The sequence below is a fragment of the Rhipicephalus microplus genome, chromosome 7 (genome assembly GCF_043290135.1).
Source record: "Rhipicephalus microplus isolate Deutch F79 chromosome 7, USDA_Rmic, whole genome shotgun sequence".
NCBI classification, from domain to species: domain Eukaryota; kingdom Metazoa; phylum Arthropoda; class Arachnida; order Ixodida; family Ixodidae; genus Rhipicephalus; species Rhipicephalus microplus.
In genome coordinates this window covers 114,350,347-114,422,435 of record NC_134706.1, presented here as the reverse complement: position 1 = coordinate 114,422,435, position 72,089 = coordinate 114,350,347, and the positions used below count along the sequence as shown (strand labels likewise).

Genomic DNA, 72,089 nt, shown 5'->3' with positions numbered 1-72,089 from the left:
GGAACGGCAACAACGCTGGACTTTGAGTGAGTGATTCTCGGAAGAGTATCATCCAGACTTTTGTTCCAAGAACTTTGGACTGAATAGGTTTTCTATATCTTTAGTCTTTAGTGTTTCGGTTGTTCAATGCATGCGACTGCATTGTAGCGCGTATTGTTGTCTGTGTCCGTTGTTTGGAGTGTGGCTGATTTTACTGTGTAGTACATTGCTTGATTGGTAACATATTGTATGCAACTAATGTGGAGTGTGCATTTTTGTGTATTGTTTTCGCTCTGCTAATATTGAGAATATAATTTTGTTTGTTTATCAACTCTCGGCTCTGACTTGTTCTTCGGGCCACAGTCGGCGTCCGCTGGCGCGCCAAAAAGGACCACTTCTAAATTGTCCACGCTTTCGTGGTGCGGTTCGGGGGGCCGATACTTCGGCCCTTGGAATTAGCCCAGCGATCGCCTCCCTAATTAACGGGACCTGTGTGTGACACCGACATGCTGGCAATGTACGTCGATGACGAACAGAAGACGTCGGACGCCATTCTTCCGTACGTGACCTTCGCATACAACACGGCGGTGCAGGAGACGACGCAGATATTCCCATACAAAGTGGTCTACGGAAGGAGCCCAGCAACGACGATCGATGCCATGTTACCCAACGTCACGGACGGATAAAGCCTCGATGTGAGTGAGTACTTTCAACGCGCCGAACAAGCCCGACAACTCGCGCGCCTCCGTATCAAGAATGGACAGACGAACGACAGCCGCCGTTACAATCTTCGACGACGCTTCGTGGAATACCAGCCCGGAGAACGTGTTTGGGTGTGGACGCTGATTCGCCGATATGAACTCAGTGAAAAGCTTCTGCAACGGCACTTCGGACCGTACACGGTGGTTCGATGCCTCGGCCGACTTAATTACGAGGTTGTCCCCAACGGCACCACGAACTCTCAACGACGCCGATCGCGACCTGAAGTCATCCGTGTCGCGCGCCTCAAGCCATTTCATGCGCGTTGACAAACTGAAACCGTGTTTTTTGTAATATTATTGTATCATAATTTATTCATTGTACTTTCTTGCATGATTGTTGTACCTTCATCTTTAGTAAAAGCATCGGGACGATGCCATCTTCAGAGGGGGGCAATGCCACGTTCCATTTCCCAAGTTTTGTCATAGTCCCAAAACACTACACAATTCTCAGCGCAAATCGCTCCTACAGTTTTCGAGAAGCTTCTGGACTGTAGTAGATCATTTAGATAAGGTCACGCCTACTCTGTAAAGATTATTCTGACTGTAAAGATTATTCTGAAACCTACGCCACCGCCAGCGATAACGCTAGAACATTCGACGGTAAGAGTATAAGTGCTGACGCGCTTCGCCGCTTGTCAGTTGAGCGACAGCCGACGCTCCCTTCGCCACTATCAGTGCAAGCCTGCTACTGTGATCCGACTGTTCGTTTACCGGGCACAGGTTCGCCCAAATAAACAGTTTAAATTTCAGCGTACTCTCTGCTTCTTCGTCGATGTCACGACCCAGTGACAATATGACATGTAGTGAGGTTTAGAAAGAAGGTCTTGTTTTTGTTGTGGATTGTAGAAAATTATATAAAAAAGAACAAGCTGAGACACTGTTCTATGCGAACAAAGAAGTGGAAGTTCTTAATTGTTTTCATAGATGATACACTAGATGTACGTGCATAGTCCGAGAGGATGAAATGTGCACTCCAATTTTCTACGGATTCTAAGGTTTCAACTAGAGCGTTAATTCCGGGATCCCATACAGCGCTTGCATACTCGAGCTAAGGACGAACAAGGGTTGTGTATGGAATCAGTTAAGAGCTGATAAACCCTCGAAAAGCATCTTGGTAGGTAGCCAAAAGTGCGATTGGCATTGTTGGTTACGTACGCGTTAGTTATGTACGTGTTACGTACGTGTCAGTACTAGCGCAAGTATTTCTATGAATAACACAGTCATCAGCAAATTATTTATTGTTGATATGATGATATTAGGTAAATCAATAATATATACAAGAAAAAGAAGCGGGCCCAACTGACCCTTGTGGCACACCAGAAGTGACAGGAGACTCTTGCGAGTTGTTATTGTTGGCAGTGACAAACTGAGTTCAGTATGAAAGAAAGTATTCAATCCATCTTAATATATTGTGGTTAATGTTTAATATACTTAGCTTAAAACAGAGTAACTGGTGAGGAGCAAGATAAAATACTTTAGAGAAGTCCAAGAATATACACTCAACGATTAGTCCACTGTCCAATGCCACGAAAAGTTCTTGTGTAAACGAAACCAGTTGTGTTTTACATGAAAAAAGTTTACAGATGCCTTGTTGATTAGAAGAGAAGATTGAATTGGTATCTAGAAAGGCTACGAGATGATAATAAAATATTTGTTCTAAAAGCTTACTAAGTACACTGGGGAGGGATATTGGTCGGTAATTCAAAGAGAATTTCGCGTCACCAGATTTAAATTATTGTACCACCTTGTCCACCTTCCAGTCACGTGGTAAAGAACACGATTCTAAGGACTGGAAGAACAAATGGGACAAAAACGTTGAAAAAAAAAGATCCATTTTTTTCAAAAACTTTGGAGCGATTTCGTCCACTCTGCTAGACAAAGACAATTTGAGGCCACGAATTAGCTTTTGTACACCATCAAAATCAGTAACAAAAGGTTGCATAACGGGGAAGTTTTGTTCAGTAATACAGAGAAAACACACAGCTGATGACAAAGAAAATTCAGAAAATACATGATTGAGGACAAGACAACACTCAGAACTCGGAATTGTTAGGCCATTACTCTCCCCTAAAGATATTTCATTCTGTTTATGACCACCTACAATATTCCAAAACTTTTTCGCCTTCGTTACAAGTAACGAGGAAAGTGTGTTTTTATAAAAAGTTCCTTGACTTTTTCGACTTCCTCATTATACTGCGTAATAAATTTTAAATAGGCGCACCATCGAATTTATTCATCACTCTGTTTGGCTTTTTTAAACGCACACTTCTTATTTAACAGGTAATTAAATAACGAAGAAGCAAATCAAGGTGACCAATGTTTACCTGGAATAACACGCAGTGGGATGTACCTGTCAACCAAACTCGTAACTTTATTTCTAAGAATATTGCAGTTGAATTCAACAGACCGTTCTTCAAATTTTAGCATGTAGTCGTCAAGAAACAAACTAAGTTCGTGGTTAATTGCAGCAAAATCTGCCCTGTTGTATTTTTAATAAGCTTCGATTGACAAACAGGGTGTTTAACTTAACTGTGAATGGTAAAGTAAACAAATTAGTGATCGCTTGAACCAGGTGAAAAGCATAGTTCATGAACCATATTTGGAAGGTGGTTAAGATGAGGTCGAGTATATTTGCGCTAGTCAAAGTTGTTTGGGTTGGTTCGGTGATAGCTTTTGAAAGATGAAAGTCATGGCACAAATTTACGGATTCTGAGGATTCACGAGGTAAGTTGCTTCGAAGAGCACCTGTGGAAGACCACTTAATGCTTAAGGAATTGAAATCACCCAACAAAAGTAAAGGCCCGTATGGGGATCGGGCAATACCATAAGACAGTGCGTCATGCAAATCAGTGCAAAACGAGTAAAAAAAACAGGCGGTCAGTAGCAGCAGCAAAAAAATAATGTCACTGTGGTTGATGCGTACGCACACACAAATGGGCTCTAAGGAACACGTGGTAGGTACAGCGTGGTAGATACAGCGCAAGTGATTTGAATCAGCAATTAAAACTCCTCCCCCTTGTCTATTTTCGCGATCACAACGAGACATGTTGAAGGCTACGTTACATTCAAGTATTTCGTCGCTATAGTAACACTTAGGGAAAGCCACGTTTCAGTGAGCGCTCCTTTATCAGCATTACACGTGTCGATAAGGGAGGACAGGTCAGTACGCTTGTTCATTACACTGCGTACATTCATTACAGTTCCCTTGTTCATTACACTGCGTACAACCTCAGGATCATGTTGCTTACAGGCCGATAGCTACGCTGAAGAGGCTTGTTCATCGGATAAAGTAGTAACTTCCTTCACGAGAGCCACTTCGCTGCCGTCTACTGCTGTTCCGCATACGCTATCAAATGATGAAAAATGAGCATAACACTTTTTAATAATAAATAATTTATTGTAGCGAACAGGACATTTCTGGCCACTGGACTTTTCATATTCATGTTTTTCTTACATGAAGTGTGCGTAGCAACGAAATATTCCTCGAATATTTGAATACCGGAATTCCTGAGCTTTGACTGCGCGAACAAAACAGACTGCTTTAACTTAAAACTTGAGAACTTCGCAATAACTGGGCGTCGTATGTCAGGAAAAAAATTTTCTAGTCTTACTTTCCATGCATTTTAATAATAATAATATTCAATCACTGAGTTATTTAACGTGTCTAGGAACATATCTAAAATCTTACGTGCTTCCGCAAACAAAAACAGAACGATAATATTACCAATACGTTACAGGCTGTCTTGAGAAATGGAAATCAATGAAGACATTGAAAACGCTCAAAGAAAAAGAAATCGAGGCACAATGAGAAGCATAAACAAAAAAGACAATATTCATGGAGCGGGACTAAAAATAATGTCGAATATGCGCAACTGTGCGGACTGATCTCTGAAGGAAGGAAAAGGGGAGAATCTGTACATTTGCCAAAGTTAGTTATGAAGAACGTAGCTCACTGAGTAAAAAGAAAACGCCAGGCCTGCGTGTTAGGTGGAGCACAGTCACAGCGAAAAATAAACGAGCAGCATTTCACAGTTGTTGTTGTTGTTGTTCTCCTATTGTCTTTTCTAAACACTCATCGGCTAATTGCTGCAAGCACGCTTGCTTGATGCCCACAACGGCAATAATAATAAAAACTTTATGGTAGTAGCCCGGCATTTGCTATCCTATTTCGGTCATTCTCATAGGAAGCGTGGTATCCGCTAAACAATTGCAAGAAATTTTGTGCCAATTATTCATGCAATGGTTGACGATGATGAGGAAATAGGTCTAAGTTGGCTGTGCGCCAAAGTTATTAGCTTAAAAAAGCTTGACTCAAGGCGTCATCGCTGTGCATTTTTGGCAACAAGATTGAAACAATTGAACATTTCTTTTTATTTATGTCATCGTTACTCTTACTAGAGAAAAAGATTTTTCGTAGCCCCATTACAAAAGCTAGGAATTCAAGTAAATCTACCATTACCTTTATCACTTGGCGGTACTTCAGTTGAGCACAACAACAGGAATATATGCTCCACTGTGTTTCTATACATCTACGCAACTAAAAGATTAGTGTGCTAGTGAACCATAACCTTTTCAGATCTTTAGTTTATAATTTGTAGCGATGTCTGCCAAAAACAAGAGACGATTTGACCGCTTGCTCAGCAAACATTTTTTGTTTATTGGCAGTATTATCTCTAAAGTAATATTTCAGATTGGCTTTATTTCATTTTAGTTTCATTTAAGTATCCTGCTGCCCGGTTCTTGACCCATTCCCCTCTGTGGGTGAGCGCCATCCATCTGAGGTCATCAGCATCAGCATCAGCTGAACAACAACAAGCTTTTGTAATGGGTTTGGGCATTGAACAACCAACTTGTTTCACTATTCGCGTTGTGCGATGACTGCTTGTTCTTTTGCTGTTTTAACGCGATATGGTATGAGCGCTCGTGCCGCTGAAAACCCACAGCCGGCGTCGGCCCCGTTGGTTGTGAGCGAAAAACTCCCGCAGGGCCGTTTGCGCAAGCAGGCGTGTGGTCCGTAGCGACACCACGAACCCGAGCTAACAGGGGGCTTTAGATTCCCAACCACGCCCAGCCGTGCATACCTTTGCCGAGTCCGGGGAAAAGCGGATCTTGGGGGTGGAACTGACGCTGGGTGATAGACCTTTAAGGCCCTCCGGCAGAGGCAACACACCACTTTGGCTCCGGTTTCACATAGACGGTACCCCTGGCCAGACCCACCCAGGGCAAATCGGCAGTTCATTTTTGCTACCTCTCTCCCCCTAATGTTCGTCTATATTTCTCAGATTTTATCGGTCCTGTCGTCTTCTTTTTTCCATCTACTTCCAAATTTCCTGGTGGTGAGGGTTAACCTGTTGTAGCCATCCAACCTAGGAAAATTGTAACAAGTTATACCGGCAATGTATTACTGGCGTCTCCAAGTGTTTGCTTTCAACCTTGTAGCGTCCCGATGTTGGGCTCGATGGTGGGTGGTCACCATCGCCACCGAACTTCATAGTAGTTTAATGGCAAAACCTTTCCCTTCCCTTCCTGATTGCTTCCTGAAAAGGTGGCGCTCCGAAGACAGTTTCCTGCTTAACACACCAAGCCGACATTTCAAGAGTACCATATTATCCACAGCCAAACGAAACGAAGACAGTCCCAGCGATTTCCCCTTCCTTCGTGTCGAAAACTCTCACGGAAGTAATAGGCCCAGGTTATAAAGTGACAAATGTGAGAAGTGGCGATCTTCTTCGGGAGGTTTGTGACAAAACTCACTATGAGAAGCTGTCTAAACTTGTAGCGTTTGGAAAAACCACTCTTTTGGTGTGCCCACACAGGTCTATGAACACTGTCCATGGCGTAATGTTTGATGATGATCTTACTGAGCTCTCTGAAAATGAGCTGCTCGAATGTTGGCAGGACCAGAACGTGGTCAAAGTCCAGCGAATAAGAATAAGACGCAATAACAATATTACTCTATAAAACACGTAATAATTACCTTCAGAACAAGTGATCTACCAGAATCAATCGAAACCGGCAATTGTAAGCTCAATGTGAGACCACACATTCTCAACCCTCGTTGATGCTTCAAGTGTCAGCGTTTCAGTCTGAATCGCCGAGGTGTAGAGAGCGTGCCACTTGCGCAGTGTGCATCCATTCAACACATATAAGATGACTACACCTGAAAAACAACTCACTGTTCGAACGGAGAAGGCGATCACACTGCCTTCTCATGATCGTGCCCCACACAGAAAAAAGAGAAACAAATAGAAGAACTGAAGGTCAAATTGAATCTGTCATTCCAAGAAGCACGGCAATGCTTCGAACTTCACAACCCATCTTATCCGTCCTTCGCATATGTGACACGCGGGGGCGCCACGCCACATGTTTCTGCACCCACGAATGTCACACAGTGTGTGGCCACGTTCGTGCCACCAGCGCCCCAGGCTGGAACAGCCTGTACTGCTCCACCACCTGACAAACAAGGCCAGCAGACCCCCGTGTCTGCTGAACCTCGGACCACTGCAAGCACAGTTCGGTCCAAAAATTCTGTTTCATGCCTGCCTAGCAGGCACCATTCCCAACCGCACAAGGGGTGATGGATACAAGTACTATTCATCCGGCGTCTCAGACGCTGAAGGATAGGCACAACTCTTTCATCACGCCAAAAAAGAAAAAAAACCAAATTACAGGGCCCCCAAAAGGCCCTGTAACCTAAGGCACCGCTTTTGTACACACAGCACCACACAACACTAAAATGGCACAGACTAGAGAGCGCACCGTAAGAGGACTGCTCAGAAACCTAGACGATATCCACTAACTCTTACACGAGCATACACCAAATGCTGTGTGTGCAAGAAAGACACTTAAAACGAAAACACACTAACTTTCTACGCAATTACGTTATCTTTCGAAAGGACCAGGATGATGTCATTGTGCCATCTGGTGGTGTTGCCATTATAGTCAAACAAGATATTGCATGCACACACCTACCACTACCAACATCTTTTGAGACGTTGCTGTTCGAGCAGCTCTTTTAAATAAGCTCATTACTGTGCTCTCTCTACATAACTCCACAACACCGTCTTGAAAAGCATAAATTTCAGTCCCTCTTAGACGAACTGCCAGATCCCTACGTTGTCCTAGGGGACTTTAATGCACACGGGAGCCTCTGAGGTGACTCACGCTGCGGTGCGCAAGGTCGCCTGATTGAAGAGTTTATTTCTTCTGGTGCGTGCCTCCTTAGTCGGGAAGAGCCAGTATATTAGAACAACGCAAACAATACGTTCTCAACAATTGACCTCAGCATAACGTTCCCGTCACTCCTGCCTCTACTTTAATGGGAAGTCATATATAATCCGTACGGTATAGTTGCCTCTTTCCTATCGTGATCAGCACATCAATAACAAATACATGTCCTGCGCAGGTTCCCAAAGGGCTCACCAACAAATCCGATTGGGAAAAGTTTCAAAAATGACTCTCTTGGACTCACATGGCAGCGTTCAGCATAGAGGATGCTGCGTGCTACTTTACAGCTTTCTTGGTTGATGCAGCAACAAAATGTATTCCCCAAACATGTGGACCGTCAGGCAAACTATGAGTTTCATGGTTGAATAATGAGTGTCGTGATGTGCGAAAAAACAAATTAAGGCACGGAAGTTGCTTAGAGACCCACCTACAGCCGAGAATCTTGTAATCTTTATAAACATCAAGTCGCAAAGAAGGAGGACGTGTTGACAGGCGAGAACAGAAAGTTGGCACAAATTATTAACCGGAAACAATTCTTATACAGATCAGGTGAGAGTCTAGAACATGGTTGTTAAGGTGGCAGGACGAAAAGCACATTCACTTCTAGTGAACACACAAGGAAAACGTTTGGAAGACCAGGCAAACTTTCTCAGAGCGCACTTTGAACAGGTCTCCAGCTTATCACACTATAGTGAAGCATTGCGACGATACGAAACCACAATACAAAAACAGAGATTTGAGCGCAAACCCACAAAAAATGAGGCATACAATGAACCTTTCAGTTTGGCTAAACTAAAAGCCTTATTTACCTACTGCAATAAATATACCCCAGGCCCGGACAATGTGGCATATGAAATGATAAAACACCTGCCCCCTGAAACCCAGAAAGCTCTCCTCTTCCTGTATACTGCGATGTGGTCTTCCGGCGAGCTACCCTCAGCCTGGAGGGAAGCTATTGTTATCCCAATTCTAAAACAAGGCAAAGAACCGGCCTCAGTTTGCAGCTAGAGGCCAATAGCGTTAACAAGCTGTCTTTGCAAGGTCTTTGATAAAATAATTTAACAGGCGCCTGATGCACTTCCTTGAAAAAAATGGCCTACTGACCCATACCAGTGTGGGTTTCGAGAGGCTCGGTCCATCACTGACCACCTTGTCCGTATCGAGGCACAAATTCGCGACGCTTTTGTTCATAAGAATTTTTTTCTTTCTGTGTTTTTCGACATGGAAAAGGCATATGACACTACATGGCGCTTTGGCCTATTGCGAGACCATCCACATTTATGTGGGCAGGTAAGATTGCTGACGATCATCAAAAGCTACTTGTCCAACCGTACATTCCGTGTCCGAGTTGGCACTGTTTTGTCTGAAATATTTGTTCAAGAAACAAGAGTGCCACAAGGAGGTGTATTGAACTGCACACTTTTCTTAGTTAAAATGAATTTCTTGCACCTGTCTGTCCCACGTAATATCTTTACTGCATATATATCAATGATGTACAGATTGGTTTCAAATCGTTCGACATCTCAGTGTGCCAACGCCAAGTTCAACTAGGGTTGAACAAGGTATGTCAATGGGCAGATGAGAATGGTTTTATACTCAACGTGCTAAAGAGCACTTGTGTCTTGTTCTGCCGAAAGAGGGGCCTTCATGCTGACCTCAACATTTACTTGCATGGTGATTCTCTGTCAATGAAGACCGAGTACAAGTTTCTTGGACTAATATTACACACAAAACTAACCTTCGTCCCACAAATCAAGTATTTAAAAGACAGGTTCTTAAGAACAATGAATATTTTGAAAGTGTTGTCACGCACCACGTGGGGCAGTGACAAGAAATGTCTGATGAGTTCATATAAAAGCCTCGTATACAGATGCCTAGATTACAGTGCTCTAATCTATCAGTCGGCAACACCATCAGCTTTGAAGATTCTCGACCCTGTCCACCATCTAGGCATTCGTCTCTCTACGGGTGCTTTTCGAACTAGCCCTAGGCAAAGCCTGTACGTGGATTTGAATGAATGGTCGCTCCACCTACAAAGAAGTTACCTGTCTTTTTAGTACTTTCTGAAGGTGAAGGCAGACAAGAAACACCCCTCTCATTTCACAATTATTCATTTGTCTTTCTAAGGCTTATTCAAGAATCGTCTTTCGTTGAGGAAGCCGTACTCACACTGTGTAAGGGGCCTGATTGAAGAACAGGTGTGCCTCTTTTGGAACACAGTTTGATGGCTCCTGCAGCATATCTGCCACCATGGCAGTGGCAGCTTATAGACTGTGATGTCTCTTTTGTTGAAGTCACAAAGCACGCACCACTTGCGCACATACATACATACATACATACATACATACATACATACATACATACATACATACATACATACATACATACATACATACATACATACATACATACATACATACATACATACATCCTAGAACTACAACATAAATACACATGCCCTGAGTTCTTTACCGATCCCTCAAAGTCCAACACTTCTGTGTAATACGCAGCGGTAGGCCAATTTTTTTTCGAGGCCGGCGTTTTTCATCGTGATGCAAGCATTTTCACAGGAGACGCTTACGCAATAATGGCGTTCATAAAACACATCTAACAAACAAAATACACAAATTCCCTAAGTTTGCTTAAAGCCCTGAAAACTACCAAAAAACAAAAACACACGAAACCTATGCTGGTGTCATTTTACTGACTTTTGTGCACACTGTACACATCAAAACAGCATGTTATAGTCTCCTGGGTGTCAGAGCAGAGTGAGATACAAGGCAACGTATTTATTTATTTATTTATTTATTTATTTATTTATTTATTCTCCAAATACTGTTAGCCTCTCGGCTGTTACAGGGGTTGGACGTACTAAGAATGACAAACATCAATACATTCCAATCATAAAACAATTTACACAGCAACACTAGAACTTGGAAATGTTACATGACATACATTGGAAACACCGGTATTGATGTTGAAGGAAGAACAGTGCAGTCGTAGTAAGCATACAAATAAATTGCAATAAATTATCATAGTAGACCATGCTCACATAAAATTATCTTTGAGCCCTTCCTCAAATTTTTCCAGTGAATCACAATAAATCAGTGGTAATGGCAAAGCATGCCATTGACGAATCGTTTTTGGAAAAAATGAATTCGCATATACATTGGCACGCTGTTGTGGCACTTCGTATGTGTAATCGTTTACACTTCTTAGGTTTCTTCCGCGGCGTGGCGTTAAGTATTTTGTTGTGTTTAAGTTTAATTTATTTTTTACAATAAAAACAAGAAATTCATTCTTGCCAATTGCCGTCGCTCGGCTAGAGTGGGCGGTTGAAAAGAGCGTAGCATTTCTCTTACTGACTCAGTCGAGGAGTACTTTGAAAGAATAAACCTGGCGGTTGCCTTTGTACTCTTTCTAGCATATTATTGAGGCTGATTTCCGAGGGATCCCACACAATGCTGGCATATTCGTATGTTGGCCGAATATATGTAAGATATGCTGCTAGCTGAACAGGAGTCATAGCAAGTCTTACTTTTCTTTGCAAGTACCATACTTTTCTCTCCGCTACCGCACAAATGTCTTCCAAATGGGTTCTACAGTTTAGATTACTGGATATTGTAACACTAAATAATTTATTTTATGGACGGCAGACAGGCGCGTAGAACATAGAGGGCAATCGGAATAGAAGACACGCTTACTTTTGTTTGTGACACGCAAAGCAACTGTTTTAGTTTCATTTATTTCCATTTTACATTCAGTGCACCAATTACTGACAGCATCAAGAATATCACTAAACGTTTTTTGGTCAGCTGACTGTATTTCTTTATAAATTAGGCAGTCGTCTGCAAAAAGTCGCACTGTAGTACTTTTTAGCCCCACTGTGTCATAGGTAATATTTTTTTCCTATTTTGCGCAATGTGGTTACGGACCCCGCTGGTGGCTGCGAAGTACAACTTCGGTGCTGCGCGAGACCAAATTGGTGATTGCATAACAGGTGCCACTGAAAAATGACTGTGGACCATGCAGAACATAACGAATTAAAAAAGCTTACGTTAAAGAGACTTGGTATCATGTGAAGATTGAAATGTTCAAAGCAACTGGTAGGTACAAGCAAAGATCAATACTCTCTGGATAACTTAGGCGGAATTTGAATATAATACAACTAAGAAAGGCACAATATCTTACCCTGAACCAGCAGGAATTGAGAAGAGCAGAATATCTCACCCTAACCTAACTTGTAAAGACATAAGAGCACAGTGCCATTTCGTCGGCAGTAAAGAGATGGCAAGGATAATATTCTAGCAGTGTTGAAACGAGACCTATATACTTTTCTTGCAAAACGATGGGTGTATATGCTTATAAGTTTTCCCGTACGCACTCGGTGCTGTTACTGCTGGACTTAGCAAGTCTATTCCGGATCAGATATGCATATATACTTAAGTTGAGCAAGGCATATGACGCTGCACAATTTGTGGAAGGCTGTCATCATCATCATCATCATCAGCCTGACTACGTCCACTGCAGGACAAAGGCCTCTCCCTTGTTCCTGGAAGGATGTAGGAGAACTGAATTCCCGAGAGATATCCTGCTAACACAGAACGAAGGCCTCGCATGGAAGTACTCTCATGGCAAGCAGAAAACATTTAGCATGCTGTCAAAAATAACACAATGATCACTTATATCATAAACCTAACATAACGGCAGAATATTGACCGAGTATGAAAATTATACGTTGCACGTTTTGTGAAATAAAGTAATAATAATAATAATAATAATAATAATAATAATAATAATAATAATAATAATAATAATAATAATAATAATAATAATAATAATACTTATAATAATAATAATAATAATAATAATAATAATAATAATAATACAAACGTATGAGATAACACTGGATTAAGTATATTATTGTCACATGGCCGACAACATTTGGCAACATTGAAGCAAATGCTTGTGTCTGGTTGTCCATCAACCACTATACCGATTGCGTAAGTGCGCAATTTCATGCGCATATGTACCGGAATCCACATTTTATAAGCAAATGCACTATAGTTTTAGTGCTGTAAGGATATGCTCGCAAGCGGTTTTAGTTCAAGGAGTTATCAATTGGTCACCCAACAATTGATGGTTTTTTAGAAGAAACCAACGTAGAGGCTCAAACATGCTTGTACGCATGTGAAATTTGAACTGTAAGAGATTTTTTCAGTTCAAAATAAGCCGCAGAAGAGATCGGCTGTAAACTCCACCCGCCACCGGCGACCGCCATTTTGCCATGGCGTGCGTGACGTCACAAGCCGATGTGGCAGTGTCGTACTCTGCAGCCGTATAACGTACTTCTATTCCGTATTTCATATTCCGTTTTCCGTGTTACGTCGCCGCGTTTGAGGCGCCGCCCACGCCAGAAACTCCTACGGTTTTCGAATGGGGCCAATGAAAAGCGCTCGTTGCCACCTATAGTGTGTAAACAAGACAAGTGTGTCAGTTGGTCTACTTTATGTAAATATTTCGAGAAATCCGTACTACTTTCTGGGTATTTTGAGAAGAAAAATTTGAGGACTTCAGCGACATTTTGGCTGAAAAATGCAAAGAGCCGTATATTGAATTTATTTTTTTACACGAGGGGAAGAATGCCTAGTTTTTTGGTTGTTTGAAGAGGAAATTTTGAGGATTTTAGCGACTTTCTGGGTGAAAGCCGTGAAGGGGTCGTATGTTCTATTTATTTTATTCGCGAGCATGTAACAATAAAAACTATCCCACGTAAATGAAAAGAAATTATTTAGAGGTTTCTAGCACCTACATCAAAGAAATATATGGCTGAAAGTAAATGATAAACAGGTGTTTTTAGAGTCGAAGCCACATGTTTGTCGTTTCTGCATCCAGTCCAAGTCACATAATGGCTGTTGTGTGTAAAGTCAAAAAAAAGCAGCTGATCGTCTGTGCGAGCCGCATTTTGCGTTCCATGGTGTTCCATGCGTTCCATGACTGCGAGAACGATGTAATCGCCACGACCGTGGATTATTTTTGTGGCTGAATAATATCGCAAGCGGAGAAGAGCAAGCATACGTCATGAAAATTGTACCGTAAGATGAGTAAACAAAGCCAAGCATACAGCAATCGTGGTGTATTTCGTTCGCTTTTGTTTTTACAGGCAACAAACAACAAACTTTTAAGAAGAGAAACCTGCACTTTTGTCGTCTATTGACAGGTAAGCAACACTTTTTCATTTAAAGAACAATCATGCGTGGGCTAGCGTGGACACAGCGCCCGAACCATAACACGCGCATTCATGTATTTAGCTACTGCATCCTATGTAAAATATTGCCTAATCTAACTTTCGCAAAAGAACGTTGTTTTGTAAAACATTTATGTTTATCTGCAGGCGATGGTGTTTCATTTGCGATGATTCAACGCTTACATGTGATGAGCGTATTTGTTTAGCCGGCTATTATTTTTTTATGATATATGCTGCGCAATGGTTTTGTACCGCGCTGAGGCAAGAACTGAGAAGAAAAAAAGGGGAAAACATTTACCAAGCCACTCGGTAGGGTTCCCCAGCATCGGCGGGCCTGTTTTTTGTGCTTATCCAGCAGAAGGGCTATGTCTTCGTCGGCAAATCACGAGTGCTGTTGACAGTGCAGCCCTGCGTACAGTTGTCATCATGTTCGACGCACTGCGTTTTTGAAGTGGAGGTTACATAGCTAATTTCTCTATCCTGGGTACATTCTGGTTATCCAGGATGTTGATCTAAGAGACAAGTATGATGTGCCTGAATAGCCTACCTCATAAATCACTTTATTATTTATTTGGCTTGCAGTAATGGCATGAAAAGATACTTTTTCAGCAGACAGCAAACTAGTTCACGGTAAAAAGCGATAACAAAGAATGATCACTGTTATTATACAGAATAGAATATTTTTGAAGCCCCAGCTTTTTACATTAATATTCAATGTGTAAGTAAATGGACAAAATTTTGGCAGGAAAAAATGATGATCAATGAACCAATAAATCAGACGCAGTGGTCATTGCAATGCATGTCGCACATATTAGTCTGTTTTACAGACACTGTTACTATTGTCTTGTGTCTCTAAATTAGCTAGGCACAAAACTTTTGCATTGTCACTGGATAACCATTAAGAATTTGTGGCTTCTCTTAACGAACGCTGAGGGAAATGACCTAATAAGTTAAGTAATGCCCACCATGGACAGGTAGAGCACACGCTTCTTAGGACAAACAAAAAACATCAATTAAAGGTGGGCAGAAATTGGTGCAACAACCTAAATATATAGGTTATGTACTCTCTACAAATTTGCTGTGTTTACTGCTGCTACTGATAAATTTATTAACGACACGCTTATCTAAATGAGGCTCAACTGCAAGGTCATACTGAACAATGCTACATTTAGGTGCTTGTGCCAAGCTTCGAAAAAAGCTGAGTGAAGCCAATCTGTTTAACTTCTTGTGGTTGGGCTGTGTTATGAATGGGCAAAGAAAAGTTGGCTGTTTCTCTCTTAATAATTAACTTTCCTTTCTAAATCAATCACAAATGCCACGTTTTGCTTCCACTCCGACTCTAACAGGTGGAGCATCACTTCTGTTTCCAGTATACTTTTGCATTACAGAGTCTGCAATATATCCCGTGATTTGTTTACATAATCTGGAGCTTGTCGATGAAGTGAGGAGCTTGCGTTCAGCTAACTTGGCTGTCGTTGTGCCTCGAACTCCTCAGCCTTTGCTGTCATCACCACAGTAACAACAATGGGCATCACCATTTTTTTCCTTTTAACTTTTCTTTCTTTAGTGTTGTTTTACTTGCAAGTAAGCTTCTCCATGCGACAAGTGTTGTGCATAACAGTGTTCAATTATCCACCTTTTCACAGTCATGTAGAGGTATCATCACACATTACTTTTTCGTGTGCTCGTCAGCCTTCTGAAATGATGCACACAACAGATATCACGTGACTTCATTTCATCAGGCAAGCCTGGCTTCATGTATATATTTAGCGTTCTAGTATTATTTACCCATTTTACGCAGTGTGTCATTGAGCATCATGTTTCTTGTTAAGTGTGCAATGTAATAAATCTCTGCTTTGAAAACATGACACCATGGTTGCACAACGTGCATTTATTGACAGAAAGTGTATGCCATCTTAGCTTTGGCTTGAGCATGAATAAAATAACTTTTACAAAGTTCTGACTTGAAAAAAAGACCGCGTACTTAACCTTTGACACTACTTCAGCACTTACAAACTAGCAAAATGTACTTAAAAAGCTAGACTGTCTGTTTCAGTATGAGTTGCCCCGTTCCAAAGGAACAGTGTGGTTAATGTGCCGCAGAAGGTCACTGAGTGTAGTTGGTCTGCGTTGCTTAAACAGGAAGCGAGACGACAGTGCGCAGGCATGAAGCAGACGACGATAACAATCGTCGGAGGCTGCGGGATGGCAGCAGGGACAAAAATTATACGGGTGCACTGTGGTTACAATGCTTGTCTGTGTACCTGGATTACACGGGCATGATCGAAGTTGTTGAGGTCGTTCTTCAATGGAGGTAGAATTCTAGAGGTCTATATAGCATTTATATGCACGTTTAAAACCCTTAGGTCTTCGACTTTTCCAAAGACTTGAAGTAAAGTGTGCCTCGTAATCATATCGTGGTTTCAGCTTATAGAAGACACGCAATAGTTTTATTTACAAAAATCTTTACCAAAAAGATTCCTTCTCAGTGAGTGGGCAAGACTATATTGCTGCTTCGTAATTTCTTGCTAAGTTTCTGGAAACACCATGGCAGCTGATCACAAAAAATGTCGTGCTACTATACTTATGGACGTGTGTCCCATTACTGCTTAAAGCAGTGGTTGCGAGAACACCTGAGGGGTGAATGCAGAAACATCGTTTACTTCATATAAGGTGGACGTTAAAGAATCACGGAAGGTCAAGCTCTAGCAATTCCGCACAAGTAGCTTAATAGGGTGGTTGTTACTGCAGGCGGTGCAGTCCCCTGGGCATTCTTCTTAGGTACTGCAGGTGTTGCTGCCCTGTCGTGCCAAAAAATCTGATAACACAGTTACGGACAGCTTGCCCACGCAAGTACACTCAGTGTGCTGATATTTGCTGTCTAAATCGAGGTTGGAGGTCATCATCGAGAGAGCTACCGTGCTCGCTGTACTCGTCCCCACTGTCATCGCTGAGACTGTCAAAGCCTTAGTCGCCTTCAAAACAAAGGTTGTGCAATGCTGCACATGCAGCAACAATGCATGAAGAACGTTCCGGTGTGTAGTGGGCGTTCCGGTGAGTAGTGGGCGGTGAGGTGGGGAACGCAGTGAAAACTTCTCTTCGGTAGCCCAATACAATGCTCCATTATGGAATACAATGAAGCATGTGCAGAGTTGTACTTGACTTCTGCACTATCCATGTTAAGACGACCTTTAACCAGGACCACAATCCAATGCTCGAGAAGGTAGCCATCGTCACCTGATGAAATATGAATTGTGTTGTATATACTGCTAAAATGACCGCGATATCTTGAGACTTGCTGACCTTAGAAAACAAACAACTGAATCTGTGGTACCCGACAAGCCTGACACGGACCCCGTATTATGAAAAACATGGCTTCTAAAATGAGGTTTTTATGACGTAGCGCATCACTTGACAATACCTAAGCAGTTAAGAAACAGCTGAGAAATTGTGCACCGGTAGCACAAAACCTATTACCACTTGTTAGTGCGCTGAGGCATTATCAATACCACGAGGAAATTCTTTGATGTACAATTAGGTGGCACCACACGTAAAAAGAAGAGAATATATTCACTTCTAACTGAGAATGTACTCGTCATTCAGATTTGCCAGTCAGAAGGCGACAGACGGGCGCCTTCTGCTCACTCCGCGATGTGACGAAGCTGCCTCAACGCATCCGATCACGCCGGGTAGGGGTCCAAAACGAAGGACTTCTTCTTTCACGACTGCCTTTTCCTCCGCCGTTCTCGGAAAGTGAATCGGATTGTTGCGGGTCCCGGCATTGACGATTGCTCGAGCCACGCGTCGCACTCAGATGACTACCACAGACTGCATCACCGCTACCGTCTCCTACCTCTCACTGACGATTGGAAGGATCCGGAGGTGAAGAAACGCGGAACGCACACCTTTGCCGCTCCACCGAGAGCGCAGCCCGCAAGTCTATCGGCGACTTTTACCGCAATCACAACACTGTTGCTTCACTCAGGCGGAAGTGACGCCCAAACTGTTTGTCTGGCAAGTCAAACGCGACCTCTATACCCTCCGGCACTTGTAGACCACGTTCATGTAGGCAAACGTTACAGCGAAGGTCGCTGGCTCAGCTGGCATTACCATTTTTCCTCCTTTGTTTGCTACGGGCCCACTTGCTGTCTGTTCCGCTGGAGCGTGGAACCGATTTCGTTTGTTTTTCCATATTAAGCAAATACTTGTCATTTTGACGTCACCACAATTTGGGCTTCCGAATCGTCACTTACTTGACAGGTCGAATAACCAATGAGAAAGCATTTATTTTTTGGATAATGAGGGCGCGGTTGCAATTTTGACGTCGCCACAATTTGGGCTTTTGGCTCGTCATTTGACTGACAGGTTCAACGACCAATCAGGGAGCGCCAATGGGCGATGGGGGCCAAAACGGAATAAGGAACAAGGAATAGCAGTTCATTATACGGCACTGCTACCAAACACTCGCCTCCGCACGTTGTCTTTGTTGCGAGTGTTGCCTGCCGCGTGGTCCACACGTGTCAGTGGGTTGCAAGTGCTGTGGTGTGTTAGCGCTACCATCACCATATGCGGCTACGACGTCGTGTACTTTGTGCATTTTGACTTCAACTGCATACCGCCAGCTTAAGCGACGAAAAAAGCGTCGAAGACGGAAGGATTGAAGTTTCTAACTTCCTCGCTGATGTGGCAGACGTTACTGACGGCTTTTCGTAATGATAAGTTTCCCTCACCCATTTCATTTTGCCACTATGTTGCACTTGTGTGTAACTAGAAAACAATCAATGAAATCAAATAAGCACCTTTATTTAAAGTGTGTCAGGCTGAAAAGTGAGCTTGGGATACTGTAGTTCGTCGACGCTGTTTTCGTGAGCAAGTTTTACTAAGTGCCGTCGAATTCGCAAAGCGTGCAGGTTTTTGTTGACTAGAATACATGCATCCACGACTTTCAGTGCTGAACATAATAATTGAGTTGTCATAGCAATTCTGCGCGTTGGGACTGTTGTTTTTTTATGGTTGTTGCATGCGGCATACAAAAACATAGGTCGAAATGAAGAGCATGTATGTGCGGTGGCAGGATGACTCACGATATACATTTTGGCTGAAACTTTGCTAGAACTTAGATGATTGCATTCGGTTGGGGGATGAAAAATAGCAAGTGAGATGCTCAACCATGGCATTGCTTGCGAAGAGTTTCAATAAATATTTATTCTATTGACAAACGGCGTACGTATTGCACATTCACTGGACAGCTTATGACCTCCGAAATCGCTTGCTGCAAGTACCAGCGCTAAATGGGTGACGCAGTGGCATTGCTTCAACCGCTAGAAGTCATTTACTTGCAGTGGCAAGTTGACCAACGCAGAAATATTTCGACCGCAAGCGCAGCTGTCAACGGAACACGATCGTCCTCCGGAATGCAGACCGTGCAACAGCTTGCCCAGCAAGCAGTTCGTGACATCACTGCTAGCGAGCGCGCCAATGTTGCCCAACTCTCACGCTGCTCGCTCGATCTCGATCATAAAGATATTCGATTATAAATGAACAGCTCGATCCGATATTTGCTGAAGCTTCCCTACATTGTCTGTGGACCTACGAAACTCAACCCACACAGCATAGATTATAGTTAAAGCTTGGGTGTCATGACCCCTTCAGTAAGTGGCTGCTCCGCGGATGGCTGTGTACATAATGTAGAAATTGGCTTGGGTACCATTCTAGACCTTATTCGCAAAAACGTGCCATAGTAAATGCATTATTACGTAATGTTTAGGCTACTCCTGAAGAGCCACGTGCGTGCGCATTAGTGATCTAGAAAAAGAATTGACACACCTATTCAAAATAGAAGTGTTGTGAATTCGGCAGCCTACGCTAAAGGTTGCTTTTTATAAAGCTTCAGCATTGAAATACTTTGTCAAATAAATGTGAATCTAGAGTGAGTCAGTTGAACCCTTTTAAACACATGCTCATAGGTGTGCATGACGTGTGAAACATTTCATGCTTTGAAACAATACGTCAAATAAATTCTTTTCTAGTACACTCATAAAATTTAAGATAAGTTTACAATCTGCACAGTCAAGAACGTTATACGTAGCCAATCTATTTTCGCAATAAATTAGTACAACTTTGATTTGAATTGTGGTGATGAACGTCTCAAAACCATGGTATGAAGAATAGAGACGCCGCAGTGAAGGAGTCCGGAAATTTTGACCACATTAGGTTTTTTAACATGTACCCATATCTGACCACGTGGACCTACAACATTTCCGCCTCTATCGGAAATGCTGCCGTTATAGCTGGAATTCGATTCCGCGACCTGCGGGTCAGCCGCCGAGTACCTTAGCCACTACACCACCACGGCAGGGTAATCAGTGCAACTTCAGTCTTGAACTTAGGAATAATAAAGCCTGCAAGCTAAATTCACAATCGTTCTTTTCCTTTCCATGATACTCGCTAAAACATCACAATGTTCATATAAATATTTGAAATCGCAGCTGAAAGCAATCGCAAATGGTGGTAAACAAGAATAACATAAATCTCGTTAAATGAAGGGGTCAAGATTTCATCACAATCTCCGAATAATCAGCAATTTCGACCACCGACATGCAAGCCAAAAATGCACTCAAACTACTATTTCTTGCTACGTACCACTCGAAACTAAGTTATGATGTGAACAGCATAAATTGCATGCCTGACATTTTTATAGAAAGCTGTATAGAATCGCTTGATTATAATAGTGCGCTATTGGGAGCTTCAATGCGTTTTGTCAGTTGATAAGCTTCCACCCTCGTAAAACATGTCTGTTCTCTTATAAAATAATTACGTCATAATAACTTCAACTTATTGCAGAAAACCTCAATTCCACAGAAAACGTGTACAAGTTAGACTACACCAATGCAACTATGACGTACACAAAGCTGAATTACAATTTTTTCTTTTGTGATTGCCGCTGCGAAAAAAAACAATATCTATACCCAATACTCTTGTTGGCGTAGGAAATAAGCAGGTTTCCTTTGTGTACGGAGTGTTAGACGTGATAATCGGCATAAGAGTGAGTGAGTGCGGTACATTCATACACGTTGTTAATCCCATATAATGGAACACACACACACACATACAAAGATTTACTTTTTATGGTACATATGGTGTGGCCATGTTTTATAAGATCAGATAAGACTCATTAAACAGATAAACCACGCTATACATAAATGGCTGTCATTCACTTCATATATGAACCAACCCCGTCAAATATACATCCATATATGGGAAACGGAAGCCAAATATGCTGACGTATGTACCTATATGTGCCCACATATAATTTATATAGGTGCCATATTGGACAATTTCTTAAGGGGTGTGCTTAGTATAGATAAGCTCGCTTCAACCACCTTTAGAGCGACACGGGTTTATCAGTGCAGAGTGTTTACAGCCTTTAACACTGGTTCCTAAATTGGACATTTGCAACACTGCGTGGAGTGGTTTTTATTCAGAGAGAGAGACAAAATCTTTATTCTATATATATACAGGCAGTATGTGGGAGGTGGCGAAGTGTGAGTCACCCCTCACGAACACTAGGTGCGCTCCTCATTACAGAAGCCTATTGACGTCCAACGTGACTCGGCCTCGGTTAACCAGGGCCTTCTGGCTCGTCAGGTTGGAGCAGCCGAGCAGGGCCGCCTCTCAGTTCTCCCTGGTGGTGTTCGGTTTTGGAATAAAGCGAGGGGTTGGCTGCCATGCCCACACCATGTGAAAGATTTCCGAACACTTCTCCGCACAGTTCGGGCATTTTCCTGTACAAGCAGGATCGAAATATCTAAGAACTGCCAGGCACAGCAGTGTTTTGCTGCAAAGGCAGAGAAGTAAACGCTCCTCCACCTTTGTAATGTTCTTACAGTGTTTACGGTAAATTTAATTGCCGAATCAATAGAATGCAGAAATTTCTCGAAATGTTAAAGCCGGAATGGGTTCGAGATTTACTTCGCAAGAGTATGAAGTTATTACCCGGAGAGTGAGCGCGCAGGCGGCGGCGTCAGCCATTTTATTGCCTTCTAGGCCCATGTGAGTTGGAGCCCATATGATCCTTTGGGATGTAGAGCTCCGACGTAATTGCTGTTTTGTAAGATGCGGTACGCCAGGAGTGGGACATATCCGCGTTGAATATTTCTGCAGGCCCCTCTCTTGTCTGTAATGATGACGCACGAGTCCAGGTTTGAGGCAGCTAGCGCGCTCGTAACTTCCTCCGCATATGTTATGTGCCGTGCTCTGAACGTGAGGCCATTCACCGTGGCGTTTTGGTGGACGACCGCTGCCGTGTACTATCTTCCATGTAAAAGAAAGCATCTTTCTTTTCATAGTGGTCAGCAGTGCCTCCACTCGCGCAAGGCGCCTGCCACTGTGGTCGTCACATGTCATGTTGGCCGGAAGAGGGCGCACGTGCAGGGCGTATCTCCAGACTTCCGGAATTCGTACGCGCTCATTCATCTCTTTTGGATGGTGGATGTGTAGTCGGGGTAATAGGTGGTGACCCGACGAACTCTTTAAAATTCTCGTGTATTGATTGGTCAAGTGTGCCTCCGGAGCTCTTTGCAAGTATTTACCGTCCCAGGTTCATCAGGCGCTGGTTAAACGTGTTTATTGTGAGATCGAGGGCACGCTTGTACATTTTCCTGAGGAGTACCTCAAGGATGTTCTCGTCGAACTTGCGCAGAGGTGACGAGCCTCCTTCTGGCTACATAAAATACACGGGATCACCAGCTTTCGAGTTTACCAAGCCCTTCAAGGAAGCAGAGGTCCGGACCACCTTAAACAATCTTAATGGGAACTCCAATGCGGGCCCAGATGACATTACAAACAAGACACTACGCACTTTACACGATGACCCTGTCAACAACTCACTAAAGAAATCTGTCGTATTTGGGAGCCGGGGACTTTCCCTATGCATTGGAAAATGGTATCGGTCATTCTCATACCTAAACTTCGCCGGAGTTCCAGTCTTAGCAACTTACGACCCATTTCACTGGCGTCCTGTATAATCAAGGTCGCCAAGCATGTCATCAACGATTGGATATCAAAGCATACAGGGAAAACTAACCTGTTCCCGTACAACATGGTAGGTTTTAGACCATACCTATCTACTCAGGACGTCATGAAAATGCTCAAGTATCACATCATAGACCAGGAGACGAAATATGTTAGAGTTATTCTCGATCTCGATCTTGAAAAGACCTTTGACAATGTCTCGCACTCCCACATACTTGTCTCCGTCTCTTTTCTCCACTTAGCTCATTCTCTCCACTTCTCTCCACTTAGCTCGTTCCTCAGCCATAGAAAAGCCACTATGCCGCTTGAGGATCTCAAGTGTAAGCGCCACAATCTTGGTTCCTTCGGCACCCCGCAGGGCTCAGTCGTCTCCCCACTGCTGTTTAACATTGCAATGTGCGGCCTTGCTGCCAAGCTCTCAAACCAAGAAGGCATCAAGTTTCCCATCTACGTGGACGACATCACCATATGGATTGTCGGTGGGTCGAAGGGCTCTGTGGACAGCTCTCTTCAAGAGGCCATCGACTGTGTTGAAATCTGCATAAAGAAAATGAGCCTCAAGCTATCCCCGGGAAAGTCCGAAGTTTCTCATATCGACCCGCGAGACGGTGAGCCAAAACGAAAAATTGGCAAACACTGGCTGATATCGACTTTAGGCTGCACACGCCATCGGGGCAGAGTATTCCAAGGGTGGAATTCATACGCAATCTGGGCATGATTATCGAGGCTAATGGACAGAACGGCTGCACGATCGGCCGTCTGACTACCAAGGCGGAAGGAATCATTCGACTAATCTCATGCATTTTCACCAGTCGGAGTGGTCTTCGAGAGCACAACCTCCTCAGACTGTTCCATGCATTCTCGATGAGCCAAATAAGCTATGTCGCATCTATGCACAGGTGGTAAGTCCATAAAAGATATAAATTAAACATCCTTATAAGGCAAAGCATAAAGAAAGTTCTTGGCATTCCTATGCGCACAAGCACTTAGAACCTTATGAAACTTGGAGTGGAGGCACTGCTCACCACTGTGGAAAGAAAGGTGCTTTCTTTTACGTGGACGCCTCCGGCCCTTGCCATGGAAGATGGTACACGGCAGCGGTCGTCCACCAAAACGCCACGGTGAATGGCCTCAGATTCAGAGCACGGCACATAACATATGCGGAGGAAGTCCACAACACACTTGAAGAAGTTATCGAGGCTCAAAAAACGACCCAGGATTCCAGGATTTCGATCACACCAGTGGGGAGAAAGGTTCTGGTTGACACTGGAGTCAATCCTCTGACGCTCCAAGTGCAAAATACGCCACTTGGTGTATATACACGCTCTCGCATCAAAGTGTACCTTCTTCCATGAAATGTGCACCCACAGTACAACGTGAAAAGACGTGTCTCTCGAGCCTCCTCTCTTTTAGCTCCAACTCACACCCACTCGTCTGTTTCATGCTTTATTGATGCCGCCCAGTACGGCGTTTTCGCTCACTTTGAAGTGGTATCCGTAGATACTAAGGGTCAGATTTTATCCTCGGTGTCGGTTTGAACCACTTCTTCCTACAAAGCACAACAGATGGTCATTTCTCTAGCTCTCCTCGATTCACAAAGGACTGATATTTACACGGAATCTAAATCCACTGCTAGGGCCTTAGCTTCCTGTTTCGTGTGCAAGGAAGAAGTTAGAACTCTCGCTTGCAAGGCACTCACCCACCACACTGTTATTTGATTACCTGATCACCTTGGCTTGGAAGTCGGGGGCCTTCCCAATGTCAACGAGCTAGCCCACTCCAAGGCGTGAGGTTTCACTTACCGCACCGGCACTTGTGCTTCTCAGACAGAGGTACCAGCCCCCAACTTTCATTTTAGAAACAGTTTCACTACCTTCAACGAGATCACGACACACTATCAATGAGGCCGTAGGTCCTTTTCAGTGCCACACGAAAAGTTGGCTAGGCCACAGGTAATCTCTCTTCGCATGCTTCAGACAGGAACATAACCTGGCCTCGTAACCTATTACCATTACTCCGATATTTCAGAACTTTGTCCGTACTGCCACAATCGCAGTGATTTTACCCGCATGCTCTGGAGGTGCCCTTCTTTACAAAAAATGAAGAATTTTCCGAAAACTCGTTTCATTTAATGCTCACGAGTACGGTTCCGATACAACAACTGTCCACAAGGCCCACGATGCGGTGGTGATGTTGCGCTTCCCCGTCCCAACGTAGGAGTGGCTCGCAATCCTACCCCTAAAAAACGGGGATGGAATCCTTCAGGACCCCAATAGAAGTTTTTCATCTATCATCTTTTTGGCGGTTTGCTTCTTGTAAGCAGTCAGTTGTATTGAGGGCTACAATTACTCCCCCTTCGTCAGCAGATTTTATTGTCATGTCTGTCCTAGATTCCAGATTTCTCATACTCATTTATCAGATTTTGTCGTTTTCTCGCTTTTCTTTCTGTCTGTAGTATTTGTGTATTAGATATTTCTGTACTCTGGTGATATAAAGGTCCAGACACTTCTCTCAATTAAGGTTCGGTGTCCGATCATTCCTTCTACGATGGTGAATTAGTTCGTGGTCAGAAGGCTTGTTCAAGAAATATTCGCACTACCTGAAGCTTCTAGCGAAGTTGTCTATGTCTCGGAGCAAGTGGAATCTTTCAAAAAGCTTTTTGGTTGGGCAGAACCATGGTCTCTCGGATAGCCCTTTTTCTTTGTCATGTGACAAAGTCGTGTTCGATAGGTTTACAGTCACAGTGTCACAGGGTCAGTTCATAAATTGGTGCTCGTTTGTACCGTTCGTGCTTTTCTGGGTGGTCGTGTTGTAGGGGTATGAAATTATTTCAAGAAAAAGCGGGATTGGAGACATGCTCTTTTTCAAGTTTGTAAATTTAGTTTCATGATATCTTAGTACTTATTCTGTTCAAAATCTGTTAACAGGGTAATTTTATCGTTCAATACCGTTTTATAGCAGAGAATGGTGTTGGTCATAGCGACCAGTTTCTTTACCTGCTTATCACTGTGATTGAGAGCGAGTTCTGTTATTGCAAGAGATGACTCATGAGGAACATTTTTCCATGTTATTTGGTCGGTATTTTTGTAGGTTTGTAGCGGCTAGTGTGAGAGAGAGTGTCATGCCCTTGGGGGCTACTCTAGCACCAAGGTGCACTTGAAATATTGATTTACGCATTTCATGTCTAATTCATTTGTCAGCGAGTTTTCGCACTTTAAAGAAAGTGGCACTGCAATGGAGAAGCGGTGTCTTGGACTTACATTTTGAGGTCAATCTTCTTTTGGGTGCGGATATGACACTGAAGAAGTCCGCAGATTGTAGTTATGTCTGGCAGGCCTTTGTCGTTCCGGTATTGTGCTCCTGGCGAGCGTTGAGTGCAGGGTGTCTGTGTTCGTTGGGAGTTTCGGTCCCGGTGCCTGCAATAGAGGCACGTGGCTTCATAGTTCAGCAGGCTTCCCCTTGAGGATTGGTGTAGTGGTATGTCGTGTAGTGCTTTTAGTCTCGGCGTCTGCAATAGAGCAACGCGTGTTGGCTGTCCAGTAGACTTCCCGCCTAGTAGTGGTGCACTGTTGGTGAGGGTGAGAGGGTGCTTGGGCACTCGCGGAGGATCTACTTGCACAGCTACAGCCACTCCACCTTTATGCCTGCCTACACACACACACACACATACACACACATACATACATACATATATATATATATATATATATATATATATATATATATATATATATATATATATATATATATATATTGCTGGCGATGCTTGGTACTACACGATCTGCGATCTGTCGGGAAGAACTTCGTAAGTGACATCACTCAGTTGCCGCAACACTCGGTATGGCCCAAAGTATCTTAATAAAAGTTTTTCGGAAAGTGTCCAAACCCATACTTTGTCGCCAGTTTATAGGTGGTCTGATGATCGACGCGCCAACGTCGACTGCCCACCAAGCCGGGACGCTGATTCTCAAGGACCTTGCTTGTCTCGGTCCCATTTTGACAACTGCCGTGCCAACAATGACGACAGTGAGCCTGATTACCACCCAGGTTTGGGACGTCGACTACGCTTTCCGTTTCCGGCATATTCGCCTTCGTCGCGACACCAAACTACCGCCGATGCCAGTTGAAGGAGGCCACCAAGTCCACACCGCGGAAACTGAAGGTGGCGACTCCGGGGGTTAGGTTGCAGGCCGCCAAGGCGACGAAAAAAGGCCCCCGTTACTCTTACCACAGGACGCTGAAAAGTCGACTAGTTGTAACGCCGACGAAACTGTGACCACAGATCTTGCCGTGTTTGTAGACAGACACCAAGTAACAGCCTTAGTTGACACCAGTGCCTACTTTTCTATGATAAGTGAAAACCTTGCCGTGCGCCTCAAAAAAGTGAAGACTACGTGCACTGGCCCTCACCTCAGGGCAGCAGGCGGCCAGCTGTTTATGTCTGTCGGAAGGTGTACAGCAAGACTCGGCATCGGTGGCTCTTCTTTCGTGGCGACGTTCGTCATCCTCACCTCATGTTGCAAGAACCTGATCATAGGAATGGACTTCTTAAGAGAATATGGTGCCGTCATCAACATCCCGGACCGTTCCATTACGTTCCGCCACAGCCCTGGTGTAGTTGATTGTTCAGACGCAATACGTAACACTTTACGTATAATTGATGACGTGGTCGTTCCGCCACGGTCATGCACTCTTGTTTCGGTGGAAGGGCACGAAGCGTTTGATGGCGAAGCCATTGCCGACGAAATTGGCTCGCTGCTATTTAGCCATGGCATTTGGTCGCACGAAGTATCGTCCGTCCCACTGGTGGGCGCACGAATTCACTTCTTACCAACTTCAGTGCTGAGCCCCGGCACTTTCCGAAGGGCACAGCTATTGCTTTGTACGACAATATTGTAGAAATGCGAGGCAGTTTATGTTTATCGGTATTAGACGAAGCGCCTAATCAAGGACCAGAACCCGTTCTCGACGTTGGCACCACTCTGTCAAACGACGACGGACAAAGACTTCCTCAGCTGCTAGCTGAATTCCGCGACTGCTTGTCATCGACCTCACAAGTTGGTCGAACAGCTTTAACATAGCGTCGAATGATCGCCGAGAACACGGCGAGACCTATTCACCAGAACACTTATCGTGTAGCTTTAAAGTAACGCGAAGTCATACAACAACAAGTCGCGAAAATGCTTGAAGACGATGTCAGTCAACCGTCACAGAACCCTGGGCATCGCCTGTAGTGCTAGTAAAGAAAAAGAACGGCACGCTGCATTTTTGCGTGGACTACAGGAGGCTGAATTGGCTGACCAAAAAAGTTGTGTATCCGCTCCCATGTATTCATGGCTCCCTTGACAGACTTCGGCACGCTCGCTACTTTACTTCCATAGACTTGAGGAGTGGATACTGGCAGATCGAGGTAAACCACAGAGACCGAGAGAAAAGCGTTTTTCTGACGCTAGATGATTTATACGAATTTAAAGTCTTGCCTTTCGGTTTGTGCTCCACGCCCGCGACTTTTCAAAGGCTTATGAAGACGGTACTTTCAGGATTGAAGTGGAAGACGTGCCTTGTCTATCTGGATGACGTTGTAGTGTTTTCAACCACTTTTAACGAGCAGCCCAAAAGGCTGGAAGTTGTTTTACGTGCCATGCGGTCCACGGACCTAACATTGAAACCAGAAAAGATCCATTTCTTTTCCCACGAACTTCAGTTTCTCGGTCGCGTCCAGCCTGATTCTGGAAAAATTGCCGCTGTCGCAAAGTTCTCAGTACCCTCTGATAAGTAGGCTGCCAAACGCTTTCCAGGCCTTTGTGCCTATTATCGCCGGTTTATCGCAGACTTTGCCCGCATTGCTTTGCCACTAACTCGTCTCACAAAAGACGACGTTGTTTTTGAGTGGAACAAAGAACAGGAGGCTGCCTTTATTGATCTGCATCAACGTTTTCAAACGCCCCTGGTGCTTGCCCACTTCGACAAAGAAGCCCCGACGAGGCTTTAAACAGACGCTAGCAATGTTGGTCTGGGAGCTGTGCTTGTGCAGCAGCAAGAGGGCACAGAAAGCGTAATTGCTTACGCAAGCAGAACGTTAACGCGCGCTAAGGCTAATTACTCCACAACTGAGAAGGAATGTCTCGCCATGGTATGAGCGGTTACAAAATTTCGCCCATATTTATATGGCTGCCCCTTCAAAGTAATTAGCGACCACCACCCACTGTGCTAGTTAACAAGTCTTAAAGTCCCTACCGGGCGATTAGAGCGTTAGAGTCTTAGGCTGCAAGAACTCGATATGGTAGTCGTACATAAGTCAGGCGAGCGACATATGGACGCTGACTGTCTGTCCCGTTCACCCATTGAGTCGGCAACCCTACCTGAAGAAGAAGAAATGGCATTTCTCGGTATCCTCCACACGACCGACATTGCGCAGCAACAACGTGATGACGCTGAGTTGCTTGGCCTAATTACCTACTTGGATGGTAGATCTCAGAAGGCAACAAGAGTTTCCGCAAGAGTGTTGTCATGGTGTAGTTTACGGGGCGGAGTACTCTACAAAAGAAACTTTTCGTCAACGGGACCACCTACCTGCTCGTCCTTCCAGCAACCCTTCGTACCGAAGTACTCAAAGCATGCCACAACAAGGTGAGCTCTGGCCATTTGGGTTACACGAAAACGTTGGCCAGAATACAGCAAAGGTATTACTGGCTGAGACTAACAACAGCCGCGAAGCACCACGGCTGTACCTCTCTCGACTGCCAGTGACGCAAGTCACCTGCAACTAAACCAGCTGGCCTCCTGCAATCCGTGCAGCTCCCAACAGCTTCATTCTACCGGATCGGCATGGACATTTTGGGCCAACTACCTACTTTTACTGTAGGGAACCGCTGAGTGATCGTCGCGACGGATTATCTGACCCGTTATGCCGGGACAAAGGCTATCCAGAGAAGTACAGCAGCGGAGGTGGCAAGATTTTTCATCGAGAGTATTGTACTGAGGCATAGTGCACCAACCGTCATGATCACAGACAGAGGAGCTGCATTTATGGCAGCTCTTTTGGATCACGTCCTGATGCTGAGTGGAACAACGCATCGTAAGACCACCGCCAACCACCCACAAACAAACGGGCTGACATAGCGTCTAAACAAAACCATTGAAGACATGCTTTCAATGTACGTAGACGTTGAACAAAAACTTTTGATGAAATCTTGCCATACATAACGTTTGCGTACAACACGGCCAAGCAAGAAACGACCCACCTGACCTCGTTCTGCCTCATTTATAGACGAGAAGTACTAACTATGTTAGATGCGATGCTACCGCATGAAGGTGATGACATCTTCCCATATGCCAACATGTTTACGGAACGCGCGAAAGGAGCTAGGCAGCTTGCACTTTTGCGGATCCGCCAGCAGCAAGAGTACGATTCAGGCCGCTACAATGCTCACCGCAGAACAGTTGTCTATCGAACTGGCGACAAAGTATGAGTTAAAACAGCCGCACGGAAACGAGGACTTTCCGAAAAGCTTCTAGGAAGATACTTTGTGCCATACCGAGTGTTGCGGACTGAGTGATGTGAATTACGAAGTTGTTCCCGACAGTTGTGTAGTACCAAGGGTCGCCAGCACCATCCTGAACTCGTTCACGTTGTGCGCATGAAGCCTTACGTCAGCGAGTGATTGCGCGAGACTTTTTATAATAAAAAAACTTCATTATTGACTTCGCATTGGGTCGATGCTCTTTGAGAGGGAGGCAAATGACCCGTGTCTGCATGTGAACGACAACGATAATGTGGGGATTTAGCGGACACCAGGTAGTGGGCCTCTGGCTTGACTAGAGAACAAAGAAGACAATCTTGTGGCACAGCTGTGGAGAACACGCTGCTTGTGCGTTGTACTGCGACAATATATATATATATATATATATATATATATATATATATATATATATATATATACATAAATATATATATATATATATATATATAGGCTTGTGTGTGTTTGTGTGTGTGTGTGTGTGTGTGTGTGTGTGTGAGTGTGTGTGTGTGTGTGTGTGTGTGTGTGTGTGTGTGTGTGTGTAACGTATAAAGCGATGGTTGGTAGTGGCCGAGAAGGAAGAAGTGAGAAGAGGAATAAACATGGGGCATGAGCCAGGCCCCCTCTCCCACATCTAGCGTCACACGCGTCGGCAGAATGAAGTCCTGGCGGCCACATCATCAACCCGCCATCATCATCGAACATATCAGAAAGACGCAGTGACCAAACGTGGACCACACAATTTCATCCTGACTCTACACCAAGACCAGCATCATAACAGCACCATCAGATGACCTTGACATCCCCATGTACACGGGATCAGCGAATGGCAGACCCACACAAGACTGGTTCACCCTGGTCGAGCTCTGCGCCGCCATTGCATCCTGGTCAGAACGGGAGATGTTCATCAGCTTTACTGACTACATCACCGGTGAGGCTTTCAAGTTTTGCTTCACGCACATATTCGAAAACAATGAATCGGGGCAAAAGATCAAGGAAGAGATGATCGGCTGTCTTCGCGACTATGATGAAGATTTTCTTATTGCTAACCTTGGGAAAACAATCGCACTTGGTCGCCACAGTCACAAGCGCTGCTCCCGAATTGGGACACCAAGAATGAACGGGCCTTTCAAACAACACCAATTAAAACATCCTCTAACTGAAAGTCAGCCACATCTGTTTGCAGGAAGAGTTTACGCTCCACCGCATTGCGGTTTTGAAATGCTCGATCGAAAATCAACATTTATGTCATTACTGCACCAAAGGACTCGTGTTACGGAACGACCCTGAGCACTGTGCTCCAGGTTGCGAACAATGGGCCCACCGCCTGGCCTTCCATCACTTTATTTTGGTTGCTCACTTCACCCACCTCATGCCTAAAACGCTCACTACGGCTGGAATAGAGTCGAAGAATTCAAATACTACTCGACCCAGCCTAGGCCCTTCAATACCAATTCACGCACACGCACTAAATGAGCTCAGCTCTTTAGTTGCGCAGACTTACAGACATTTAAAAGTATATCTGTCAAATCACGCCTGTTAGAGTGTCGCTGTCCAGTGTCCAGTCCGTTGAGAACAGAGTTGCAAGAGTCTGCGTGGATGTTCCGGCTAATTCTAGCCCACAACATTCATTGTCTGGCAAGAATCATTAGGCATCAATGAGTACCCACTATTTAGTGATCACATGAAGTTGGAAAGAAAAGCAGGCTCATGATACTAAAGGAAACTACCTCGTGAGACTCCGCAACTACAGCAGTTACATCAACTAGCAATACGACGAACTAATATGATACCACAAGCACAGTTAATACTTAAGGAAAGTCGTCAGAAACGACACTACCTAAAGGAAGGATGAAGTCAACGTCCACGCTAGCTTGGCAGACAAAAACGTCAAGCAAGTCTACTACACCACATATCAGAACATTGTCCACGATGCGAACAGTGGAGCCAACGCCACAGTTACGAGACTGAACGTTAATATTTGTACAACGAACGAACATAGACACAATTCGTTGAACTTCAGTTCTTGTACACGCAGGCTGCAGGCACTAATACTGTCTCAGCCGCGACACAGATTACAGCGCGTACGACAGAGCATTCGGCACCTACGACATTTGACCTTCAAGTGCTACAACGATTTCCAACCTTGTTCGTTCCTCGCAGCGGCTCAAGTCATGTCATGTTCATTGCTGTTTTGCAAGACGCGCTTACTTTCTCAAGAACGCCACAGCCAGCCTCGCCCAACAGAACTTCCTTATTTACCGGACTGCTCCACACTTTTTCGAAGTTTTGCGAGTTTAAGGAACACCACTGGGTCATGAAACCAATTGTGTATTTTGGCATTTGTGACTTCACAACCTCTCCTTGTTTATTTTTTGTTCGTAATCTATGACTTTTATCGGGGGGAAGGGGAATCATGTGACGTATAAAGTGATGAAGCGATGGTTGGTAGAGGCTGAGAAGGAAGAAGTGAGAATAGGAATGAACATGGGGTATGAGCCAGACCACGTCTACCGCATCTAGCGTCATATATATATATATATATATATATATATATATATATATATATATATATATATATATATATATATATATATATATATATATATATATATATATATATTTATATATATATATATATATATATGTGATATATATATAAATATAAAGAGAGAGATCCAACAGACAAGTATGCAAAGGAATGTATAGGAGAAGTCATTAGAACCAATGTAAGGTAATTAAAAAGAAAGAAAAGAAGATAAAAAATAACTTGCTGTGAGCAGGAATCGAACCTACGACCTTCGAATAACACGTTCGATGCTCTAACACTGAGCTATCACGGCGGCTGTTTGCACTGCAACTTTATTGGGATTGTAAGTGAAATTAAACGTGGGAGTGTCAGTCAGCGCCACCTGCAGTCATTGCGGCGATTGTGGTACACGCTTTTTATGTGCCTGTATGACGCCACGTAGCACGTGAATTTATTACGAGCTGGCAGCTGACCAATAGTTTCTCGTATACAATCTAACGGCACCAAGTCTGCCAGTATGAGACCCTCGTTAACGATTCCTACTAATGGTAAGTTATCTTTTCACCCACTTTTCTTCCTTCTTATTTACTCTACATTGGTTCTAATGATTTCCCCTATACATTCCTTGAAAATATTTTCTGTTAGATCTCATTATATTGTGTCAAAACACAAAAACGAGCCTTTAGGTATACAGTTTTTTTCTTATATATATATATATATATATATATATATATATATATATATATATATATATATATATATATATATATATATATATACAGCAATGGCGTAGTGGTTAGAACATCCGCCTCGCATGCAAAAGGTGGTTAAAATGCCAGGGTGCCGCGCAGTTCCCAACGTGACAAAAAAATTCGCGTGGTGATGGAACTGCATTAAAAGATCTGGGGTGTGGCCTCACCGGTAAGCACCGCCGGGAACGCACTACCTCACCAGAGAAGGATTGGTCACCCTGATGCAGTATCTGGCCACTACCTCCCGCATCCATACGTCAAATAAGTCACGGCCCCCAGTCCCCAGCAGCTGCGAAGTGACTGACCACGGTGGCGGTCAGATCTGCAACGCAGCAGAGGATGCTAAGAATCTCTGGATCCGGACAGGCCGTCATTGGGACCTGCGCTTAGCAACGTTTGACGCTAGAACCTTGTCTAGTGAGGGAAGTCTAGCTGTACTATTCGAGGAGCCGGATTGTGGTAAATGGGATACAATAGGGCTCAGTGAGGCTAGGAGGACAGATAAGGCCTATACGGTGCTACCAAATGGGCACGTTCTTTGCTTTCGGGGCTTGGCTGACAGACGAGAACTGGGTGTCGGGTTCCTAATTCACAGAAACATAGCTGGCAACATAAAGAAATACTATAGCATTAATGAAAGGGTAGTAGGTATTGCAATTAAACTTAATAAAAGATACAAGATGAAGGTAGTACAGGTTTATGCGCCTACATCCAGCCATGATGACGCTTCAGTTGAAAGCTTCTATGAAGACGTGAAATCGGCAATGAGTAAGGTAAAAACACAGTATACTGTAGTGATGGGGACTTTATTGCAAAGGTAGGGAAGAAGCAGGCTGGAGACCAGGCAGTAGGAGATTATGGCATCGGCACTAGAAACGCCAGAGGAGAGCTACTAGTAGAATTCGCAGAACGCAACAATTTAGGAATTTTGAATACCTTCTACTGAAAACGAGGAAACCGCAAATGGACATGGAGGAGTCGTAATGGCGAAAATAAGAACGAAATAGACTTTATAATGAGTGCACACCTAGGCGTCTTGCAGGATGTAGAAGTGATTGGCAAGGTACGATGCAGTGACAACAGAACGGTACGGTCTCGAATTCGCCTAGACTTGAAGAAGGAATGACAGAAACAGATACGCAAGAAGCCAATCAATGAGCTAGCACTGAGAGGGCAAATGCAGGAATTCAAAGTCTCGCTTCAGAACAGGTACTCGGCTCTTAGTGAGGAAACCAACCTCAGCGTAGATACAATGAATGATAATCTGACGAGTATCATTACGAAGTGTGCAGTGGAAGGTGGAGGCAAGGTAGTTGGACAGGGCACTGGCAAGCTTTCCCAGGAAATGAAGAATTTCGTTAAGAAGCGTCTAATTATGAAAGTATCAAGTACAACAGACAAAATAGAACTGGTAGAGCTTTAAAAGTTGATTATTTGCCGTAAGGTATGCGATCTGAAAAAAAAAGGTATAACATGAGAGAACTGAACACGCTCTGAAAAACGGAGGAAGCGTCAAAGCAGTGAAGAGGAAACTTGGGATAGGCAAAAGTCGGATGTATGCACTAAGGGACAAAGAAGCCAAAATAACTACCAATATGGATAGGATAGTTAAAATAGCAGAGGAGTTTTACAGAGATCTGTACAGTAGCCGGGACAACCAGAAGTTTATTACTATACGAACTAGCAGTAACCCACATGACACCCCACCAGTAATGAAACAAGAAGTCAGAAAAGCTTTGGAGAGCATGCAAAGAGGCAAAGCTGCTGGTGAGGATTAGGTAACATTAAATCTGCTGAAAGTTGGAGGACAGATTGTGTTAGAAAAACTAGTCACCCTGTTTGCGAGGTGTCTCCTGACGGGAAGAGTACCAGAGTCTTGGAAGAATGCTAACATCACATTAATACATAAGAAAGGAGACGACAAGGACTAGAAGAATTACAGACCGATCAGCTTGCTCTCTGTCGTATACAGGCTATTTACAAAGGTATTTGCTAAGACAGTAAAGAAAATATTAGATTTTATTTACCAAAGGAACAAGCAGGATTTCGAACAGGCTACTCAACAATCGACCAGATTCACACTATCAATGAGGTAATAGAGAAACGCTCAGAATAATATCAACCACTATACATAGCCATCATAGATTAGGAAAAGGCGTTTATTCAGTAAAAATATCAGCCGTCATGCAGGCACTCTGGAATAAGGGCGTCGATGAAGTATTTATAAACATCCTGGAAAACATCTACAGAAATCAACTGCTACCATGGAGCTTCATATAGAAAGCAACAGAATACCAATCAAGAAGGGTGAAAGGCAGCGGGACACAACCTCCCCAATGCTATTTACCGCGTGCTTACAGGAAGTTTTCCGAAGCCTAGAGTGAGAACAATTAGGGATAAGAGTTAATGGAGAGTACCTTAGTAACCTGCGCTTCGCCGATGACACTGCATTGCTGAGTAACTCCGGTGACAAATCGCGACTCATGATTACGGAGTTAGACAAGGAGAGCAGAAAGGTAGGTCTTAATATAAACTGCAAAAAGCGACAGTATTGTAGAACAACCTCGGAAAAGAGCAGCGCTTTGATATAGGTAATAGTGCACTTCAAATTATAGAAGATTGATTGATTTGATTGATATTTTGGGTTTAAATAACGTCCCAAAACCGCAATATGATTATGAGAGACGCCGTAGTGGAGGGCTCCGGAAATTTTGACCCTCTGGGGTTCTTTAACGTGCACCCAAATCTGAGCACACGGTTTTACAACATTTCCCCCTCCATCAGAAATGCAGCCGTCGCAGCCGGGATTTGAACCCGCGACCTGGGAGTCGGCATCCGAGTACCGTAGCCACTAGACCACCACGGCGGGGCCAAGTTGTAGAAGACGACGTCTACTTAGGGCAGGTAATAACCGCGGAGCCGAATCACGATATTGAAGTAACTAGAAAAATAATAACGGGGTGGGGCACATTTGGCAAGCACTCTCAAATTATGACAGGTAGATTGCCACTATCTCTGAGGAGGAAGGTATATAACAGCTATATATTGCCGGTGCTTAGCTACGCAGCAAAAACCTGGAGACTTCCAAAGAGGGTTCAGCTCAAATTAGGGACAACGCTGCGAGCAATGAAAAGGAAAATGGTAGGTGTAACCTTAAGACACATGAAGAGAGCAGAGTGGATTAGGGAACAAACGGGGGTAAGGGATATCATAGCTGAATCAAAGAAGAAGAAAAGGACATGGGCCGGGCATGTAGCGCGAAGACAGGGTAACCACTGGTCATTAAGAGTAACTAACTGGATTCCCAGAGAAGGCAAGTGGGTTAGGGGGAGAAAGGTTAGGTGGGCAGGTGAGATTAGGAAGTTTGCGGGTATAAATTGGCAGCAGCAAGCACAGGACCGGGTTAACTGGTGGAACATGGGAGAGGCCTTTGCCCTGCAGTGACGTAGTCAGGCTGCTGCTGCTGCTGCTGCTGCCGCTGCTGCTGATGATGATGATGAAGAAGAAGAAGATGAGGATGATGATGATAATATAGCGTATGAATAACGGCGCTGTCGAAGGCAAAGACCAGCCAAGACTGTCCATAGAGTTGCCCTCGCAATAAAACTTCTCATGCCCCGCCGCGGTGAAGTAGTGACTAAGGTACTCGGCTGCTGACCCGCAGGTCGCGGGATCGACTCGCGGCTGCGGCGGCTGCATTTCCGATGGAGGTGGAAATGTTGTAGGCCCATGTGCTCAGATTTAGGTGCACGTCAAAGAACCCCAGGTGGTCGAAATTTCCAGAGCCCTCCACTACGGCGTCTCTCATAATCATGTGGTGGTTTTGGGACGTTAAACTCCACATAACATATCAATCAATAAAACTTCTCTTGCGTGGCGCTAACGGCCGCGCTAACGACTGCACCACTAAACGTTTTTTATTCCTGTGCAACGCATTGTATACGGGCGTTGTCATTGATGCAAACGGCAAACTATTTATATACACCATTTACCGTTCGCGCTCCTCAGACCTAAGCAACTTGAGCGCGTTTCCGTCATTTGTAGCGAAAGGGCGGAGTAGCGGACGCTCGGCGCACACGCTCGGAATGTTGTCACGACCTACCCCATGCGTTGCTATGCGCTCGCGCCTCCACATAGTGTAGTCAAAGTGCGTATAGTTGCTATATGGCATGGTCACTCACTAGGGTACGAAGTTATTTTGAGATTCAGGCGCTTTGTACTTATGCGCTTTCACAGCAAGTTTGCTTTGAAGTTGGAATGGTTAAAGGGCACCCCTGGCGATTTTCTGACCATGTAGAGCTTATGGTTTTTCTATGCTCCTGAGACCCTCTTGTCATGAGCCGAATAGCTGAAATGCTCAGGAAGTTTGAAAATAATTTTTAATAGGCAAAAATGTGCAATACCGAAACCCAACCAAACGCCCTGCCTGCGTATGACGTATTATGTGGTAGAGCCGGAGGCCGTATACTGGTTCCGCCGGCGCGAAGTATCAAAACTGTGAAAGCCAGTCCAGCGAAGCACCGGCCAAACACCACAGAGGAAAAACGAAAGCATTCCCGTGCTATAACCGTGCCAAACACAGCTGCCGTCACCATGTAAAAGTCACCATAAACGCTGTAGCGGCCAAAGTGGCGTTTATATCGGCTGCGTCACTTCCCTTGGCAGGCGAAACATGACGTCACACAGACAGTGTTCCTAATACTTCTGCCAAGTGAGGTGAGCTTTTTGATGCAATCGTCAAAACTCATTTGTGCATCACTCAGCTCTTTCATTTGGCATACAGGATGAAAATGTCAAAGGAACATACCCAGCGATTTTCATGGAGATTCGTTCACCTCGAAAAATCGCCAGAGTTGGCCTTTAAAGAAAGCTAAGAATCACATCAATCGTTGCCGCGGCCGAGTGCACTGCTCACGGAGGAAAAAGTCAGAATTAAGACAGGTCACGCTCGTCTTGTGTGTACTTGTGCTTTAATTTTGTGCGTATTTTATGCTCGAGGTGCGTGCGAAAAGCTTTGAGCTTCTTGCCACTCTTCACGCAATATTGCAAATATTTGCTGTAACGTTCATTTTTGCTTAATTGTGATCAAATAAAGCAAACGAAACACGTGGCTTGTGCGGAAGGCACAGCATGGTCTCTGCGAAAGCTAAAAAAGCGGCCTTCCAGAGCTTTTTTTCTAAACACTCTTTGGGTAACTAGTTCAAGCACGCTGGCTGTGTGGCCACTACGTCATTAATAATTATAATTTCGGGGTAGTAGGACGGCACTTGCTATGTTACTTTTCTTCATTCTTCTGAGAAGCGTGAGGAACACTTCCAAGAAATTTCGTGCTAATTGTCCATGCAGTGGCTGACGACGATGATGAATTATGCTTGACAATGGTATGCGGCACAGTGAATAGGGGATCAGGAACAATCTTTTATAATAGGTTGGAGCATTAAACAACCCACGCTTTACGTGATTATGTTTGCGTGACACCTGTTTGTTCTTTGGTTGTTTAAACCACTTTAATACTCATTATACCACAAATCATTTCCCATCATTAGGTGTGCTTAAGGGAAGATTGCAAACACGTCCCAAACTCCGGCGTGGCTCTGTGGTAGAATACTGGGCTGCATGCAGCGAACCCGGTTTGTAGCTGCACTGTGTCTTTAGTACTAGGTATTTTTTTTATTTCGAGTGATAGTGCTTATTGACACGGGTGGTGGCGGCGGCAGCGGACAACTAATGCGCCGCGCGTAACCTGAGTTGTGATCTCAAATCAGCTTTTGCTCTTGTAAACAATCTGCTACTTCTGTGAAGGCACGTTTCGCTTACGTCCTACAACGATTCTTAGAAAGAGAGACTAGTCACGTTTTTCAAATGCGAAGTCCTCTGAGCGAACTGCAAACACTTCGGCGTTTGTGCGTATCTATCTGCCTATATATCTATCTATCTACACGCTCACGTCTTGCGACAGTCGGGATGAAGCTTTCCACTAGTCGCCAACCCGAATTACTATAGGAGGTTAAGATGCTTTGACGAAAATGACGTGCTTCTCAAGACAAGACTAATGTTACAATTCCGTCGCGTATGTCGTCCAAACGTTGCAGATGCCTGCGGGCTGGCCTGTGCCATTTGTATGCGGTAAGTGCTACAAGATTATTGACACTTCTTATCTTGCAGGAACGGCGAGAAAACAAACAGGTATTTTTCAGCGTGAGCGTTAATCGAAAGCGAACATTGGCAAGATTGGCCACACGAATGGAAAGAATGAATGCCAGGATCACAGCAGTAGTCGAAGTTCAGCATTCTGCTTGGCAGTGAAATATTCTATATACTACGGAGTCCCGCCACGTCTTGGAACAACTTTTCAAATATACTTTCCTGTTCGTGAAACCTCAGTTGTGATTGCAGTGGTGGGTATCCACTCTTGTAAACATTAGATATGTACCCCAATGAATCAGCTGTCTTGTTGGGTTAACGTACAATGTATGTAGGTGTCATTCGCTGAAGTTGATTAATGTAGAAGTGTCCAGAGTAACCACCCTCGCGAGCCCCACGCTTCCTTTCAGCTTATCTCTTGTAGTGTTACCATATCTATGTTGTTGTTTTTATCGTTCCACAAGTGCGAAAAACAGGGTTTATAAACATCTCCGGCTGTCAAAGATATGTACGGACGTGCAACAATTGCATATACGTTTATTATCATTACATATTGTGTCGCTTATAAAAATTACAACAGGGTCACTTTTCCTCGGCATGCTTCGCATAACGTCAATTCAGGAGGTAGTTGAGATCTGCCGAACTTTTTCTGTTATATTTCACATTAGAGGGGTGATGGACACCGGTGGAAGCTAGCGGCAGCGGCAGATAACTACGGTGCCAGAAATAAGCCTTGTTTTCCTCCAAGATAAGTAGTTTTTACCCTTTAGATATCAATGTCTCCTAATCAATTTTTATACATGAGCCGCGTTATCTAAACTACATAAGAAGTTGAAGGAGTATAATTTCTACGAATAAACCTAACAGCTGCACTGAGGTTCTGCCCTTGGAATGTGTAGGTATAGAATGCAGTTTTCACTTGACTGGCAAGATTGAACTTTAAAATTTTTTCACAAAGGTTACATTGTTAAAATATAAATTGTAACTGTATTTTTTAGAATCAGGAACACCAAAGAATCAAAGGAATTTAAAAAAGAACGCTTTACTTGTAGTTTCCCAGGAAACTCGCGTATATATACATATATATATATATATACCTATATATATATATACATATACTTATATATATATATATATATATATATATATATATATATATCAATTTTGAAAAAACTTCCAGCAATTTGGTGGATTATGGTGGTGGAAACGGTGGCACATGGTGTATGGTGGCGTATGATGGAGCGGATGGTGGATGGTGCGCACCAGCCGGAAACGCTGGAGTGTGAAACAGTGTCAGAACCACAGTAACGAGCTGCCGCTAAAGAAATAATAAAAATAATTGTCTAAAGAAGGATGTAGCAAGCACCCGTAAAAAAATAAAAGGTGCGCAAGCGTCGAATCAAACCTTGCACCTCCGAATTTCGAACTGAGTACACTAACCACTAAGCCACGCCGACAGACGGTTGCATTTGTGTTAAAGAGAAAGTCAAATCACAAAGTCAGTGTTTAACTTCAGTGGATGGAATGGGAAAGTGTGATTAGCGCCTGGAGGTTCCTACGGCTACCGCCGCCAACGCCTTGCGATGCAACCGCCAGGTGGTGCCTGCGGTCGTTTACACGTCAAGCTGAGCGCACGAAGCGTGGGTGCCAGAGTGTTTTTTTCGGTCTCTTCGTGCTGAATTTTTGTCCCACTTGATCACAGTTATGTTTGATGAGGTGCTGACTATTTTTATGGGATGAGCCGCTGTCAAAGTCATTGTTTTGTGCCCGGTTGCACTAGGGGATACAAATCATGCAAAAAGTTGTCACTCGTCGAGGTGCCGAAAGATGAGGAAACATACCGCAAGTGGCAGCGGGACATTGCTCGAGCCGACAAGTTACTTGAACGAAATTCCGCTGTGTGGGAACAGCACTTCGACCCGCAGTTTGTGTCGCGTCACTTTGAGCACAACATTAAAGGTTGGATTGTGTGCGTGGATAGGAGCAGGCCGTTTCTTAAGCCGTATGTGATTCCAACTATCTTTTCGAGCGTGCCTAAGTATTTGAACGAGCCAGTGCCCAAGAAAAGACATCCGAAGGTAAGGTTAGATCCACGTCTTGAGCCTCCACGAAAAGGTCATGAATGGTTGAGTCGTCGTTGCCCGACCAGTCGTCACCCGACAGATTCAGCGAAGCACCCGCAAGTGATGCCAGCTGAGTAGACTACAGGAATGTTGTCCTTCCTTAGGATCAGTGGACAAGGACGTCTTCTCTGAAGAGCTCTTTGTGTCGCTCATAGTTTCTGTCTGGCAGGGCCTTACATTGGTCTCCTCCATTCAAAAAGCTTGTGTTGTTTCCTGGGGGGGACAACTGGGTGGAACAGCAAGTGTTTGTGGGCAGTGTCGAACTTTCACTTGAAGAGCACTGTGAACCAGCGTCAGTTTTACTGGCTGTTGACAGCATCAAGGTTTGTTCTTGCGCAGGGCTACCGCCAGAGTTCCCTCTTGCACGCAATGCCAAAATGACGAAGTGGAATGAAAGCCTTTACCAGACGAAGTGTAAGGGGGCTTCAAGTGGCATTCAGCAGTGCTGCATCTCCTGCAAGTACCTAAGAAGGCTTCTGCTAAATGAGAGATGTCATGCCAGGCAGCCAAAGCGCAGGGAGAAGCTTGCGAGGAAGCTGAGGGCGAATTCTAGAGCAGTGCGCTGTTTGAGAGCCAAAGTCAAAAGCGTGGACCAAGCTATCACCCAAATGAAGCAGAAAGATGAGGAAACGGAAGAAAGCATCTTGAGGAAGAAGATCGACAAGCTCCCGCCTAAAGAGAAGGCAGCGGTGCTGCAATGCTTTGAAGCTGCGAACCACAATTCACCGAAAAAGATGCGTTACAACCCAGAGTGGCTTATGGAGTGCATTATTATGCGCATGAAAAGCGCCCGCCTTTATGAGCATGTGCGGAGGGAAACAATTCTCTTGCTTCCTAGCCGCACTTGTCTCGGAAGTACATAAGGCAGTACGAGAGCAGTTTCGGTTTCAATGGTATTGTCCTTTCTGGGATAGCAAAAAAGATGCAGAAGATGACCGAGTTCGGACGTCATCGTGGCATCATCCTAGATGAGATGAAGCTGGACGAGAACTTCGCTGTCGCAGCTGGCACAGGTAAAATTGACGGCTTTGTTGATCTTGGACCATTCACGGCCGAGGATGACAAATCTCACACATGTGAACATGGCCTAGTGATTATGTTTCAATCACTTTCGGGATCAAGGCACCAAATTCTTGGTGTGTTTTCTTTCAAAGGCAATGTTAAAGCACAGTTTATTTCTAAGATAGTCATGAAAGCGGTGCTCCTAGCAGAAAATGCAGGCCTTAAAGTTGATCATGTTACCTGTGATGGGGCAAGCTGGAATCGTGCAATGTGGCACAAGTTTGGCATTTCAGCAACTGCAAACGCTATCAAGCCATCAATGCCTCATCCGTGTGAAGAAGACCGATGCCTTTTTTTTTCTGTCAGACTTCTCACACCTTGTGAAATGTATTAGCAATGGTTTCGGTAGCCATGGTTACAAGACACCACAGTGGCATGTAGACGTCAAGCCCATCATAGTAGCTCATGAGAATGACAAGTGTGCTACCACGTTGACGTTAATGGCCAAAATTACCACAGAGCATGTTCGTCCTAAAGACTTCAAAAAAATGAAAGTAAACTTTGCCTTCCATCTTTTCAGTGCAGAGGTTTTACGTGGCTTTTTTTACAAGAAGAAAATTGCAAAATTTTATGACTATGGTGATCAAACTTGGTTTGTTAGCTTAATGCAGAAGCAAATTTTTCTGATGACGTCAAGGCTACCTTCTGGTGCATTCAAGCCTGGCTCCAGAGAAGAAAAGGTGCTTTTAGAAGCCTTTAATAACATTGATGAGTAGGAAGCAGCCACTGGACGTAAGAAGGTAGGATTCCGGTCGGTTAGCACAGCATTGGGCCTCAGAGTCACTTTGAAAGGTACACTGAACCTTCTCGCATACCAAACCGAGAAAATTGGCTACAAATACCTTTTGACGTCTCGGTTGAGGCCAAGATCCCATTGAAAAGCTGTTTGGTATCATTCGATAATCTTTTAGCTGCAATGACCACCCCACTTCTGCACAGTTTTTGACTGATGTAAACTGCCTCAGTTTTTATAATTTGGTGAAAGCTCCAGACACTGGAAAGAGTGCAGGTGGAGCACTCATGGCATTAGTTGGAATAAGTGACATGGCCGGCCATATAGATATTATTTTTAACTCTGGGAAGCTGGATAAGGCATCAAAAAACACCAAATGCTTCCTTATTAGTTCCCGACCATATATATCTATAACAAACAAGCGATTCAAGACTGATATAATATTTGGCTAGATATGCTGCCCGACGTAAGGTCCTGACAACAAAGTGCCGTGACTGCTTCGAGGACCTCTTCACATCAGCAGAAGATGCAGACAAGAATATTTCGTTGTTCACTGCTTTCTGTGACAATGGCAGGCTGCTGTACCCGTCACAAGAGCACTTTTCCTTCAACAGAGCTCTTGAGGATTCTTTCACACTTTGGTTTAGCTGGAACAAACTGCACAGGGACAGCATAAGTGAAATGATGAACTCTTTGCATAACTTGCCGCTTGTAGGCTGCACTGCCCACAATAAGGCACTGAGTAGCAGCATTGTGAAATTTTTCATGTTGACTCGCCTTTACTTTTACACGAAGTCTCTCAACAAAGAGCGAGCATCAAAAAAAAAGAGAAGAAAAAGCACATAAAGCTTCCCAGGGTGACTTGAGAACTGAAATAGAATGATGCATCCAGTTACCATCCCATTGCAGTATATGTTGTTTCGGATTGTTAAGTGATTTAGTATGCCATCCATATACTTTTTTTTCTGCTTCACAAAAAGGCTCTTTCAGAGTCTGTTCTGTGTCTTTCATGTATGCTTTCTCTAGTTCTCACATATTGTCTTTTTTGCATATATTTTGTATAAAATGATACGTCTGCTTATATGACATGGTAATTACAATAAATGAGTGTTGCTGCAATTTTAGTTGCCAGTGTTGTTGTATCCTATGCTACCACGTCTAAGTGTATGTGCTGACGACCTATCACTTGTTTTCCTTGATCTTCCCAAATAAAAATGCGCAAGTGTATGAATTGAAACTTGTCATGCTCTCTATATTCAGGCAAACCTGTTTGTTCTTTAAAAAACGAGTATAATTAGAAGTTAGTTTTGGCATTGTTTTTTAAGCGGCATTGCCTCAAACAAGCTTGTTATTCTTGTCGCATGTATTGCGTTCTTTATTTCGAAATTAACTGAAATTAATATAGTTCGTTGTAGCGAACGAACCCGAAACTAATATGGTTTGAAATATTGAATATACATTTGACAGCATAAGAAAGGCAGTGATGGCTGAAAAGATTGATTCGAAATACCTAAAATATTTTGCTTATGTCCGGCAACACTTCTTCGTAATCCGCGTAGGAAATTTTCTAATAAATGGCGCGGAAGCGAAAATATTCAGTGACCCAAGGCATCCTTTAAAAACAAGCAGTTCAGGCTGATATTCAACTTTACAAGCACGGCAAAGTTTTTGATTGGGTCTCTTCAGCGTAGGTTGAAAGGCTCTTCAGAGTTTCTGTTTGCACGGTCTAATTTCTGTGCCAAATACAACTCCTAGGTAGCGAAAATAGCTGGCTGACCGCTTCCGATGAGAACACGTAGTCAGCCTTGATTGCAATGCTAATAGCGTGTTCTATGCGAAAATATTAGCACGCCTACATTATTGCATGACTGCTTGGATATTGAACGAATTTGATGTAAAAGAAACGCATCGCAAATAAAGCATTTATCCCAAAAAGAAGCGCTAAGGCTCATCCGATTGCAACTGACGCGCGCTGATCGGCCCGTTGGACGACGTGGATGGATGGATGGATCGATGGATATGGCTGTATCCTTTAGATCGGGCGGTGGCCAGTGCCACCATGCCGTATTACTAAATGAACCAAAAACTAGATTAATTATTTCCCTTTGAATAGTGAGGTTGACGATTAGTACTTTGCAATGAAGGGTTTAATTTTCACTCGTGCCTTGACTTTAGCCATCAATCAGATAATCTCTGTCTAGTTAACCCTACCCGCTTGAAGTCCATTTTGCCCTCCCTTTCCTCCCTGGCTTTGCCCTCCCTGCACTCCTTGCTCTCCCTGGCTTTGAAAAACTATGCGCCACTATCCCTAACTATAGGGTGAAGCCCATTACAGAACATTATAAAGTGTTTGGCAGTTTCTTCTCCCTCTCCGCACGCACTGCATACCTTGTCTACACCTTCGTATTTGGCCCGATATGTCCTGGTTCGTGTGGGCAACTGTGGGCGCAGGTTAGCCAGATGAGGACAGAGGACGTTCAAGGACAACCAGATACTTTTATTTACACGAAGACGGACAAGGGGATACACACAACATAAACTCACACATATATACACGTGTTCACGGTCCTACGCGGAAGGGAGTTAATGTTCCCGTTCGTCCTCTCATGTTTTACTCTTGGAGCGTGAACGTTGCGCTTGATCTTGAGTTCTCTGGTAGTCAGGGGGCGGTGTGCCTTGTGCTTGCGGAGTTCGTACCGAGGCGGGGCCCGGCCTAGAAGATAACCGCCAGGGGCATTCCAGTGGGGTGGTCAACGCCTGGGTTTTCCTGTACACTACCGAGAACAGCGTACCACTGACTGCCGCGAACAGACCTGGGACAGCGTCTCACTCCGAGACCAGAACAGCAGCTGGCCGTGACGAACGTTGCTTCAGACCAACCCGGGGGTGAGGTGGGGCGATGCCCAGTCCAGGATGCACCCGAGGACTTCAATGTCGAGACGAGGCCCTGACACGGAGGGTCAGAACGAGCAGCTGGGGCGTGGCCCGAACTTGTCCTTGTTGTCTGCTCTCTGGGGTTAGCCGAGCTTTCCCCGTGGCTCGGGAGCTTTTCACGAGGTACGCGCACGAGCACGCGCATAGGCGACCTCATAGTTTCACCTCTATCACAATCATGATGATTCTCACGCACCCTGAATTTCTAAATCGGCCCCGCACACCGATCACAAATAAATCGGCCCCGCACACCGGTTTCCTATGTCAAAGCATAACGCACACTCTCCAGGGCACCGCTTTTCACCACATCTTCTCCCCACCTCAAGAACAGCGAAACAGTGGGAAAAGAATGGTAGGTATGTTCATACAGTAGACAACGTGATACTAGCGTCATGAGTTCTTTGTGTGTCTATACGAGTAATCGGACAGCCTAGTCAGTAGTAAGAGATGTGCGGCTAAAATAATCGGCACCGACATTATCTGAGCTCTGAATGTAGTCTACGTGAAAGTCGTAGTCCATCAAGAGTAGACTCCAGCGTAGCACTCGTGTATTGATTTTTCGGGCAGAGTTTATGTATTTCAGTTGCTGGTGGTCCGAGTGCAAAATGAAGGGCCTACCATAGAGGTACACATGAAATTACTGGACACCCCACACGATGGCGAGGCATTGTCTCTCAATTGTCTCTCAAATGCCGTTTCACGAGGGAGCAGCTTTCTACTAGTGTAGGATACTGGATGCAAGAGACCATTGTGTTCTTGTAGAGGACGGCTCCCGAACTCCGTGATGAAGCGTCGGTGCGCAACACGAAAGGCCCTTCGAGGTTGGGTGCTTTCAGTATGGGTTGCCTTGACATCATTGCCTTGAGCTTTTGAAATGCATCCTGATGCTTTCGCGCCAGTCCAGCTTAGGACTTCGTTTTTTCGTGAGCTCGGTAAGTGGATCTGAAAGCTCGGCATAGTTGGGCACAATCTCTCGATAGTAGCCGGTAAGTCGGAGAAAAGCTCGAAGTTCTTTCTTACTTTCCGGCTGTTTCGCTGACACCATTTTGTCTGATGTGTCTTTCTGGAGTTGTAGCAGCCCTTGTCCCACAACGTGACCGAGGAAGCTAGTCGTCGGGGAACCTATCTCGCTTTTCTTCGGCTTAATATTTATACGCGCCTCGCGCACACGTTGAAATACATGGCGAAATAGGAACATGTGTTCCTCCCATGTTGCGGTTGCAACAAGAACATCATCAAAGTAGTAATAGACATTGGGAATGTCGCCGACGACTTCTCGCATCAATCGGTTGAACACGGCAGGTGCAGCCTTTATGTCAAAAGGCATAACCCGGAATTGGTATAGGCCAAGTCACAGGAAAATGCTGTAGCTTCTTTTGACGTACTGGCCATGGATACCTGCCAATATTCTTTTGTGAAGTCAAACTTCGAAAAGTATTGACGCCCAGTAAGTCGTGCAAAGATTATGTCAGCACAGGGAATCGGTTCCGCATCGGGAACGACCACATTGTTGAGTTGACGAAAATAAAGGCAGAGGAGCATCGTGCCATCCTCTTCTTGACAACCACAATCAGCACTTGATAAGCAGATGTACACTTCTCTATCGTGCCCAGCCGTAACATTTCCTGCATCTCTTTCTCAATGGCATCCTTAACAGCGAAAGGTATTGGGTACTATTGGACATGTATGGGCTGAGAAGTGGTCATTTTCAGCTGGCACTCCACAACATCAGTCTTTCCCGGTAAATGAGAAAATATGTCGTGGTAGGCAGAAAGGAGCTCGTTTACTTAGTTTCTTTGTTCTCTAGTAAGGCTAGGTGCTACAGCCACATTCTTCTAATTCTGCTTTTGTGCAAGTGGGGCATGTAATAAATTTTCTGTGCCTTCGATTTCCACTTGATGGATTGACGTTACAGCAGCAGCTGTCGTCGTTGACGTGTCCGAGGCATTGCGCAGCTCGTACTTTTTAAGCATGTTGGCGTAGAAGACAGTTGTTCTGTGACCGAGGTCCACAGCATAATCCAATGGGCTTTTCTTGTCTATGACAGTAAAGGGACCCTTCCAGTTAGTATCAGTTTGTTGGGATCGGCGGGTAGCAGCACGAGAACTTTGTCATCCACGTTAAGTCCCGCTTCTTCGCCTTGCGATCATAGTAAGTCTTCTGACGAACATGTGCCTTCGCAAGGTCCTGAGATGCTATTTCACAGGTTCGTTGCAGACGTTCCCGCAATTCTACGATGTATTCGTAGGTTGACTCGGTCGCGTCATCTAACTTTGGATTAGTCCACAAGTCCCTCAAAATCTAATTGGGCCGCGAACGTATCGGCCATAGAGTAACTCGAACGGCGAATATCCGGTACTCTTTTGTGGCATCTCCCGCTACGCGAAAAGGAGAGGGCTGAGGTAGCGGTCCAAATTTTTTGGGCTTTCCTGACTCATTCGGCGGAGCATTTGCTTCAACGTGCCGTTGAATTGCTCCACTCACCCGTTTGCCAACGGATGGTAAGGGGTTGTCAGTAATTGCCTGATAGATAGTAGCCGGCTGAACCCCTTCATAACCGACATGAAGTTTGTCCCGTGGTCACTTACGATTTCGCGTGGTAGACCAACTCGCGACAGCATTTCTATTAGTCCTTTTGCCACGACCTTTCTTTCACTCGAAGGAAGTGCGATGGCGTCTGGATATCTCGTTGCAAAATCCACCATAGTTAGAATGTACCTGTTGCCCTTGGAAGATGTTGGTAACAAAGAACCGATGATGTCGATACCCACGCGTGAAAACGGGTCTCAATGATTGGCATGGTACCTAGCGGAACCTGACCAACCAAATGGCGTGGGACAGTCCACTGACAAATATCGCAAAACTTTACAAACCTCTTGGTTTCTGATTGAACATCTGGCCAGAAAATTTTGGCAAGAATACGGTCAGCTGTTCAGGATATCTCTTGGTGTCCGGCGAGGATACCTTCAACGGCTACTTTGAGCACAGTCTCTCGCAGGTGTCTCGGTACGACCAGTTGCTCGAGTTCCTTCTCCGAGAGCAGCTTGTGCTTTCGATACAAGATACCGTCGACAAGAAAGAAACAGGTTTCGCGATTCTTTACAATCGACTTTTTAACAAGACTCTCATAACAATGCCGTAATGGTGGGTCAATTTTTTGGTATTCCTCAAGCGTCACTTTATCTATGATTGTGGCAGTGGCTTTCAGAACAGGTAGCCTGGTTTTGGCACGTGTTTCTTTCACTGCTGCAGCACTATCACCTAGTAGTACTTGATCTGCGGGTCCATGAGGTGTGCAATTTGTCTCTACTGTCATCGGTAAGTAGCCTGAATCGTTTCCGACATCACTTTGCGTGTCGTCCGCGATGATGGGAACGGGCAAGTTAGCGAGTTTTCTGCCTACGTTCCTTCCGCTGTAATCACGATGCCTCTCACGATGCTGCTAAAGCTTGTGCAAATATTCTAGCTCTGTAGATCAGGCACCTTCGATGTTGCCTAGCACGACATCGTATAGAGGGTTCTTCATGCATTTAAGTCGCACGACACCGGTGAAGAACGGTGTGTTAATAGAAACAATTGCCTCCGGCAAGTAGTGCACTGTTCCATCGAGCATGAAAACCGGACTTCTAGTGCCCGTAAACTTCCCTTCCGGGACAAGCCTTTATCATACTACTACTGTGTTGCATTCTGCATTTCGAAGGACAGATACAGCTTGGCCCTCAAGCAATTCTCTCACTACAGGCAGAGTTTCGACATCAGCCACAGTTGGGGCAGGCGTCGACGTCGTATTCACAACTGCGATAGTCTCCCCAGTGTGGAATACGACGTACCCTTCAACCGTTTCTCCGGTGTGTCAGCGTTGTCTCCTTCGTTGGGTGACAGCATGCACGACGCCAGCCGCTTTTCCTGGGTTCGAGGTGTCTCCGTGGACGAACCTTTCTGCCACTCAACCAGCCTGTTAATGACTGGTTATTTCTTGTCCAAGACCAACATTCGGACGCACGGTGCCCTGTCTTCTCGCACAAGAAACAGAGACTTTAACGCTTATACTGGCGCTTACCAGTTTTTGCCTTACGAGCATCTGCTGAGCTCTCCTTATACAGCTTGTCCTTGCCCAAATTGAACAAATCTTGGGCTTCCAGAAAGCAATCTGCGTTCTGCGCTAAAGAGTGCAATTTCTTACAGTTCCTTTCTTTCAGAAATACCCTCAGAGTGGGCGAGCCTCCCTTCATGAACTGTTCTGAAATCATTACGTTGCGAAGAGCGTCATATGTTTTCTCGACATTTGCAAACTCCATCCAATGGTCGAAATGACCTGCTATGCGAGAAGCATATTGAAGCCCTGTCTCCTTGTCCTCTGGTCTCACCCTCCGAAATTTCTCGCGGTATCGTTCAGCCGTATACCGGAATCGTAACAGCAGTGTTCCCTTCACCTGATCAAAGTCGGTGGCGGAAGCAGAGTCAAGTCGACTAATCACGGATAACGCCTCTCCAGTCAGGCACAAGCTGAGCGAAAAGGCTCATTTGCTCCGAGGCCACTCCTGAGACACCGCGACGCGTTTAAAACGCTGCAGATGTGCGTCGAGGTCATCTCACATCTCGCTGAATGGTAGAAATAGCATGTGCGGGCCTCAGCTATCCATTACAGCTACGGACACTGCGTCGTCAATTACCGGTCCCCCTATCTCTCCCATATTCGAACCAGTCGTCTGCTCTTGCAACTTTAGCTTCAACTGCAAAACGCGATCCTCGGCTTGCAGTCGTCTTTCCTCCAGCGCTATCTTTTTTCGCTGCTCATCGCGAACTTGCACACGAAGGCCCCTTTTGATAACGCGCTCCGCGTCAGCCCATTCCTGTAGTGCCAATCCCGTTAGACCCATGTCCGTTCCGATCGCGTGCCATTTCTTTAAATCCATTGGTTCTTCCAGTTGGTCTGGTTCTCGGCAAGAAGCTAAGGTCAACCTATCCCGGCAAGGCTCGACAAAATTTGTGGGCAACTGTCGGCGCAGGTTAGCCAGATGAGGACAGAGGACGTTCGAGGACAACGAGAGACTTTTATATACACTAAGACAAACAAGAGGATACACACAACATAAACTCACCCATATATACACGCGTTCACGGTCCTACGCGGAAGCGAGTTAATGTTCTTGTTCATCCACTCACGTTCTACTCTTGGAGCGTGAACGTCGTGCTTGATATTGAGCTCTCTGGTAGTCAGGAGGCGGTGTGCCGTGTGCTTGCGGAGTTCGTACCGAGGCGGGGCCCGGCCTAGAAGATAACCGCCAGGGGCATTCCAGTGGGGTGGTCAACGCCTGGGCTTTCGTGTACACCACTGAGAACAGCGTACCACCGACTGCCGCGAACAGACCTGGGACAGCGTCTCACTCCGAGACCAGAACAGCAGCTGGCCGTGACGAACATTGCTTCAGACCAACCCGGGGTTGAGGTGGGGCGATGCCCAGTCCAGGATGCACCCAAGGACTTCAATGTCGAGACGAGGCCCGGACACGGAGGGTCAGAACGAGTAGCTGGGGCATGGCCCGAACTTGTCCTTGTTCTCTGCTCTCTGGGGTTAGCCGAGCTGTCCCCATGGCTCGGGAGCTTTTCACAAAGTATGCGCACGAGCACGCGCATAGGCGGGCTCATGGTTTCACCTCTATCGCTATCATGATGACTCCCGGACACCCTGAAATACAAAAGCGGTCCCCACAAAGATCACAAATAAATCGGCCCCGCACACCCATTTCCTACGTCAAAGCATGACGCACACTCTCCATGGCACCGTTTTTCACCACAGTTCGCAACACTCCCGTCCAGGCCTCAAACAATAGAGAACTACACCGAGTATTATCAGAGATCTTTTACTTGGCAATTCCCTGCTTAAAAATTCGATAGGTCTCTAGTGCGGACTTCTTAATAAGGCCAATTCTGCACATAACGGTCTCAGCTTCCTTCACCTTCTTCTTAACCAATAATTTTTTTTGGTTTGGCCCCCTGCTGTTTTCTAAGTATATACCACTCAATTTTCTGGTTCGCTTCCTCCATTTTGTATCGACATTCTTCATGTACAAGGAGCTGAATACCTTCCTAGCCCAATGCTCCTCCCCCAATTTTCTCAATCACTTCTCAAATTTTATCTTGCTGCTAGCTTCCCTGCCCTCAAATGATGTCCATTTCATTTCACCGTGTACTCCCTGATTTGGTATATTCCCGTAAGCTCCTAAGGCAAGCCTACCTAATGCTCGTTGCTTATCTTCTAATCTTGATTGAACTTCTGATCTCATGCACAAGACCGCACTGCCGAACGTAAGACCAGGAACCAAGACCCCTTTCCGTATTCCTCTCACAACATCTTACCTATTGTAATTGCACAGTGCTCTGTTTTTCATTACCGCTGCATTCCTGTTACCTTTGGTCCTCAAGTATATTTCATGTTACCTCAGGTACTCGGCTGCATTGCTTCTCCATACCCCAAAATATTTGTATTTATCTGTTATCTCTAACTTCACTATCTTCATTGTCATTCAAAATCATGACTGCTGATTGTTCATTACTGAATCTGAAGCCTAGCGTATCTCCCTTATTATTGCAGATGTCCACCGATCTCTGCAAATCTTCCTTGTTGTCACACATTAGCACTATATCATCTGCATACATCAATGCTGGTAGTGCCTGTTCAATGAGTTCTCCTTGTTTGACAAAATAGAGGTTGAAGTTCAGTCCACTTCCCCCTAATTTGGCCTCTAATCGTAGTAGGTGCATCATGAATAACAAGGGTGACAGGGCACACCCCTGCCTATGCACCCGTTTTACTTCTGCAGGCTTGGATGCCTGTTTTGTTTGCCACGCCTTGTGGGTCCAGTATTCCCCACAATTCTTCTTGAACCACGGTATCGTGCGCTCTCTTGATATCCAAAAAATGCTAGCCACAGGGGCCTGTGTTCCTTTTGTGCTAGTTCGATGCACTGCGTCACTGAGAACAGATTGTCTTCCAACCTCCTGTGTTTCCGGAACCCATTCTGCAGTTTCCCCAACACCCCCTCATCCTCTAATCATGCCCGTAGTTTTTCCTTTATAATCTGCATCGCCAGCCTGTAGATCACTGATGTCACCGTTCTAGGGCGGTAGTTGTTTATGTCCGCTTTGTCCCCCTTTCCTTTATAGATCATGCTCATCCTGCTAAGTTTCCATCCATCGGGAACTTCACCATCGATTATTATTTTGCTCACTGCCTCTCTTAAAGCCTCCCTGGACATCGGACCTCATGTCTTTATCAGCATAATTGGAATGCCATCTGGGCCTGTTGATGCACTGCTAGGAACCCTTTGCTCAGCAGTTTCCCACTCTTGTTGTTAAAATGGATCCAATGCGCCACTTCATTCATTTTTGTTTATTGTGGCTTGCATGAAGCACTTTTCTGTTGACATTTTTCTGTCGCCCTTGTTCTTATATGTTCACTCGCTTCGTCCCCTTCTAGCATAGCACCTTGAGCGGTAGTTAGAAACCTCTTCTCTTGGCTCGTCTCATTTCTTAGGGGGTTTAGATGGTTCCGATATTTTGCAGCTGCCTTTCTATCTTTTTTATGTACTTCTGCCAGCCACTGAGCTCCCTTTCTTCTAATCTTTTCATTGATCAGAAGGGATGCATCCCTTCTACAACTTAGAAATATTTTCCATTATCTTTCAACATCATGTGTTGGTTCACCCTACTGCTTTTCTCCGGAGGCTTCTTGGTGTTTTGCTAGGGCTCTCATAACTTCCTCATCCCACCAAGTTTTGGGTTTGTGATTTCTTTTCCGAGATTATTTGTCACGTACCTTAACAAGCTCTAGCTCAAAGAGTCTATTTAGATTAATATATGTCCACACTGTTTTATTATCCTCAGTGATTGCTTTCTCAATTTGTTTAGTGGTTATTTTAATTTGCCTTTCCTAATAAAAATTTTCTTGTAGTTGCTCATCTTTTCTCCTTCCCACTTTCACTGCTCTTCCAAAACTTAGCTTGATACGTTTGTAATCACCACCCAGACTACTGGAGCCACCTATATTTATCTGCATTCTTCGAGCTTATCATTCATTCTATGTGAAATCAGTGTGTAATCTATCGTCGACTGCAGCCCTCCTACCTGCCATGCTATTTACCCTTCACACTTCTCGGTACTACTGCAAATGATCAAATCCAGCCTTTCACACATATATCTGAACATTTTGCCTGTCGCATCAGTATAAACATCTTTATTTTCTATGTGCGCATTCATAAGTCCGAGTATATTTATCTCGCACTCTCCTCCTAACTCGTGAATGTTCTGTATATACACTCTACTATTGCCTGGTTTTCCTCTGTGGCCTTTGCTCCCGTCCACAAGTACACAAAACCAAGGAGTGCCATTGACCCTGCCACTTTCCCTTTTTGGCCATAAATGTTTCTTGCAGTCTCGCTTGACCCTTTGCCAGTCTGTACTTTTATGAATGAATGCCCCAATACCAACCCCCCTTTCCGCTGTCTTCTGTTCTATTACAATATTCCCACGCGTAGTCCGGATTTTTAGAAGGTTGTTCCATGTCCATAAAATGTGTTTCTACAAAACCGTATACCATTGGCCTCGCCTCCCTTAGCTGTTCGTCTATCTCTTCCCCCTTCTACCTGTTCCTACCACCCTGCATGTTAATATACCCTATGTCTGAATTGGCTCGGAGCTCGTGGCTACGTCGATTTCTGCCCCGGACGCTACCTATCTTATTACTAGTGCCACTTCAGAAGCGCATCCGTCCATACCACCTATCAAAGAGTCTCTCTGCTTGTTTTTCTCGTTACTAGTTATCCTGCACCCCGAAAGGCCCGTTTGCCCTGAAAAAAAGCTGCTGCGCGTCCTGCAATTCGCCAACTCACCTCATGACCTAGCCGCCCATCGAAGTTAATTCTGTCTCGTTAAAATCCACCCCACCTAGGCACTTCTCTGTTTATTTTCACAACCTCAAAGCCTTTCTCTCGACTCATCCACCATATCTCTTGGTTTGAACTGATAACCGCTCTTTGCAGGTTGCTATCACGCACCGGTACCTCTGGTATCATGCGTATTACTACCTGTACCTGAGAAGAAGTAGCGCGCATGTCATCGACGCCTTTCGCCAGTGTGGTTGCTGGTCCTGCAGTATCTTCATTTAAGACATCGTTCAAACCATCTGAAATTATCACGAGGTTTCGTCTATCAGCTGTAGTTTTAAGTTTTGCGCTCGTTTGCCTCATGACTGCTTCCAGCTTGCACCCTGGGAACGCCCCTGCTGCAACGCTCTTGACACCTTTTACCCTCTCTTTGATGGCTTCTGTGCATTGATTTAAATTCGAGTCCCCGGCAATTATCACATGCTGCTACTTTTCAGCTGGAGCGCCCTGCACCTGGGGGTTACTTGCACCTGTGACGCCGGCTGCTTTGTCCCCTCCCAGTCCCACCACTACTTCGCTGAAGCTGCGCGTTGCGACAATTTAACCGGCTGAACCTAATTTTTCCAAACTTGCTTGCTCTTTCTTCTCCGCCGTTCTGAATGCCGGTTCTCTACTTTTCTCTCCGTGGGCCGCTCCTCTGTTCACCTTAGCTAGTGCTTTCTCGGCAAACTTCAGCCTTTCTCCCATTGCCCTCGTTTTCTCTTGCTCTGTCATCAACGCAGTCTCAAGCTCGGTGATTGTCATCAGCAGGTCACCCTGGGCAACCATCATTTTCTCCATTTTTTTCTCGACCTCACATTGCCTACACTTCGCGTCAGCCTCTTCTCCATCTGCTTTTACGCTTGGGTTAACTTTCAAACCCATACCGCATCCTGAACGCTTTACAGTTTTTTTAACCATGTCTTTCTGACAGCAATTGTCCCTATGGCTTGTCTCACTTTATAATTACAAAACTCGAGCTCTGTACTACGAAAAAAAGAATGTCTAAGCCCTAATACGAAAATTTGCGAGTTCAATGTATGTGCACTTCCCCAAAGGGGTGGCAAAAGAAAAAATTAACAACAAAAAAATCAAACACACACACACACGCACAAATAATAAATACCTGGTGACTGACTCCTGAAAAAGCTCTACATTAAAATAAGTGCTACAAAGATTTCAACTGCTGCCTTATAATTATAAGACAAGCTCAAACAGACGTGAAAGCGAGCATGAGCGCCACCGTGCGCTTGCATCCAAGAAGCGCACGCGAGCCGCCGGGCCTTCGTGACACTTTCCCATTCCAGCTACTGTAGTTTAAATTCACTTCTGTTTGTTGTTTACTCGGGAGGTACGGGATCTGCACCTGCTACTAAATATTGCACATTCGATAAACACGAACAACTGCTGCCTGTAACGATTTCCACTGTGATAATGGCAACAGAGCTACGTTTTTGTTACAATTTACAACCGCAAGGAAAACAAACAGTTACTGCCAAGTTTATTATCCGTTTTCCACTCTTTCCGATGGGCAATATCAGTTCAGGCTTTATGAAGCTTCTATGCTCATTCAATATATACGCTGACACAATTGATTTTGATGTTTTTCGCGCAACGCATACCGCAGTCGTGCCAGCGCACCACTGTTGCTCTGTCGTTAGAAACAGCTATATAACGGCTTGTCCAAAACGAATGCAGTGCGCCAGAAACATTATGCTATCATATTGGTTCAATAAGCGTATGAATTGCCGTGTCTATGTTCTCCTGGCGAAGCGGACCTAGCGTTCTCCTAGCGAAGCGGACCTAGACCTAGCGATGCGCTGGCGAGTGCGAGTGGCGACTGTCGGTGAGGCGAGGTGTACCTTTTGTGGAAGTGCTGCAAGCGCGTCGCATCGATGTCTGTCGCTTCTTGTGCGGACACCGTAGACAATAAATAAAGGCTTAATTTAAGGTAAATGATGCCGCATCTGTGCTGTATTGTCATTTTGACTCGTCAAAATTGTGTATTCTGAAACCCAGAAGCACCGATAACACTTGTACGGGCTTGGTCGGTATGACTAATCTTTGGTGGAAATCATGTGGTAGAAAAAAAGGCGAAAGTCAAATTCGCTGGAGCTCACCTCGACGCATGTCGAAAGTGAAAGTTTATGCATATTCGCACGCTCTTTGCTAACTTAAAGGTACGGCTCAAGCAATACAGTGTGCAAGAATTACCAGGGTTGCGTTTCTAGCGTGGTGACACAAAGTGACCGTTGTGTTCTGCTCTAACATGGAAAGGGGCAATTGCGAACTGGTGCCCATTTATTCATAGACAACTGCTTGCCGATGTAAAACATTTATTGTCATGTTCACATTGACAACTCTAGTCTTCTAAACATCACAACAAAGAAACACGTCGGAGATGTCAAACTGACGTAAGTACGGGCGCGAAATGTAAACATATTCCCGGCCGCATATGCTCCACAAGAATTGAATCGTTGTGGACACTACAGGAATTAAAAAAAATGTACTAGAAAGCATATTGAGCAGCGTTGGTTTCTTTTGACCGCAAACATATATCTCTGCGCATTCAAAAATGAAACACTACAAGTAAGTGATTTCACATACTGTCATGTGCTTTTCATCATGCCACCGTCATCCACTTTGCTCACCAAGCCTTCCACCGTATGCATCAACGATTCAAGCATCGACCAACCCAGCATTTTCAACAGGATATATATATATATATATATATATATATATATATATATATATATATATATATATATATATAAAAGGTAAACATGTGTATACAAAAGTGCTCGTTTTTCCTATTTTTGACACAATAATTTTGAGATTTAACAGACAATAATGACAAGAAATGTAAAAGGGGAGATAATACAACCATGTATTGTAAATAGGAAGAAAGAAAAGTGGGTGAAAATTAACTTGCCGTGAGTAGGAATCAAATGTACGACCTTCGAATGATGCGTTCGTTGCTGTCAAATACGTTACTTGAAGGTTGTAGGTTCAATTCCTGCTTCCGGCAAGTTATTTTTCCCCCACTTTTTTCTTCTTATTTACATTACATATGTTCTAATAACTTCCCCTATACATTCCTTCGCATTATTGCCTGTTAGATCTTAATATATATATATATATATATATATATATATATATATATATATATATATATATATATATATATATATATATGTGTGTGTGTGTGTGTGTGTGTGTGTGTGTGTGTGTGTGTGTGTGAAATTTCGGGCTAAATATGTGAATTTGCCGTAGCGTTACCAGAGGCTCGTGGCTGCGGCGAAAGGGGGTGACAACGTGTGTATGTCGCTCATTGCCCTAAAGGACGTCCACATGCAGGTGACGTCATCTACGTGGCGTTTGTATCAAAACAGTGGTGACGCTAGATGAACGTTCTCCTGAGATCTGGAATTATGTGCGAAAAAGAAAATTATTTGTGGACACAGTAGTGTATGCAATACATTTAAAGCAACTTCAATAACGTCAATGACTGCATTTGCAGAACACAGTGACTAAGGGATAAAATAGTTCGCGAAAAAACATTGTACTACATAACGCCGCTGACACATCATGCAGGAGGCATTTCCTATAAAATTTCATGTAGTATATCAAATCACGACGTCATAAAAGGCGCAAAACACGTCATGTTTTTCTTAAATGTCCTGTAGTTAAAGGAACCACCTTGAACATGATAACAGATAGCGATGGGGACTCGTTGGAGACAAAATTTTCACACGCATTGTTTTTCGCCTCTTAGGCAAGCCAACAATACAAACAACATGTCAAGCATTAACCTACGCTATATATAAACGAGGTTTTATCGGAAGCCGGATGACTCAATATATACAACAAAGAAAACGGATAATCAGGCATGCGCATAGGCACTGGAATGAAAAATTGACCATTCATTTCTGGATAGTTACAAAGTACACGTGTGAGCGTTCACCTGTTTTTGATAAATGCTCGTTTCTACGCATGCGCAAGGAATAAACTACGCAGTAGTTTACATAATCAGCTACATTACATAAACCAGGTCAACAAGTGTCACCGCACAATCCTTATCAAAATAAAAATAAATGTGGTTTGTTCATGCTGCCACCTTTTCGCATAGCAGAGTGTTCACTTTTTTCATGTATATATATCCATTTATCCGGTTTTCAATAAATCATGCATAAAGTTAGCGCTTGTTTACGTCCTCTGTGTCTCATCCTCGTCCTTTTTTTTTTTGCGGTGCTTAACAGTTCGAACAAGTTACACTATCAAGGCCACCAAGATACCTTTGCCAAACTTTCATTGATGTTCCTCATACTCTCGGGATTCGCAAGGACAATTTTGGTTCTTATCAAACTACTGCAACTGCCACAAGCGATCAAGGATCAGTGCGTATGCGTCACGGAATGCATGATTTTGCGTTATTACCTGTCATTTAGCTTCTTTATGCGTCACGAAACACAAAGTTTGGCTTCAGCCAAGGTACCACAATAACCACTAACGCACTATGAGCGCGGTATGAAAGGTATGCATTACATGACATGAATGTCGTAGCTTTCACGTCGCTATCAGTCCATATTGTTCGTAGATTCACGTCATGGAATACAAAGTTCGGTAATTCTCAAACTTGTAAAACCAGCGCCTCCTCTATTCATTCAATGCCAGTGCAATCGCTCGCGCCTGAATGAGCGCCGTTGGTCCCCCTATGTTCAAGGAGTTGTTGGTCGATGCTACTTCAGGGACAGTGCTGTTTGCGTCACGCACTCCTATGAGCAACCGTCCCAGTCGTTGCCTCGAGACGCGATAGTAGCTGTTTCTCAACTCTATATATATACCACCACTTCCAGATTTCCTCATTCACTCTTTTTCTTTGGAAGCTCTTTCTGTGTGCGTTACATGGCGCTTTTTGCGCTTGCGATAATTTAGAGTGGAGCTTGAGAGACAAGACAGCATTCAGACACCACACGAAAGCTTTACTCGTAATTTGCAGTGGTCGTGCTACTGATAGTTCTTTATTGCCAAACGTATCATGCGCCATACGTTGATGTTACCAGGGGCCTTGCTGACGATCATCATTTAGTGCTTGTAGTCGGTTCGGTCCAATTAGCAAAGAAGATGTCTTCGCTTCAGCAGCAAATTGGTACCGTTTATATCACACGCACAATTTTTAACTGTGCATCGTTTCGTTGCCTTTTATGAGTTCAGAAATTGCCTCTTTACCAGACTGCTGAAAAGATGGCACCGCTAACTGGGGGCGTAGGCAGAATTTCTTTCTTTTTTTGGGGAGGGGGCGGGCGAGAATGTGTGTGGTGTTATGATTGGCAGAGCAAGGACATAGCCCTGCAAGAGGTCACTGGAGAACCCTGCTAAGGCCGTCCGTGCCCTGCAGCAACGCGAGTGGCGTACATGTGCGCAAATCGAACGCTCATCGGCATCGTTGAGACGCGCAGCCGGCGTCGAACCAGAAGCGCATGCTCAGACCGGGCAATAAAACGACAGATAGATAGATAGATAGATAGATAGATAGATAGATAGATAGATAGATAGATAGATAGATAGATAGACAGATAGATACATAGATAGATAGACAGATAGATAGATAGATAGATAGATAGATAGATAGATAGATAGATAGATAGATAGATAGATAGATAGATAGATAGATAGATAGATAGATAGATAGATAGATAGAAACGCTCGTGGTGGAAGAAGTTTGCCAAGAAATATTTCGCATTAAATTAAAGGAAGGAGGAAGTCAACAAAAAGAATAAAGGCAGCGAGGTTAACCACAAAGATTTCCGGTTCGCTAGGCTACACTGGGGGATTACAATTGAGGTGGCTTAGAGAGTTCGTGCCAGAACCATAAGTTGACTTAGACGTTACAGATGCTTATAGCATGTATTGCAATCGTGCAAAAGGTACTTAAAAACAAGTTATTGTAGTATGACAAACTGTAAACTCTCATTTGTTACAGACATTTGATTTTAGGGTAAAGAACCGCAACGCCATTTAGGCGTGCCGAAATTCCATATCAAAAACCACATGACACCCGTTCGCTTTTTTTTTCTTTTTTTCTTTTCTTCTCTTAAAAGCAGGCATTTGCCCAAGAGAGCGCAACGTTGCAAATTTCATCGGCAGCGCACGTTGCGCCATGGCGCAGCAAGCGGAAAGAAGACGCACCATCAGCAAATGGCATGTCTCCTCAGCCAAGCCGGACAACCCAGCATTATAATCAAGAGGGTTTCAAAACGCCGCGTCGCGCATATTGGTACAATTTATCGAAAAAAAAATGCTTGTCACCAGCGTGCTTGAGATGCTGTATGAGGGGCTCTTTTTACCATGAACGCAAAGCACACGCGAAGGCTAGGCGATGGCCGAGAACAGGAAAGAGCTCAAGAAGAGGGTGGTGAACAGCTGAATCGGGCGCATCTGGCTGGCATTGATAAAATATAGGAGGCGTTGGTGAAACATTTGGGAGCGCACTAGGAGCGTATCATGTAAGTTATCCCGTGTCCCACATGCATGTGCACGTGCGTTTATCGCCTTGCTCTGGCGTATTCTTGTTTCACCCACGACAACTGTTATCAGCGTTCGGCGCACACAAAATAACAATGTCTGTGAAGCTTCGCGATTGTTAATTCTTTTAAAGTTAGGTGCAGGACGACAACAGTGAAATTTATTCCAGAACATACCTCAGCTCTAACCACAATGCTGGTATGTTCAATGAAAGCTTCATAAAAAAGGCGTACTGGTGCTAGGGAGGTGGCGGTCACATTATTTCGCATTCAATGGCTCATTATATTATATGTTTTCAGCGTGTATCACCTTTACGTCAAATTTAACTTTCAGAAGTTATGTTCGGCCAAAAAACAAGTATTCCTTTTCGCCCTATTCAATCTAGAGCTTTTATCGTCATCAGCCCCACTCAGTCTTTTTTTTTTCCTCAGTTTTTGGGGTTGTTTATGGGTCAATTATAAGAGTCTACAATAGAGCCGTGACATCGCGTTAATGACAACTGTAATGAAGCGCTGAATCTGAAGCTGTTGAATCTAGCAGCGTCGAGGGCCACCATCCTCGCTGCCACAAGCGCTGCGTAACATTTTACAACTTTTGGTGTTGCTAATTAGTCTCGAGGCCCCGCCGTGGTGGTCTAGTGACTAAGGTACTCGGCTGCTGACCCGCAGGTCGCGGGTTGAAATCCCGGCTGCGGCGGCTGCATTTCCGATGGAGGCGGAAATGTCGAGGCCCGTGTGCTCAGATTTGGGTGCACGTTAAAGTACCCCAGGTGGTCAAAATTTCCGGAGTCCTCCACTACGGCGTCTCTCATAATCATACGGTGGTTTTGGGACGTTAAACCCCCAAATCAATCAATTAGTCTCGAGAATGAACACAGGCGTCGCTGTGGTCGCGGTGGTGTGACGCCACGGCAAGGACTCGCCCTCTGTGACGCCGCTTGTCTCCTTTCTCTGCGCCCGTCGCATACTCACTTTTTAGCGATACCTTGGTAATTACTCCTCCATTGCGTGACGCAAATCTCTCAAGATTCAAAGTGAAAGGTTTCATAACTTCTGAATGTTATTGAGGCTATAAAAAGTTTACATAATTTAACTTATTATAAGCAAATTGCAAACGGTAGATGTTGCGTGAAAATTGTTTTTGTTGCGTACACAATAAAATGTGTGCTATAGGAAAATATGCTAACTGGTGCTAACGTGATTACAACTACGCATAGACTCCAGGACGGGAACTTGTGTGTGCCAAAGTAGGACGAATGAACTGGGCTGTTTCCAATTTATTAAATGCATTGACTTTACAGGGAAGGTTGCACCCGCATCTACGGTTAATCTGAATGGCTTGAAGGAATTGAGCTTTCTCCACCGGGAAACTTTACATGAATCTGACTGTCGTAAGCACAAACATCAGATATCTGGGAAATAAATGAAATTGTACTGCCACTCATAACAATTCTAGAAAATTTGGGTTATGCCTGTTTTCTCGGATTTTAAGTTCACGTTTCTGCTCAACAGTACCCAGAGATTGTGAAGTTGTATAACCTGATTTCCACCGCTGCGGTGGTCTAGTGGCTAAGGTACTCGGCTGCGGACCCGCAGGTCGCAGGATTGAATCCCGGCTGCAGCGGCTCGATTTCCGATGGAGGCGGAAATGCTGTAAGCCCGTGTGCTCAGATTTGGGTGCACGTTAAAAAACTCAAGGAGGTCAAAATTTCCAGAGCCCTCCACTACCGCACCTCTCATAATCGTATGGTGGTTTTGAGACGTTCAACCCGACATATCAATGAATCATCATCGTATACCTTGATTTGCTGAAACTCTGGAGTGATCTACCGCCACGTCACAAGCACTCATGTTCTCTTCACATGGGAGCACCACTGACAGCAACGATTCCAACACAAACACCAGGAAGTTTGAATGAACATTTCCAATGGCGCCGTCAGTGACATGGCAAAAGTAATAATTAAACCTTCACTTCGAATATTCTCGTACCTCATGTCGCGTAAAGGTAATCACATGCGCGAAAAATTCATTTATCTAGTGGCTATATAAACTGGTAGTTGTCAGTGCGACAGCATCTTTTCTACGATTCTGCACGAAGATATCGTCTGACTGCAATGAGAATTTTCGCAAATAACCGCATTTAACCTATATAAATTCAATTAAGTAAAGCTCTGTAAATATCGCGAGAAAAACATGAAACTGAAAAACGTGTTGAGTGAGAAAGCCCACAAGAAAACAGACAGAACAGTGGTGGTTGTATTCTAGGGCGAGCGCGTACGACGTATTTTGCGAGGCACCATAATGCAAACGAGCGCGGGTTTTGGCACACCAGCGAAAGCAATGTCCGCTGATACACTCTAAAGCAAAAGGGTGTGTGGTTCGTCCTTGTGGGGATTAATGGGGCTGCCACAACCAGTATTGCCTCAAAGACTAACGGCACCGGGTCCAACAGTTAGTCCACACAGACAAACTCAAGTGACTAACAATTAGTCCTCACATTTACGCCTTAGTGAGTAACCGTTAATCCCACAATTCACCATAAAGGACAGACATTTAGTACTCACATTCGCACCTTATAGAGTAACTGTCAATCCCCACGTTTACAACTTACCGGTCAACCGTTAGTCCTCACAGTTGCACCTTGCCGGACGAACGGTGGATCCACTGAAATACTCCAATCGGATGGACTTTTGGTCCCCAGTTCCCACATTATTTTTCGTTTATTTTCCGCCAGGCCTAATACCTTTATCGCTTGTTTATCTGCGCAGTGAGCAACAAATTGTGAGGAAAAGTACACGCGAAAAAGTAGTTAGCCACCTATGTGTAACTGCTATCGCAGTCACGGCAACAATGAAAGACAAAAGTGAGACATCAAACTATTTTATTTTTCTACATATACATGAAGTTTCTTCATTCTTTTAAGTGAATTCATCGTGAAGAGTAGAAGTCCAGTCTCGTTGTCAAATCTTGTTCACTCCTTGGGGAGCTCCTCCGACGGAAGCGATACATGACAGGCATCGCAGACGCCAGCGCACACAGCCTTCTCCCTGTTGCATTCCCACGGCTGCACGTACAATAATATAGCAAAAATAGTTAGACACATGTAACAGTAGAGGCACGCATGTGACAAGTAGGTGCATGTTATTATAAAAACACGCGGTAAAATATGACACCCTAATAACTTTTCTTTCACAACTCGCACAGTCTTTCTGAAGCTGCTCTGATGAAAGAGATGGTCGACAGGCCTCGCAGACGCTAGCGACTTAGTCTTCAGCACGGTGTGTGCCCACGGCTGCACAATAGGGATGTAAAAGAGTGAGTCACACGTAAAAGAATATGAATACAAATACATGTTAGAAATACGTGCAACGCTAAATGAAAACATACGTGAGATAAGACATGCTAATTATTTCACCGTGATGTCACACATCGTCAAAGACTCATTTCGATCCACGTTCCGCAACAGCTTAGGAGCGGCGGCCATAGCCACTCCGCAAACCACCGTGCCGCCAACAAGTTGGCGAGTCCTAAGCGAGCGAAGTCGTTCAGCTTGAGCAAGTGAACGTGAAACCAAGCATAGCGCTGCACGCGGAGTGTCTGCCGCCAGCGAACTTCAAACAGGAGAGTGAGCGTACGCTTGGCCGCAGCCACGAACAGCGCCGAGCTGGTTTGGAGCTAGTGCCGAAATAATTGACGGTAATGCGGCCCTTTTTCACAAACTCGAGCGAGTGCAGCGCGCAAACGCGAGTCCGCCGCTGCGGCCAACGGATGGCGCCGAGCTGCTTGCGACCGACTGACGGGAAAGCCAACTGTAATAGCGACCAATTTTCAGTGAGTTCCGACGCTAGTGAAAGCCCCGCCAGCCCATGTTGGTGCACTTAAAACGCGCCACATACTACAACCAAGCTCTTTACGAGAACCCGCAACGTGTTTTTGACGACTCCCAACACAGTGACGAGGTCTCAGCCCAATATCATCAGCCCGGAGCTCATCGCGGCGGCGAAAACATGCGAGCACTCGATGAGCGAGCGTACGGAAAGCTGATGGCAATGGCGGCCAATTTTCAGGCGGTCGCAAAGCACAGGTGAACTGCAGACGCCTAAGCTGACCTTCGCGATGCATTTAGTGAGTGCAATATGCAACACGACCGAGCCCATTGCCGTCAAGCGTGATCAGAATTGCACTCGTGACGTGTAGAGTACAATAAAGAATGATAACTTACTTGCCTTAGAATCTAGCGCTGTTTTCTGCCCTGAATCGGACTGTAGTATATATCCCATAGGCCTGTTGTTTTCTCGGCCGCCATATTGGCCTTCCCAACTGTTGCTGTCGTGTGTTGGTCGGGACTATCTTGAAGCCAGAGATATACAGCGCGGCGTGGTGACGTGTCGAGACTTGCTGCAGACTTCATGGGTGTCGCGAAACGCAAAAGCAGCAGCCCACGCTCAACCAAGCGAACACACAAGCACCACGTCGTAATTCTTAGATCGTCGAATCCAGGCGGCCATGGTCAAGCACTCCGAGCGTGACGTCACGCGAACCGTCGCCGGCAAAATATGGGGAAAGACTGAACAAGCAGAAGAGGAGAGGGAGGCCTGGTCACCTTAACGCTTTTCGCTATGCCTGCGATGCCCGGGCGGTTCATCCCTTCGTTTCGCACGCCACGCTTCCATCTGTGGTGGCTCCTCAACGGTTTATCCGTTAATCGCGCGTACCTATCGGGCTCCGTTACTTCTTTTCAAGGTAATTTTGCCTCAGAATGTACGTGGATTCCTACAATACAAATTACCCTAGAGGAGAGTAAACACACATATCTTCTTGAGGAATCACCAGTGAAAACCTCAACCTCATGATGGAAATATTGTGTCTTGCGTCTCAAAATCACATTATGCGTCAATGAGTGTTGTATCCAAGAAGAAGTGCGTTTTCGCATTTCACGCCATCCTAATGCAGCTGCATTGGCCAGGAATGTAATTCTACATCGTGACTAGCAGCACGACACAGACCTTTTCACCCTTTTCACAATGTTTGCGATCAAGCGTGTGATTGTGGAGAAGCAAACGTAAACATTCCTTCTTTTACCAGGAACATTACCTATTGTGTTTTCGTCATTCATGACCAGAAAGCGAACTCAAACAGCGGAACAGTGCACAAAGTGAGCGTGTCTTTTTTATAAGCGCGCGGCGTCGGGCATCGAAGAGTCCGTGCCGTGACATCACCAAGGCGTAACCCACCAGGACACGTCGCTCCAACTTCTCGGGGCTAATAGCCATATTGCTGTTGGCATATTTACGCAAGGGTAAGCATGCGACTGTGTAACATATCTGTGCGTACAACTTTGTACATATACTTAGCCTTATTTCGTCCTGTTTTGCTCAATAAAAATAAGGCAACACAGTCACTTTCTCTCCGCATGCTTCGCATATGATAAATTTTCAAGGTATGTGGGATATTTTTTCGCATGTTTATCTTCCTCGTCTTTTTCTCCGTGTGCCTGAGCATAAATTACAATATTGTTAGAAGAACAACTACATAGGCTTTAAATTCATCCCTTCTTGTCATCATTTCCAATGAAGCAACAAAAAGGGATTCAACAGCAGGAACGTTTGCGAAGCCTCTTGCGATTTCTTGAGGTAAACGAAACGAGGTTAAGCTTAGGCATATATTTTCTTTATTTTTCACCCTATTTGCTTGTTGGGTTTCCTTTTTTCTTTATTTATTGTATTCGCAATTCATAAATTACACATGCTTTCTTTTTTTTAGACATCCATATCTAAATGTATTCGGCTGGTGAAACAATGTTATTGCTAAAGTAAGGTAGCGCGCGTTTTATTGCCGATTCCCTGTGCTCCGGCGCAACGACTTCAAAGACGATGCAACCAACTAACTTCAAGATCAACAGGTATGCGGGTATGCGTCATAGGTGATGAACATTTTATATCTACCAAGGCAAGGCGAGAATAGACACTGATAATATCAACCCGAGAGTATCAAGAAACTCACATTGGCAGCTTCGACTCAACAAATGCTAAGAACAAATGTAACGGTCCCAGTAGGAGTTTAAACCACTCATTCTGCGTGGCAATCGAGTATTCCACCACAGAGCCTCACCATGTATCGAGTTTGCTTTTGAAACTGACCCAATGAGTGGGAAACGTCGCTTTTGGGTGCAGTGCTATCCAATTTTATAAACATTGCGTATGTACTCCTGCAATGCAACCAACAAGTTCGGTTTACATTACGTGTACTCAACCACCATGCAATGAAGTTGCCTATGTAGCAGTTTCAAGGGCTACCATCCTCGCGAGCACAACCGTGACTTAGCAGCTTACCACTTATGGTGCTACTAATACCCATGTCACTGTTTTCGTTACGCAAGTGTAAACAAGTAGCTATATAAAACATACGCTACTGTTCAATGTATGTCTCCACGTACATTTGTTCATAACTTGAGCACCATTCCGTATCGTTTCACTCAATGAAAAATTACAACACAGCCACATTCCCTTTACATAACATCGACCTCCAAGTTCGTGAGATCCTCGGATTTGGGTGCACGTTAAAGAACCCCAGGTGGTCAAAATTTCCGGAGCCCTCCACTACGGCGTCTCTCATAATCATATGTGGTTTTGGGACGTTAAACCCCACATATCAATCAATCAATCAATCAATCAAGCTCGTGAGATCTGCCGAAAATTGTTTTCTTCAGCTACCATCTCTTTCTTCACCACCACAGTCGCCACTTTTTCCTTTCGGTCACAGATCTCATTCTCCTTCATTCTCGCTGTCAGGAGCTGCAAGTCTACAATCACTAGCGTAGGACACAGACTGCCTGACTTGAACTGCCCTGATTTCGCCGAGTTCGTTGGCCATCAGCAAATAAACAACCTACTCTGCCGCTGACGGTCCGTGCAGGTGATTATGTTGTATCGCCACCGGGGCATTGTCCGACGAAGACAATGGGTGCGTTAGCGCCGGAGCGCCGCAATGCGCGTCACGCAAGGTCGAGCACCGGGAGGGGACTCTTTATGCAGAGGGCGCGTGAGCACGTAGCAGTAGATACACAATTTAAACGTTGCGTGGCACTACGTGGCACATCCCACGAAACCGAAACTTATCGGAGGTCGATGACTCCGAGTATAATATTTTTGAATTCAGACCTGAAGTACCCGACACCATAGATTGCACTGCGGACACCGACACACCACGTTTTGCAGTAAGTGTTAAAGATGCTGCTAGCTGGTTCAGTATGCCACTCTAACAGACAGTTCTTCTGAAACTTCTAATCTGGTCTTGCTATGCATGAAACTTTCAATGATCGAAGGCAGCCACACAAAGATGACGAGATAGCCATTGTTAGGAAGTAGCGAGAATGCTGAATCACTGGCTACAGTGATTAGATTGTTTTCACAGACCGACCACAAAACAGCGGTAGTGACTCGAGGAATAAAAGTGGCCGAAGAACATTCTTGTAATGAGCGTGCAAAGGTAGTAGAGATTGGCGACAGCTGCTTAACGAGGATTTGACATGACTGGATTATGTAACATCAGCCAGCCTGCATTTTTTTACACAAGCAGGTAGAGATAGAGCGTGGGTTTTTTTTTGCCATTGCATTGCGCACTCTAAAGGAACTTATCAGGAGACCTGCTACTTATACTCAAAAGCCCACGCTCTATGGTATTTACGTAAACAAAAACGTAGGTGTTCGCTCTTTTGTTTTTGCACTTGATGGGGGCATTATACTTTACAATCGTTATTTGAAATACAGAATACAGGAGAGAGCTGCTGCTCTCACTCCACGTAACAATAATTATTCTTGCCATCACTTTCATTCCTTCACCCTTGCGGTAGAACGGCAACTTTTTTTAGTACCTCATAGTCATCATGCATAGCGAATTCACGGGCAGCCGATGAAAAAACTCTCAAAAGAGCACTCAGAAAGGGCATGCTTTTTGGATGTCATCTGACTCACATTGTTAATTGATCTTTTATGCTCTTCCATTCCTCCACACGATATGTCTTGGCCCCAACGTCATGAACATGTGTGCTGTCAGCATGACATGGTGTTTTTCACAAGAAATGCGCGAGTCTCTTGTTTGCTCTGGGTACACGAGGCTCTCTCCTTGACATATTCCGGTTAACTACGAAAGCATTCCTACGCATGAGAACACTTGTACATGAATGAGCTGCAGCGCTCTGCATTCCCACGAACACCACGTGACTAGTGCCCAATTAGCACGTCTCCGTAGACTTGTCCGCTGTATATAAAACTTTTGCTCTCTTGAGGCTGCTATCGCATCAAGGATTGTGAAACCATATCATTGATTTCATTTTCGAAAAAAAATGGCGCACCTTTACTTTTGGACAGCCTTACTTCTTCCCACCGGTAAGCTTTAAATAAAAATATTTATGGATGTGCTACCGTAAGAATATATTGAACTTCTACTAAGTAAAGGAGTATTACATTCCTCTATTTTTATTCAGGATGAAATCAATATTTTTCTGGTAAATCTGGCGAAGCGCATTATACTTCTTTTTCATGCGAAAGCTTTTCATGCAGGGGTCCACCATGGCTCCGCTTACATATTTCCGTCACGAATATGACATTCTGAAGTACATACTAACAGATTGCGAAGAAAAAAAAGAAGTTTTGTCGCGTGGCATTGAACTAGCCCAAGGTTCATTAGCAGCAAGCGGCACTTAGTACTACACCACGGAGTCTTTTCTTTATTGCCTCCCATATCAATATCGTTCACACCTCACATATTTAACAAAATACAAGTGTCTCACAAAATACACCGACAAAATTCAATGAAGAATAGTCCCTTCAAAGCTGACACTTGATTAATACACTGGCATTCATAACTATTGTTCAGTGTGCACAGTCCACTCTGTTACATTTTCTTGCCCTTTCAGCTCTTCAAGAAAACGGCACACTAATTTGCAAAATTATTGTCGCACAAATTGCACTTCTACATCCGCATTTTTGACGGCATTACCATTTGCCATATACTGTGCAGACCCAGAAGCATAATTAGATCATAAGGCACTACAGCCTCGTTTTTAAACAAAAAAATAGATGCCGTCTCGGCTTCACGCTAATTCTTTTTCAGCGTTCTCTGCAATATGGCCAAGAAAAAGATCCCGCTTCAGCAATCTGTAAACACGTGTTCAATTGTTTCCGGTTTACTACATAAGTAACAACGGGAGCCCCATGGGACAAATAATCCCCTATTCTATAACCATGTTTTAACTGGTAAGGTACCAGTTTGTATTTTGAAGCAAAAAGTTTACGTTGTCGAGGATGCCAACGACAAGCCATTTACATACCGATAGTACATGAATTGGTGGTCCTCAGAGCTGCAAAACTTTAGGGCATTTTTGTTATCAGAAGCGAGATGGCGCGACTGGCTCACATTGGGCGCGCTCTAAAGGTCGTCATCTCTACGGAGTGGGGTCTGTTTCAAGCACGCGCTTATAAGACTCGTGATTTGGGAGAACACGCTATCACTGCGGCGGCCGCGTTAAAACAAGAAGCGCGCTGCTGGAACACGTATACTGCGTCACGCTGAGCCTGTAAAATGGCGGCTATGCA

At 44.6% G+C, this 72,089-nt stretch overlaps 1 long non-coding RNA gene and 1 other non-coding gene across 2 annotated transcripts; one reads left to right on the top strand and one right to left on the bottom strand.

The window, feature by feature from the left end:
• Positions 1 to 33,538: 33,538 nt before the first annotated feature.
• TRNAT-UGU (transfer RNA threonine (anticodon UGU)) lies at positions 33,539 to 33,610 on the bottom strand. Its single transcript has one exon. It is a non-coding gene; the product is annotated as a tRNA-Thr (tRNA).
• A 6,398-nt stretch (positions 33,611 to 40,008) lies between these two features.
• LOC142767044 (uncharacterized) lies at positions 40,009 to 63,953 on the top strand. Its single transcript, XR_012884725.1, has 3 exons — positions 40,009 to 40,175; positions 60,229 to 60,366; positions 63,795 to 63,953. It is a non-coding gene; the product is annotated as an uncharacterized LOC142767044 (long non-coding RNA).
• The last annotated feature ends 8,136 nt before the right edge of the window (positions 63,954 to 72,089 follow it).